The sequence below is a fragment of the Mesoplodon bidens genome (genome assembly GCF_964165515.1).
Source record: "Mesoplodon bidens genome assembly, chromosome: 5".
In the NCBI taxonomy this organism is placed as follows: domain Eukaryota; kingdom Metazoa; phylum Chordata; class Mammalia; order Artiodactyla; family Ziphiidae; genus Mesoplodon; species Mesoplodon bidens.
In genome coordinates this window covers 16292703-16364791 of record NC_138161.1, presented here as the reverse complement: position 1 = coordinate 16364791, position 72089 = coordinate 16292703, and the positions used below count along the sequence as shown (strand labels likewise).

The following is a 72089-nucleotide window of genomic DNA, read 5'->3' as shown; positions in this document are numbered from 1 at the left end:
AATGGACCAAAGGTCCCACCTGCTAAGCTTTGGAATGGAAAAGTACATTTGTTCAAAGCCAGTGATGGAGTACAGTGCAGAATATTAAGGCGTACCTATTCATGAGCCACTGGACTCCTACAAGTGTCAGTTTAGGTCCAAGGACATCCTGATGCCTTTGCTGGACCTTCATTAGGCTGCACCCCATTCCTAGGACACTTCCATGCAAATTTCTCCCCCGCTCTCCTTTGCTTGAGGTCAGACTTTTGGGGTGTTATGACTCTGCCAGTCTTTTCTGGCTCCCTCCTTACTTCCTTTCACATAGGCATTCCTCCCCATCAAATACTTGCATGTTTAATCTCATCTTGGAGTCTGCTTTTTGGAGGGCCTGTACTAACACACTTGAGTTCTTGTTTGGTTTACCCTGTTAATTATGCTAATCATAACATGCAGAGAGTTTTTCCTGGCCCCAATCTCAGGAGATGATCACTACTGTTCTCCTTAGAAGTGTCTCTCCATTCCTGCAGTGGTTCCTTTCACTTCATTCATTTAATTTCCCACCATATTTTAACACTGAGAGCCCCCTCCCCCAAACACAGCCTTCCCTGATTTTCCTTCTTTCACGTTATACTTAGTAGACCATTCTCCATTTGCTCCCTTTTCTCTCGGAATGTTCGAATTGCAATCCTTTAGCAGAATGTTCAGTGGGGTCTGCTTCCTATACCTCTGCGCTTTCTCAACTTTTCCAAAAAATTTGTGATTGAAGAGTTTTATTTCTCAGAATGTTTTTTTTCCACTGTTTTGAAGAGTTGAAAGGGTTTATGAAAACACAGGCACTGATATCTCTCCATCCTTACTATTTTTACATATTTAATACATATGCACATATGTTAATATAATTGATTTCCACTTAAAACTAGCCATTTGCTGTAAACTGTAGGAAAGAGGTTTGTCTTCTAAAAAATTCACCAGACACATAACTGACAAAATAAAAAATCCCCATGGGGAAAATTACCTTAAAAAATTCAAACACTGTGATTGAATTTCCCAATTATGCCTTTCTTTGATAGCCGCCAAATACAGGTATATATTTAAAATTAATAAATGAACTTTTTTTTCTGCAGCAGCAAGAAGGCTGTCTGTTGAATTCTATAGTTCAATAAAAGCTATAGAATATGTGACCTCCTTGATCTATGCTGATTCACTCATGTACTCATTCATTCAACACACTGTCATTGTTTAACTACTGTGTGTGTAGATATGTCAGGTGGTGAGGAGGTGAGAGTAGGAGAGAGACCCTTGAGAGGGAAGTCACTTTTGATTACAGTCTACTTTTGAGAATTTCCATGCAGATATCCTTAATACAACAAAGTTATGCATAATAGAATTTTATGTTTTTTGTGATTCCTTTTTATAACTCAACACTCTATATAAGCTTCCTTGAATTTAAATACTCATTCAGTGTAATACTGGACAAATAAATTACTTCTCTGACCCTCAAATTCCTCATCATGAAAACAGGGATGGGCATACTTCCACTGTTTTGGTTGTCATGAAGATTAAATTCAGTAATGTATCAATGTACTCTAGCTCAGTGCCCAGCATTCAGCAACTGTTGGTGTGTTCCTCTGCCTAGGCAACTCAAAATCTAAGATAGTTCTGGTTGTGTTAAGAAGAACTGAAACACTACTTAAACTGAAAACATTCACAGATGGGAAGCAGGCACATAGAAGTTAGCACAGCTAAGAGGTAAGGCAAGAGTTAAACTCGGAGCTTGCCCCAATTACCAAGCATTTATTATAAAATAAGACAGAAAGCATCTTCACTTAGGTCTTAGGTCAGGTTTCCCAGAAGCAGACCTTGGGACAAGGATTCATGTGTAAGCAATTTATTTATTATTTATTATTTCCTCCCAGGGAAATTCAGGAAGGAAATGAAGGAAGAAGAATAGGGAAGGGGAGGAAGACAAGCAAGGGTGGCATCTCAGGCAAAAGCCCTGCAGAAAGTAGGCTCAGCCTGATTCCTTGAGGAAATGTGGAGATCAAGTTGGACCGTGGAGTTGTACCAACTGAGGCAAGGGAGCTGGGCTTTCCTACTCCTGTGCCCATCAGCTAACTACGACCCAGGGGAGGTCAATTTGAGGCATTTCTGGATCTGCATGTGTGATGGAGTTCAGGGAAGTAGTTTCAGTAGACTGAGGGGAGTCTTCTAAAGAAGGGGTGCAGGTGCTGGCCATTGGGAGCAAAAACACATGGAAGCTGGAGAGATGCACAAGGATGGTAAAGGGGTCCAAAGGGCCTGGGTGGGTCACCAACATTGTCCACTATACCCCCAACCCACTCCTGGAGAAGTTGTGCCTGTGGTTTTGTTTTAACCTTAGAAGGTGCTGCTCTCAAAGTACACATACCTTCCCTATCCTGACCACTAGAATCTAGCTAGTTAATAACTGAGATTTAAATTTAAGTTTGGGTAAAAAGCTCTTGGATAGTTGCACACTAATAAATTAGTATTCCCATCATATAACTGCGCAAGTACAAAATCCTCTGTGTCATCATCTTCCTACTGCACCAAGCTATCTATTCTCTTCTCAGAATCAGCAAATTGTCTATATGTCTAAATATTCTTGGCTTCCAGAATAATAAATTTAATACTTATGCAGTTTGTGCTATGTGTTGTTCTAAATGCTCTCTGTACATTAACTCATCTAGTATTTACAACTATCCTAAGAGCGTTACCTTCTTTATGGTTGAAGAAACAAGGACAAATGGTTAAGGAGTAGAGCTGGGATCCAGACAGTCTGGCTCTAGAGTCCACGCTTGTAACCTCTATGCTGAAATGCCTCCCTATGAGGACAGGATTCCCTCCAAAGGCAACCTACATTGATTTGTGTTCCATCCACTTTCTCATCACTGACTCTCTGTCAACCTGAGTTGGACTAATAAGGACTCAAGACTAATAAATAATTAGTGCCTGAACTTGGTCATTAGCAAGGAAGAGCAGCTTAGTAGGTAGCGGGAAGCCCAATTTAGCTTCCTCCCAGCTTCTGTTCTAGGCCTTCCCTGGCTTACTCCATACACCCTTCCAGCAGGACTCCACAGAGGCCAAGATTTTGCCATTTATTTATTTATTTTATTTTATTTTATTTTATTTTATTTTATTTTATTTTGCGGTACGCGGGCCTCTCACTGTTGTGGCCTCCCCCGCTGCGGAGCACAGGCTCTGGACGCACAGGCCCAGCAGCCACGGCTCACGGGCCCAGCTGCTCTGCGGCATGTGGGATCCTCTGGGACTGGGGCACGAACCTGAGCCCCCTGCATCGGCAGGCGGACTCTCAACCACTGCGCCACCAGGGAAGCCCCCAGATTTTGCCATTTTTGACCATCACAGGTAAAATTGATTTACAGATCTCCCACAAATCATTCTATAATAGAGTTGATAGACAATTTTTACAGAAATGATCACAATTCATACTTAAAAAATAAAGGCTATAACTGCACATTGTACAATGTAAAGCTTTTAAACATGCATATAAATCAATGTAAGAGGACAATATTGAAATCCATGGATTCAAATTTATCTACTTGTACTAATTTATGGGATCCTCAGGGAAACTATTTCAGATAGAGGAGAAGGGCTCTTAGTCAAGGAGCCCAAAGAGCTGCAGGGCATTCTTTGCTAGCTTTTGACCTGAAAACTCAGCTTCCTCCTTTCAAAAATGGCATAATTCGCGGAGCGGCTAGGCCCGTGAGCCATGGCCACTGAGCCTGTGCGTCCGGAGCCTGTGCTCCGCAACGGGAGAGGCCACAACAGTGAGAGGCCCACGTACCACCAAAAAAAAAAAAAAAAAAGGCATAATTACTGTATTATCTACCTTAGAGGATGGTGTATTCAATGAAACAAAATCCATGAAAATGCTTTGTAAATTATCTAGTATTAATTACACACACTAGTATATTGACTGATAGATATAGCTGAATGTTTCCTGTTTTTATGCTTGTATGACATTTGTTGTCCTTTATTTTTCTACTAATCATGATGAATTTATAACTTCTTAGGATGTTATTTTCAGCATCATACTTAAAGATGGACTTTTAATAAAAATTTTACTGAATAGGTAACACTTGTTTCCAAAAGCTGTGCCAGCTCTTTGCAATAATTCTGAAAAAGTCTCTTTCCGTATCCTACTATTTAGCATTCAATGCCCTCTACTACCCTTCCTGGCCCCATCATACTTCTTTAAGTGGCATGGCTCCCAATTATAGCTTCCAACTTTCTTCTACTTACTTCCACTTTCCTGTAAAAATGCATTTGAACCTCATTCATTATGAGTATTTTTATAAGCTTATCCTCACTAGAGTAATTGTGACTGTCCTTGAAGGTGGCTTAATGTACTTGCCTTTGAAACAATTTTTATTTTAACAGAGAACTTCTGAATATGCAAAACCTTTATCCCCCAAAATTAATCTCCAAGGAATTTTCAGGCACCAAGTAGAGAAGTACAAAAGGCAAAGCTTGATCTCTCTGGATCTGGTAACAGAAATATGGATTTTTGTGTATTAAAAATGATAAAAATGTCTATGATTATTTTTGGTTCCTTTCTATGACACATCATGTGGCACTTGCAAATGGTTTTATGCTTGACTTCTCATTGCTAAGGATAAAGCATCAAATTATGTTAGAGCTTGTTTTTGGAAACCAAAGGGGCACATGTAGTTAATTGGACATGTGCCCTAGGTTTCCTTTCCTTGTTTATCCTAAGGGATATAAAAAAACATTGCAATAGAGTTTCTTCTGGAAATCTTATTTACTCAGGAGGCAATTTTTTTTTAATGTTCTCATCAATTTAAATTGATGCTTTTAGAACTCTAAGTTTAACATTAATTCTAAAGCCTCCTTTTACTTAGGAAAAATTTCTCAAATTATTAGTGTAAAATGATATTTCCCTTTACTGGATGGAATTCAACATCTCCTAATTTCTACAGCTTCATTGCATAGATGTGGATTTCTTTTTTTTTTCTTTTTTTTAACATCTTTATTGGAGTATAATTGATTTACAATGTTGTGTTAGTTTCTGCTGTATAACAAAGTGAATCGGCTATACGTATACATATATCCTCATATCACCTCCCTCTTGCGTCTCCTTCCCACCCTCCCTGTCCCACCACACTAGGTGGTCACAAAGCACGGAGCTGATCTCCCTGTGCTATGTAGCTGCTTCCCACTAGCTAGCTATTTTATATTTGGTAGTGTATATAAGTCCATGCCATTCTCTCACTTCGTCCCAGCTTACCCTTCCCCCTCCCTGTGTCCTCAAGTCCATTCTCTACGTCTTCATCTTTATTCCTGTCCTGCCCCTAGGTTCTTCAGAACCTTTTTTTCTTTCTTTTTTTTTTTAGATCCCATATATATGTGTTAGCATACGGTATTTGTTTTTCTCTTTCTGACTTACTTCACTCTGTATGACAGATTCTAGGTCCATCCACCTCACTACAAATAACTCAATTTCATTTCTTTTTATGGCTGACTAATATTCCATTGTATACATGTGCCACATCTTCTTTATCCATTCATCTGCTGATGGACACTTAGGTTGCTTCCATGTCCTGGCTATTGTAAATAGAGCTGCAATGAATAATGTAGTACATGACTCTTTTTGAATTATGGTTTTCTCAAGATATATGCCCAGTAGTGGGATTGCTGGGTTGTATGGTAGTTCTATTTTTAATTTTTTAAGGAACCTCCATACTATTCTCCATAGTGGCTGTATCAATTTACATTCCCACCAACAGTGCAGGAGGGTTCCCTTTTCTCCACACCCTCTCCAGCATTTATTGTTTGCAGATTTTTTGATGATGCCCATTCTGACTGGTGTGAGGTGATACCCCATTGTAATTTTGATTTGCATTTCTCTAATAATTAGTGATGTTGAGCATCCTTTCATGTGTTTGTTGGCAATCTGTATATTTTCTTTGGAGAAATGTCTATTTAGGTCTTCTGCCTATTTTTGGATTGGGTTGTTTGTTTTTTTGATAGTGAGCTGTATGAGCTGCTTATATATATTGGAGATTAATCCTTTGTCAGTTGCTTCATTTGCAAATATTTTCTCCCATTCTGAGGGTTGTCTTTTCGTCTTGTTTATGGTTTCCTTTGTTGTGCAAAAGCTTTTAAGTTTCATAGGTCCCATTTGTTTATTTTTGTTTTTATTTCCATTTCTCTAGGAGTTGGGTCAAAAGGGATCTTGTTGTGATGTATGTCATAGAGTGTTCTGCCTACATTTTCCTCTAAGAGTTTTATAGTGTCTGACCTTACGTTTAGGCCTTTAATCTACTTTGAGTTTATTTTTGTGTATGGTGTTAGGAACTGTTCTAATTTCATTCTTTTACATGTAGCTGTCCAGTTTTCCCAGCACCACTTATTGAAGAGGCTGTCTTTTCTCCATTGTATATTCTTGCCTCCTTCATCAAAGAAAAGGTCACCATATGTGCGTGGGTTTATCTCTGGGCTTTCTATCCTGTTCCATTGATCTATATTTCTGTTTTTCTGCCAACATCATACTGTCTTGATTACTATAGCTTTGTAGTATAGTCTGAAGTCAGGGGGCCTGTTTCCTCCAGCTCCGTTTTCTTTCACAAGATTGCTTTGGCTATTTGGGGCCTTTTGTGTTTCCATACAAATTGTGAAACTTTTTGTTGTAGTTCTGTGAAAAATGCCAGTGGTAGTTTGATAGGGATTGCATTGAATGTGTAGATTGCTTTGTGTAGTATAATCATTTTCACAAAATTGATTCTTAACATCCAAGAACATTGTATATCTCTCCATCTATCTGTATCACCTTAAATTTCTTTCATCAATGTCTTATAGTTTTCTGCATACAGGACTTTTGTCACCTTAGGTAGGTTTCTTCCTAAGTATTTTACTCTTTTTGTTGCAGTGGTAAATGGGAGTATTTCCTTAATTTCTCTTTCAGATTTTTCATCATTTGTGTATAGGAATGCAAGAGATTTCTGTGCATTAATTTTGTATCCTGCTACTTTACCAAATTCACTGATTAGCTCTAGTAGTTTTCTGGTATCATCTTTAGGATTCTCTATATATAATATCATGTCATTGGCAAACAGCAACAGTTTTACTTCTTCTTTTCTGATTTGGATTCCTTTTATTTCTTTTTCTTCTCTGATTGCTGTGGTGAAAACTTCCAAAGCTATGTTGAATAATAGTGGTGAGAGTGGGCAACCTTGTCTTGTTCCTGATCTTAGAGGAAATGTTTTCAGTTTTTCACCATTAAGAACAGTGTTGGCTGTGGGTTTGTCATATATGGCCTTTATTATGTTGAGGCAAGTTCCCTCTCTGCCTACTTTCTGCAGGGTTTTTATCATAAATGGGTGTTGAATTTTGTCGAAAGATTTTTCTGCATCTATTGAGATGATCATATGGTTTTTCGCCTTCAGTTTGTTAATATGGTGTATCACATTGATTGATTTGCGTACATTGAAGAATCCTTGCATTCCTTGCATGGTGTATGATCCTTTAATGTGCTGTTGGATTCTGTTTGCTGGCATTTTGTTAAGGATATTTGCATCTATGTTCATCAGTGATATTGGCCTGTAGTTTTCTATTTTTTGTGACATCTTTGTCTGGTTTTGGTATCAGAGTGATGGTGGCCTTCTAGCATGAGTTTGGGAGTGTTCCTCCCTCTGATATAATTTGGAAGAGCTTGAGAAGGATAGGTGTTAGCTCTTCTCTAAATGTTTGATAGAATTTTCCTGTGAAGCCATCTGGTTCTGGGCTTTTGTTTGTCGGAAGATTTTTTATCACAGTTTCAATTTCAGTGCTTGTGATTGGTCCATTTATATTTTGTATTTCTTCCTGATTCAGTCTCGGAAGGTTGTGCTTTTCTAAGAATTTGTCCATTTCTTCCAGGTTGTCAATTTTATTGGTATATAGTTGCTTGTAGTAATCTCTCATGATCTTTTGTATTTCTGCAGTGTCAGTTGTTACTTCTTTTTCATTTCTAATTCTGTTGATTTGAGTCTTCTCCCTTTTTTTCTAGATGAGTCTGGCTAATGGTTTATCAATTTTGTTTATCTTCTCAAAGAACCAATATTTAGTTTTAATGATCTTCGCTATTGTTTTCTTTTTTTTTTTTCATTTTTTTCTGATCTGAACTTTATAATTTCTTTCCTTTTGCTAACTTTGGGGTTTTTTTGTTCTTCTTTCTCTAATTGCTTTCGGTGTAAGGTTAGGTTGTTTATTTGAGATGTTTCTTGTTTCTTGAGGTAGGATTGTATTGCTATAAACTTCCATCTTAGAACTGCTTTTGCTTCGTCCCACAGGTTTTGGGTCATCATGTTTTCATTGTCATTTGTTTCTAGGTATTTTTTTAAATTTCCTCTTTGATTTCTTCAGTGATCTCTTTGTTATTTTGTAGTGTATTGTTTAGCCTCCATGTGTTTGTATTTTTTACAGATTTTTTCCTGTCATTGATATCTAGTCTCATAACATTGTGTTTGGAAAAGATACTTGATAAGATTTCAATTTTCTTAAATTTATCAAGGCTTGATTTGTGACCCAAGATATGATGTATCCTGGAGAATATGCCATGAGCACTTGAGAAGAAAGTGTATTCTGTTGTTTTTGATGGAATGTCATATAAATATCAATTAAGTCCATCTAGATTAAAGTGTCATTTAAAGCTTATGTTTCCTTATTTATTTTCATTTTGGATGATCTATCCATTGGTGAAAGTGGGGTGTTAATGTCCCCAACTATTATTGTGTTACTGTCAATTTCCCCTTTCATGGTTGTTAGCATTTGCCTTATGTATTGAGGTGCTCCTATGTTGGGTGCATAAATATTTACAATTGTTATATCTTCTTCTTGAATTGATCCCTTGATCATTATGTAGTGTCCTTCTTTGTCTCTTGTAATAGTCTTTATTTTAAAGTTTATTTTGTCTGATATGAGAATTGCTCCTCCAGCTTTTTTTGATTTCCATTTGCATGGAATATCTTTTTCCATCCCCTCACTTTCAGTCTGTATGCATCCCTAGGTCTGAAGTGGTCTCTTGTAGACAGCATGTGTATGGGTCTTGTTTTTGTATCCATTCAGCCAGTCTATGTTTTTGTTTGGAGCATTTAATCCATTTACATTTAAGATAATTATTGATATGTATGTTTCTATTACTATTTTCTTAACTGTTTTGGGTTTGTTATTGTAGGTCTTTTTCTTCTCTTGTGTTTTTGCTGCCTAGAGAAGATCCTTTAGCATTTGTTGTAAAGCTGGTTTGGTGGTGCTGAATTCTCTTAGCTTTTGCTTGTCTGTAAAGCTTTTAATTTCTCTGTAGAATCTGAATGAGATCCTTGCTGGGTAGAGTAATCTTGGTTATAGGTTTTACCCTTTCATCACTTTAAATATGTCCTGCCAGTCTGTTCTGGCTTGCCGAATTTCTGCTGAAAGATCAGCTGTTAAACTTATGGGGATTCCCTTGTATATTATTTGTTGTTTTTCCCTTGCTGCTTTTAATATGTTTTCTTTGTATTTAATTTTTGATAGTTTGATTAATATGTGTCTTGGCATGTTTCTCCTTGCATTTATACTGTATGGGATTCTGTGCATTTCCTGGACTTGATTGACTATTTCCTTTCCCATATTAGGGCAGTTTTCAACTATAATCTCTTCAAATAGCTTCTCAGACCCTTTCTTTTTCTCTTCTTCTTCTGGCACCCCTATAATTCGAATGTTGGTGTATATAATGTCCCAGAAGTCTCTGATACTGTCCTCAATTCTTTTCATTCTTTTTTCTTTATTCTGCTTTGAGGTAATTATTTTTACTATTTTATCTTCCAGGTCACTTCTCCGTTCTTCTGCCTCAGTTATTCTGCTGTTGATTCCTTCTAGAGAATTTTTAATTTCATTTATTGTGTTGTTCATCATTGTTTGTTTGTTCTTTAGTTCTTATAGGTCCTTGTTCGACGTTTCTTGTATTTTCTCCATTCTACTTCCAAGATTTTATATCATCTTTACTGTCACTACTCTGAATTCTTTTTCAGGTAGACTGCCTATTTCCTCTTCATTTGTTTGGTCTGGTGGGTTTTTACCTTGCTCCTTCATCGGCTGTGTATTTCTCTGTTTTGCTTAACTTACTGTGTTTGGAGTCTCCTTTTCACAGGCTGCAGTTTCAGAGTTCCCATTGTTTTTGGTGTTTGCCCACAGTGGGTAAGGTTGTTTCAGCACGTTGTGTAGGGTTCTTGGTGGAGGGGACTGGTGCCCATGTTCTGGTGGTTGAGGCTGGATCTTGTCTTTCTGGTGGGCAGGACAGCATCTGGTGTTGTGTTTTGGGGTGTATGTGAACTTATTATGATTTTATGCAGCCTCTCTGCTAATGGGTGGGGTTGTGTTCCTGTCTTGCTAGTTGTTTGGCATGGGGTGTCCAGCACTGGAGCTTGCAGGTTGTTGCGTGGAGCTGGGTCTTAGTGTTGAAACAAAGATCTCTGGGAGATCTCTCGCTGATTGATGTTATGTGGGGCCGGGAGGTCTCTGTTGGTCCAATGTCCTGAACTTGGCTCTCCCACCTCAGAGGCTCAGGCCTGATACCTGGCTGGAGCACAAGACCCTGTCAGCCATACGGCTTACATATAAATGGGTTAAATTCTCCAATCCAAAGGCACAGGGTGGCCAGCCTTCTGTGCTCCACTTTGTCCTCCAGGTGGGCGTTGTCCTCCAGGCCTGGTCAATATGGAGAGCCTGCTTTGGATCCAGACCCAGCTGCATTCCCTGGTGTCTAGAAGAATCAGCCATCACCCCCATCCTCCCGTATTCCCGCCGCAAGTCGTCATGATCCTGGAGTGCCCGAGTCTCTACACCTCATGCTGCTTGTGGTGCTTGGACTTCTTTATTTTGGCTGCTGTAAGTGGATATGTCTCTTTCAATTCGTGTAATCTAACTATGATGCAGACTTTGATCATCCAGTTATAAAATGCATAATAAAAGAGGAAGAGTTTAAATTATCAGAGTAATTCCATACAATTTCTTATGCTTTCCAATGTTTCTGCAGAGCTAAAATCCATGAAATTGTTTTGAAAGATTTTAACTTCCTTTTCTCCCCCCTTTGGCAGCTGTCCCATGTTTCAAAAGAGCAATTTCCTGGAATTTTATCAGAGTATTTTTACTGCCTTAACTGCACCTCTGTTGTCTTATTTGTGACCTAGTTATATCTAAGAGGATATGGCAATCCAGAAGTCAATAACATATAATATTCTTTGTAATTTCATAATAATATCAATTCTTTGTCCTTCTAATACTCTCAACATGATTATACTGCTATTCACTGCTATTTGTTCTAGCTTCCGGGGTCATACGCATAGTTTGCCTATAATCATAACAACTCATTTATTCCCACATAACCTAGGATGCGTGACTTCAGGGTTCTCAGTTCATGCATTTAAACAGAATGATATGGGGGACTTGGCAAAGCCTTGAAATTAAGAAAACTTTTCAGTTAAGGCTGCATTTGGCTTCATGTAATAGACACCCTACTCTGCAAGCCTTAACTGACTAGGGTTTTCTTTCTCCTGTATGATAAGAGGTGTGAACCCCACAACCAGGGCTGGTCAGCTGCTCAAGGAAGCTGTCAAGGACCAGAGCTTTTTTCTAGCTTCCTGGCCTGCTATCCTTAGAGTGTGGTTCTCGTACACTAGGATGAGAGAGAAGAGCCCCACCTCAATCATACAAGGCAGAGAGGGCAGAAGGCAAAATTGCATACTGGGTGATTTGGTCTTTTGTTATCAGGAAAGTAAGAGCTTCCTTGGAAGTTCCATTGAGTGCATATATACCTATATCTGGTTGGCCAGAACTAGGTCACATGACTAAGGGAGTCCGGGGAGGTGTTTTCAAGTGTTTTTAAGCCCACATTCAATTATAATAGAAAGGAAGAAGAGGGAATGGATATTGAGTAGACGACTAGCAGTATCTGCCAAAAAGGGATTTAGAGAAAGGGGCATAAATGGGGGAATAAAGTGCCCCTGATCTAAAGGTTACTAGTGATGAATACCAAGAGAGTTTCTGTGAAGGAGGTATCACCTAGACCAGGTCACCTGGGGCTTTACCTTGTCACACTCAGTACGATTCTGTACTTGCAGATCAGAAACCTGAACTGTGGACATATCAGTGGTGATCTGTCTTTCAGATGCACGCTCACCCAAAGCTACAGAGGCAGAAAGAAACCCGGAAAGACGAGTTATTAATTTATGAAGAGAGTATTGCCAGCAAATGTACCAAATGTTGATGCTCACTAATCAGATCTCTCCCTGTAGGCAGATGTATATGCAAAGCAAACCATTAGAAAGAAATCAAAGAGCAATGTAAATAGGGTGACCTAGATGCCTAATCTAATGGAACCAAGACACGGGCAGCCCTCAGCTTCCATCCTCCCCATGTCCTGCCTGGGAATAAAATGCAGGTTTCCTCACTTTCTGATAAAGTTGAATGTTTCTATGAAACCTTTCATAAGCTGAAATGGCATAAAGTGAAGAAGTAATTACTTTAGGACACATCTTGCTAATGAATGCACAAAATAAACTGAGATAAAACACAGATGCTCAGACACAGTTCCAAGCTATGGTGGCTTAATGCTGAGAGGCTGAGTGTAGTTCCCGGGGAAGGAGCTGGGTGGCGCCACTCTTGACATTCAGGATGAGCGTTGCCTCTATAAAGGCTCACTGCAAAACAGAAGCTGAATGCTATTTTCATTTTTCTCCTTTTTTGTAAAAATAAAAGTCCTCTTTAGATTTCTTTTGGTTAACAAAAATAAGTACTAATGTAGGTATTCTGTAAAATCAAAGTGGTATAAAATGAACTTTTGAAAAGCAGGGGTTACCTCTACTGTGTCCTTGGCTGACCTACCCTCACCCTCACACCCCAGTGCCAGGGATGTGTTGCCTGTTTCTGCACCTCTGGCTCCCCTCTTGTTGGCTTCAGATTTTGATGAACTCCTCTTCTTGGCAGTCACATTCTTTCCTTGTATGTGTTAATATATTCATTCTGGTTATCCCCAAGTCTTGACCTGGTGAATAAGTCCCAGAAGGCAGGAAACAGATAGGACTGGGCAAGTAACCTGCCAAGGGACAGCGACGCACCCTGGGGCTAACCAAGGTGGGGAGTTATCACCACCCATAGAAAGATGTTGCTTCAGCTGTAGCTCTACGTAGAGGTTGCCCGAGAGCCGCTGGGCCTTTGTTAGAGGAACATAGCTAGAGCCAACCTACCGCCTGGGATGGGAGACAGTTGCCTTCCTGCTGACACCTCTGGTTATCCAAGTACGACCAGAAGTGAGGAAGCAGGGGACCCTCTGGATGCTGTGCCTAGAGAACAGCTTCCTGGGGCACAGAGCAGGGTAGGGGAGACTGTACAGGGAATCAGGAGTGTCCAGTGGAGAAAATCCAGCACCCCCAAGTGACGGTTCTATCTCTTTACGGCAGTATGTGTATCTCTCCTCTGACCCCATAGGTCTATCTTATTTGATAACTTTTAAATCTCAGAGGTTACTCATTCTATTCTATTTCCAAAGCGCTTCCTACATCTGGCACCCCAGTCTAGGAAATGTGTTGTTGTGATGGGGGTCATAGCCCGTGCCCATTTTTTCATCTTCTCTCAGAGTTCAGTACTTCTTCCTCCCACAGTGATCACTCCTATCCAACCTCTAGGTAGCTCATTATTGACTTAACAGGTTTCCCTTTTTACCTGGCTGCTAGGAGATGGCAGAGAATTCTGGAGGTCATCTTTGTCACGGATATCTGTTTTGTGATATGTACGTTTAGCTTCTTCCCTGGTTTCACTGTATTTTCTTTTTTTTTTTTTTTTTTATTTTATTTTTTTTATTTTTTATTTTTTTGCGTTACATGGGCCTCTCACTGTTGTGGCCTCTCCCGTTGCGGAGCATAGGCTCCGGACGCACAGGCTCAACAGCCATGGCTCACGGGCCCAGCTGCTCCGCGGCATGTGGGATCCTCCCAGACCGGGGCCTGAACCCGTGTCCCCTGCATCGGCAGGCGGACTCTCAACCGCTGCGCCACCAGGGAAGCCCTGTATTTTCTTTCTACTTATTTATTTCCCTTTATTCCTTCTTTTAATTTATGTACACATTTCTCATATTGGAGCATGAGTACATCTAATTGAGGGTTTTTCGACCTTGACATTATTGATGCGTTGGGCCTGAGAATTCTTTGATGTGAATGGGGAATAAGGAGTCTATATTCACAGTGCAGTTTAGCCATGGGGACTCCCTGGTGCATTGTAGGTTGTTTAGCAGCATCTCTGGCCTCTACCCACTAGATACCAGTAGCATTCCTCCCTGCCGCCCCTGTCCCATATCAATACCAATATCTCCTGGGGGGCAAAACCGGCCTCTGTGGAGACCCGCTGCTCTAGGTGAATGAAACAGTGCGTGTCAGAGGTGAAAGAAACTATGAGTTAAAATACGGCACCTCTGCTAGTTGTGTCAGTTTTACTTAAATTTTTTTTTTTTTTTTTTTTTTGTGGTATGCGGGCCTCTCACTGCTGTGGCCTCTCCCATTGTGGAGCACAGGCTCCGGACGCGCAGGCTCAGCGGCCATGGCTCACGGGCCTAGCGGCTCCGCGGCATGTGGGATCTTCCCCGACGGGGGCACGAACCCATGTCTCCTGCATCGGCAGGCGGACTCTCAACCACTGCGCCACCAGGGAAGCCAAAAAAAATTTTGTTTTGAGAACAATTTTATGAAGACAAATATATTATGAAGTAGAATTTAACACCTGCATGAATTTTGAAAATGAAAGACCAAGAGCTGCAGGTATAATTCTGGGTGTAAACCTCAACAAATACAGGTAACAAAGCTATCAGGCTGGACCTTTCTGCCCTTTGCAGACATGTGACTGTGCCTGAAGGCTCTACTTGCTGTTTCTGACTCAGCACCAAGCACAAACATCACTGGCTCCACAGGAAGGGCACGTGCACCAAACATTTAGTGACTTTACTTTGGGCTTGAGGGACTGGTTACATCAAACTCTGTGCAGTCTGCTGCTTCCAACTCTCTTCTCTCATCTCCCCAGTTGTGCAGAGCAGTCAGGCTACACTCAGAATCCTGAGGGTCTCACCTTCTACCCGTAAGCATTTATATGTGTGTATGTATATACACATATATATATTTTTTGAGTATGATTTTTAGCATTAGCTTCTGAGAGAATAACAATTTCTCTACTTCAATAGATAAATATATACGGCAGAGTGAGAGAAATTGGGGGTACAATTAATTTGTAATTGAGGAAAATCTCAAGTGTCACCTCAGATCAAGAAGCTTAACACAGTTTAAAATTAACCAGTCTCTTCTACATATTTTCTGTTTTATTTATCTGAACTTTCCTCTAAGCCTTGACTATCGCACTTGTGGGTCTTCTCACAAAATTTAACTACATTTTCATGCCCTACTTCATCATCAGATATTTTCTTTAACCAAACCACCCCAAGACTCAGTGGTTTAAAACAGCACTCATTTTATTATCTTATAATTCTGTGAGTTGAATGGGCTCCGTTCAGAGTATTTTTTTTCCTTTTGGCTGGGGCTGGAGTCATGTATAAACTTGACTAGAACAGAACAACCAAGGTGGCTCACTCACATGACACATTTAATGCCAACTATTGGCTGGTTGTTCTGCTAGGGCTGTTGCCTGGAGAGGCTATACATGTCCCATGCTGGGCTTGTCACAGCATGGTGACTTGTCTGTGAAGGAGGGTGCCAAGAAAGAGGAAGTGGGAGATGCCAATCCAAAGACTAGACCCAGAACTAACAGAGCGTCACTTCTGCAGTGTTCTCTTGGCTATGCAGTTACAGGGCCAACCCCGATTCGAGTGGATGGACAACAGATTCCCCTTCTCAATGGGGAGAGTGACAAAGAGTTACTCCAGTTGGTTTTTTTTTTTTTTTTTTTTTTTGCGGTATGCGGGCCTCTCACTGTTGTGGCCTCTCCCGTTGCGGAGCACAGGCTCCGGACGCGCAGGCTCAGCGGCCATGGCTCACGGGCCCAGCCGCTCCGCGGCATGTGGGATCCTCCCGGACCGGGGCACGAACCCATGTCCCCTGCATCGGCAGGCGGACTCTCAACCACTGCGCCACCAGGGAAGCCCTCCAGTTGGTTTTTGGAGGCACAAGAATTTTTCCCTACTTGGACCCTACACTGTGCCACTTTGGTTGTCATTAAATCTGGTATTCAAGTAGCACCTCTTTCACCAATTTGGCCCCTGTCACGTTAAGTTCTTCTGCTCCAATATTGTGTTCTTTCTTTCTCTTTTACTGCCTTTAAAAAAAATTGAAGTATAGCTGATGTACAATATTATATGTGACAGGTGTACAATATAGTGACTCAGAATTTTTAAAGGTTATACTCCATTTATTGTTATAAAATATTGGCTGTATTCCCTGTGTTGTACAATATATCCTTGTAGCTTTATAATTTCTGCCTTTTTTAAATCTTAGAATCTGTGAATATCCCAAGTCAGAGGCTACATTCCTTTCACCTTACCTTTCATTTCAGATAGCACGTAAACACTAGGGTGTGTTTGCCCATCCTGCTCAAGGAAGCCTGTCTTCTAATGAAATATGTTCACTTTTTACAAAAAACTTTCAACCTAGGGCTAGGGGTGGTAGGGCTTTAATTCATAATCATTTTTGAGGGAAGAAGTGTGAACTGGCAGTTTTTCAACTTGTGGCAACCTATTCTTGTTTTATCTTGGTAATCGCTTACAGTTTAAAACAATTTGTTCAACCTCCAAATATAATTGATTTAGTGAATGAATATTTAGAGACAGAAGGAGCTAAGGCAATGGAAATGGAGTGAATGAGGTTCTCCAGAATTAGCTTCTAAAAACTATCGCATGACTTAAATACCTCTACACACTCCCTTCAGCCCATGGGATAAAGTTCAAACTGTAGGCACAGTGCATGAGGCCCTTCCCATTCTGACTTGGTTTTATATCATTCTCTAATTTTGCTTTTTTGCCCTGCACCTAATATACACCATAAGCTTTAACTCAGTACTTCTCAAGTGATGTTTGAAGACCATTTGCATAACTATTAAAAATAATGCAGATCCTTGGGTCACATTCAGACTTATGAAACCAGAATCTTTGGGGGCAGAGACCAGGAATCTACATTTTTAACAAGTACCCCAGAGTTTCTTTTTTTTTTTTTTAATTTTTACTGGAGTATAGTTGCTTTACAATGTTGTGTTAGCCTCTGTTGTACAGCAAAGTGAATCAGTTATACATATACATATATCACCTCTTTTTTTAGATTTCCTTCCCATTTAGGTCACCACAGAGCATTGAGTAGAGTTCCCTATGTCATACAGTAGGTTCTCATTAGTTGTTTATTTTATACATAGTAGTGTATATATATCAATCCCAATCTCCTAATTCATCCCCCCTTCCCCCCCTGGTATTCATAAGTTTGTTCTCTACATCTGTGTCTCTATTTCTGCTTTGCAAATAAGTTCGTCTGTACCATTTTTCTAGATTCTACATATAAGCGATATTATATGATATTTGTTTTCTTTCTGACTTACTTCACTCTGTATGACAGTCTCTAGGTCTATCCATGTCTCTGAAAATTGCACTGTTTTGTTCCTTTTAATGGCTGAGTAATATTCCACTGTGTATATGTACCACATCTTCTTTATCCATTCCTCTGTTGATGGACATTTGGGTTGCTTCCATGTCCTGGCTATCCAGAGATTCTTATGAACACTAAAGTTTGAGAGTAACTCCTAACAGCCTTGGTATTCTCAACACCTTGATATACCTTTGTAAGACTTTTCAAACAATTTAACATATCAGAGCATATGCTAGAAACTTTCACTGCCATTTATCGAGAGTACAGAAGGAAGAGTTCCTTGCAAAGAGGAAGGGTCTGTTCTTCCTCTCGAAGAAACTGCAAAGGTGTGGGAGGAAGGAAGACTAGAATTCCACTGGCTTTGGGTGGAAGGTGAATGAAGCCTCAAAAATGTTCAGGTGCATGTAAGAACCTCAGTCCTTTCATGTCTATTTCCAACTGTTCTTTCCTCCTTTCTAACTAAATATTTTTACCCCACCATGAACTCAGGTAGCCTGAAATGCCATCTGCCTCCTACGTCTGGACTATTGCATATGCTCTTCCCTCCCTGGACTGCAGGGCCCCATTCTTCCCAGTTAAGACCCAATGCAAATGTTACCTACTGCCCAAATTCTAGGTCACGGTGAATCACTTTACCCCTTGCACTCCCACACGATTTCACTCATCATTTTCTCATGTATTTTGGATGTAACTCAAATGTCCCTAAGTCTCACCGCCTGTGAATACAAACGGAGCCATGTTAGTGATAATACTTGACTTCATTAACTTGGCAGTCTTTTTTTGCCCTGAGAGGTCCAGGGCTGTCTTCCTGTGTGCAAGAATGAGCCCACACATCCTGGTGCTGATGCTGTCCAGCCATCGACTTCTTTCTGTCTTTCGACCTGAACTCAAAAGCCAACGGCAAAATCCCTCTACAAGATCCCAACTCCAATCAGGTCGGCTGGCACAGTGCCAGAGCGCTTGGGTCTCCCTTTAGATTGGTAAGTGTAGGCTTTGCCAGGTGCACATCTTTTCGCACAGTCAGTGCTTTGAACTCCAGAGATGCTAAATGGCTTGGGAACTTAATTTTAACACCAACAATTGGATGAACACCGGAAGAAGCAGCAGAAGATGAAAGCCTGACCTGGGCTTGAGATGAGCCGGCTGACACCACTGGGCGCTCAACCTGGTTCCAAGTTTCCTGGCGGCCACCACGTAAAGGGAACACCTGTCAACTGAGGCCACTGTTTTCACTGTCAGACAAAAGTAGGGCGGCCAGATGCTTTCTACAAAATCCTGGATGCACTTGATGCATCCCTATCAAGAAGCTCAAAAACCTTGCGAACCTGGGCGCCCCACCACCCCCTGGAGAAGGCAGAGGAGAAGCTCTGCTGCGGGGGCTGCCAAAAGCTACCCCTGAGGGGGTCTGGTCTGGGGAGGGGCGTGGCCGGCTCTCGTCCTCCCTGCTGGTGTCCGCTGGCACTCGATTCCGGGTATCCCGGCAACACTTAGAGCGAGCAGGCCGTCAGGCTTTTCTTTCTGCTTTCAGCAGGTAAGGAGGAGGTGGTCCTCGGGTGGCTTTTTCGTTCAGGCTGCGGGCTGTGCCCGCAAAGGGGCGCTGCCCACGGAGGTTGCGGGACCCCGCCGGCGCCTCCTCGAGGCCTGCCCTGCCCAGGGCTCGCGCGATTCCTCCCTGCATCCCCTCGTGTGGGCTTCTGGCTACGCGCAGGCAGCCGCAGGGATCCGCGTACTGATGCTTCCTGGCTGGCGGGGCGGGGCCTTTAGTGAGGGCGGGGTTTAGGCGCTACGGAGCGGGAAGGGCGGGGTCTCGCGAGGCAGGCCTACGGGGCGGGACCTCGCGAGGCGGGCGGGGCTTGGGCGCCAGGAGGGGGCGGTGGCCGCGGCTGCGGAGGGAAGGGGAGGGAACGAGAGGGGAAGGGAGGGGAGGCGAGGGAGGAAAGGGAAAGGAAGGAGAGGGGAGGGGGCGGCCGGCCGCGGAGAGGGAGTGAGTCACCTGATAGCTGCCCGCGCGGCCCGCCAGGCTCGCTCGCTGCCGTCAGTCGGGCTGCGTCGTGCCTCGGCTCTGGTGAGTGACTCGCCTGTCCCGGGCGCCCTTCCCCGGCAGGGTCCTCGCGGCGGCGTCTCGCGCGCGGTCTGGGCCGCCGGCCTGTGAGGGGCGGTCCGCGGGCAGGTCCTGGGGAGGCGGTGAGGGAGACCGGGGTGGCTGCTTTCTGGGCAGGGGGCATTAAGCGGGGCCCGCGGGGGGCGGCTGCGGCTCCCGTTCCTGGAAGTGGCCGCGTCCGCCGGAAGGGGCGACGGGTCGGCGCCCCGTGGCCCCGCGCGCGGCCGGCGCCGTTGTTTACGAGCCCGCGCTGTACTTTATCCCGGGCCGGCGGGCGGGGGGCCGCGATGTGCTGGGGCCCGGGCGCCCGCTCCCCCTCCCCCTCCTCTCGGGCACCCGGGTCCGAGCCCGCCCCCCCCCTAACCCCCAGCCGGCGCGCGGCCCGCCGGGGCTGTGACACATCAGCACCGCCCGCGCGGCCGGCCCGGCTCCGTATCGTCCCTCCGCCTCCTCCCACCACGCTCGGCAGCCGCCGCGTCCGGCGAGCTGTTTGCCTCCCGTCTGCCCAGCCTGGGTGTAGGTCGCGCCTGTAATCACGTAAGAAAGGCCGAGTTCGTGGCTGGAGCAAAAAACACCACCCTGCGGGGCTGGGTTTAGCGAAGGTTGGTTTGGGGGCCCGGAGATCCCAGGGCTCCCTTTGTTGGAGTTTTGCCCGCGCGTTGTAATTAAAGACTCCCACAGTCGGGTGAGAGTGGGTGTTGATCGTAGAGACACCAGCTTTGTGCTAGTCTAATGAAACGCGAGTTCCATGGCTTTCTCGTTCTTGCACGGCAGTTTAATGTCACTGAGTAGAATTGTACAGAAGGTTTTTGTGCAGTGAGCCTTCTGCGTTGAATTTGGGCTGATTCAAGGTATAGCGTAGTAGTGAATGATTGTGAAAGAACGTGTGTGGGAAAAACAGGCTCCAGTGTCACGCTTGAAGGAACAAAGGCTGTTTTGTAGGGATGCCTATCTTTCGGGAGAATTCTATCAGTATTGGGTCTGGAGGGTGCCACGACTAGGTCTTTGTTCATGTAGTTTAACACTGCTTATATCCAGGAGGGTTTGCATTTCAAGCAGTTCCGAAAGATAAAGGGTGGAAACACCGGAGGTGTTAGTGTCAGAGCGCTTGAGCGCTTCACATGGTCAAGCAGAGAAATGGGAAGAGGCCGGCTGCTTCTTCCTGGTCTTGGGTAGTGGTGCAAGGGCTGGGCTGGGCTGGAAGGCGCTTGCCACTTCAGCCTTTGGATTAAAGAAGCCTGGGGAAAAAGAACACTTGGTGAGTCATCCTACTCCTGGGAGTAGGATGGCCTTGGTTTAAGTGATGGCATGGCATCGTGCATTATTGTTGTTTAACCTGTGGCTCTGTCAAGTGGTTTACCATTGTTCAATATGTTGGTTGGCTAACAAGGTAGATGACTCCTTAAAAAAAGTTGGGTTGCTGAGTCATTCGCCCCAGCCTGAGAGGTAATTAGGAACAGCTGGTGCAGATACTCTCATCACATGCCTCCACTGTAAAAGGCCAAGGAGCACTCAAGAGGGGTTGCTTCAGAGGCCTGAAGCTGGGGTTGTCTGTGTTGATACAGGTAATCAGTGGGTGAGGTGCCAGCGCTCTTAGGAAGTGGGCAAGGAGCGCTGAGGTGGTGGGTAAACACAGAGCAGCCTCGTGACCTACTGCCTGAGAAGTTTGTGCTGGAGAGAGCTAAAACTGAGGAAGAAATTTGCAGCTAGGAGTCACTTCTTAATAGTATTGTAACAAAAATATTTACTCTTCTTATTGTACTTAGTTTTTTGTTTCCCTTTTGTGGTTTTGTTGTTTTGTGGTTTATACATTTCAGAAAGTGAACTTAATTTGTTCTTCATAAAGATTTCTTTAGGAGAACACAAAAGGAGCCTTCCTCGTGGTTTTCATGGCCCCTGGCTTTTCATACATACACTAGTAGTTTCTGGTGGCAGAGAGGAGGGGAAGGAGAATGTGGGTGGAATTCACAGGTCTCTTTGGGTCGAGTCTCGAAAGCACTGTCTGAAAGCACTGTCGGGTGAAAGGCAAACCATATGGGTATCTGTCTCATTGTCTTAGTGATGGCGCTGGTGTCTTTCCATCTCGGATCATTACTTCTTGCTTTAAAAATGAGCGCAAGACCCAAGCATACAGTCCCTATTGCTGACAGAGTTTAGGGAAGGGAAATGTGGAGTGGGGGGGGATCTGACCCTTATCTGTGGTCAGAAGAATGACTGATTCTTACTGATGGTAGCTCATTAGAACATTTTGTAATAGAAAAAGATGCATTACATTTGGGACTAGAAGAGATAAAAAATCATGAATTTTTTAGGGATTAGGGTTTCTAAGGTGAGTGCAAGATGATTCATTTGGAAGAAAATAATAAGCCCTTGATTTTTTGAAAACTCACTTTTATATAAAATAAGAAAGACATTCATCTTCAAGATACAGGGTAACAGGGCTTCCCTGGTGGTGCAGTGGTTGAGAGTCCGCCTGCCGGTGCAGGGGACACGGGTTTGTGCCCCGGTCCGGGAAGATCCCACATGCCACGGAGCGGCTGGGCCCGTGAACCATGGCCGCTGAGCCTGCGCGTCCGGGTGTGCTCCGCAACGGGAGAGGCCACAATAGTAAGAGGCCCACGTACGGCCAAAAAAAAAAAAAAAAAAATACAGGGTAACAGTAGTACCTGCATGTTATATAACTTGGGTTTATGCCACCCCTTTTCTGTTGGGGAACATAGAGTTTGTTAACCACTGCCAGTAACACTCCACAACTGGGGTACTTTTTTTAAAACTTGTGATTTCCTCTTAAAAGCTGTCATTCTTTCAGATGTTCTTAATTCATTTTAATTTTTATTTCACATGTAGTTCTATTCTTTTTATGCTGTATTTTAAAGATTAGAAGTTTAAGTGTAAATTTCTTATTACATTGTTGATGTGGAGAATGGAAATAACAAATACATCGTTGCCTGTTACATATAATACCATGTATTTTGAATTTGGAGACAAGCCAGACGGTTGGTTTGTTTCATGGGTATGATTTGAAGTGTAGTAATAGGTAAAAAGGGTATAATGGGACCACCAGAAGATAATCTGCACATTGGAGTATAATTTGTATATAACAAATTCTTTGAAAGATCACTGTTACTCCTTGAAGTCTGCATTTTTGGGGTCCAAGTTTACAAGGGGCCCCTTTCACAAGGATTAATAAGACTTCATATCCAGCAAATCACTTGGGAAGTGGCATTCCCCCGGTTACTTCTCTTCACAGTGCTGATCCTCTCCAAGACTTACGTTTTAAGAATCATCCCGTCCTCCCAATTTTCTGACTAATGTTCTGTTAATGGGAGAATTGCTTTAACCCTAAACTCACATTTCCTGAGGGTTCTACTAAATGGAAGGTGTATTTTGTGTGGCTGAATGGGTGACTTAGGAAACTATTATGATTTTAAAAACTATGCCAAACAAGGTAATATGCCCAAGCTCAAGGTATGGGTAATTTGAGCACTATTTGCCAGAATCCAGGCCCCTTGGAGAGAGTAAACATTTCCAGACTGCAGATAAAATATAGACTTACACCACCATGAAACCTAGGCTTCTGGCTTAGTGCATAGCATTAAGAAAACTGAAGTTGTAGATTTGATCACTGTACAGTTGACAGAGAAGCAGTAAGCAAAGTCGTTAAAAGTGGGCCATCTGGAGCCAGACTGCCGAAGGTCAAGTTCTTGCTTTGTTACTTACCTGCTGTGAAGCCTTAGACAAGTTACTTCACTTAGTTGTGCCTCTTTTTCTCATCTGTAAAATGGGATGATGATAATAGAATCTATATCATAGGGGTTGTTGCAAAATGCATTAATATGTGTTAAGCAGTTAGAACAGTGCTGGCTCCATATTAAACATCAGTACGCATTGGTTGTTGTTGTCTGTTCTTCAGAATCAGGGAAGTGCTTGGTTACACAGCCACATTTTGCAGCCTCCCTGAGCTGCATTTCACCGACTGATCAGAGGAAAGAGTGAGGAGAAGCGTGGGTGTACAGCACGTGGCTGCTACTGGGAAAACAACTCAAGTGAACATTCTGACAAATCAGTAGCAGCATCTCAAACACACACCCAACTTCTGAGGGCAAGTAACACAGGACATGGCTTTTTAGTAAAGGAATCTAACAACCTCAGCAAAATGCTCTAGAGGCAGTTTTCACCAGTTATTTGGAATTGGCTTTTGAAGAAATAACATCTGCCATCCTGCATCTAATCTATTTTTCATGTTATAATAGAGGACACTGTGGTCCAGCAGGGTTAGTAACCTGTGTACCCCCTTCCTGCTTATTAACATCAGGACAGAACTCATTTTTTGATTCTCATTCCTGACTTGCAGTGAACATTTGGAATGTAAATTTACCTGCCAGTTACTTCTAAGTATTGTATTTTCTTTAAATGACATGTTTGTGCTAATATAGAAAAATTAACCATGATAAACAGTAGATATGTTTATCACGTGGCTTCTTGCACCCGTTAGTAATTCAGAAAGGTTGTGTCAAACATTTTGACCATCCTTTTGACTAGAGTGTAAGTTTCTTAATGAAGATACATGTCTTCTGTTTATCTCCATGGAACAGTGAACGTGCTTTGGCTGTGTTTGTTCAGTAAACTGTCATTTGCTGCACTAGTAGTATAATATGGATTCATTTTAGTTCTGTGGTTTTGAAACTTGGGGATTTTTAAAAGAGTGAAAGAGAAAACAGTATATGTTGTACCTCTTAAGTTATTTTAAATATGTACCGAATTGAAACCCTTGATCATTTAGAATTCTACTTTCTGTTTCCATCATTGGTGTGAGGATTGAGGAAGCACCTGGATTTAAATCATTTAGTTCATCTCCTGAGATAGAAAGAAAATTTGTCTTCTGACTTTTTTTTCCTTGTAATTGACTTAGAATTGGATTGAGCAAAATATAATTTGGGTTGTCTAGATGCTAAACCTCTTATACATGTAATACTTTTCTTTAATATGATCACTCCTCTGGAACAGTTTTATTTAGGATCAGGGACAGTTTAGAGAATATTAGTAGGATCATAAAAATTGTCCCCAAGCAAATATAAGGAGCAAAGAAATAGTGGTTGCCAGGATCTTGGTTGTTAATGACTGTCCTAGGAGCACTGTGGGCATGCAGTGGAGTTGGCGGGCTGCTGGCTCCTTCCTCAGTACTGGCACAGTTTAGAAAATGTTGCATCAGTGCAGGTGAAGCTGTGTGAAAATCATATTCTTTTAAAAATAAATTTAAGTCATTTCCTTAATGCCTTAGGAAAGTTAGTAATCAAAGGATATATATATATATATATATTTATAAATTTATTTATTTTATTTATTTACTTTTGGCTGCGTTGGGTCTTCGCCGCTGCACGTGGGCTCCCTGCAGCTGCCGCGAGCAGGGGCCACTCTTCGCTGCGGTGCGCGGGCCTCCCACCGCAGTGGCCTCCCTCGTTGAGGAGCACGGGCTCCAGGGGCGCGGGCCCCAGCAGTTGCGGCACATGGGCTCAGCAGCTGCGGCTCGCGGGCCCCAGAGCGCAGGCTCAGCAGCCGTGGCGCAGGGGCCCAGCCACTCCGCGGCATGTGGGATCCACCCCCCACCACCAGGGCCCGAACCCATGTCCCCCGCATTGGCAGGCGGACTCTCAACCACTGCGCCACCAGAAAAGTCCTCAAAGGATATTTTTGTAAGAAAATAACTGTTCCTAGCTTCTGTCTGGTAAAGTCATTTTCACTTTTTTAATTTGTCATTTCTTAGATTGAATCAGAGTCATAGTGGTTAGCTGCACTCCACTTCCCCATCCCCCATTAAAGTGGAATTACATTAAAAAGTATTTTATATAGTGGGGTCATTTTTTCAGTTCCTTTGTGCCTGGACCTTGTCAGTATCTCACCTCTAAGGTTATAGACTAAACCTGGTACGGGGAATGTCTTACCTTCATCTTCTGCCTTTTTTTTTTTTTTTTTACCCTGTCATTCATCTCTTCTTTTTACTGGCTGGTCAGCCTCTAGGATTCCCAGGGGAGATGTTTTTGGCCTAAGGAGATGAACTCTTAGGGTCTTATTGAAGAAATGGGAAGACCCTACTTACTGGTATCTTCATATCCTTAATGCCTTATTCCTTCTCTAAAATGTGCCAACGTTTTTTGGAAGTCAGTTAAATCAGTGAGGAGATGTACTTATCCATCAGAGAGTTTGCTATAAAATAGGTGGCTATAAAAGATTTATTAATCTTTCAATGAACTTATTAGGTTGTAATTATTAGTTTGTCAATTTGGAGTAAGTGGGTTTTGGTAAGATCAGTAATTTCTTTAGTGAGTATTTTGCACTGAACTGTTATTTTATAAAATGTAAAGTGGTTGTCAAATCTTGGCCCAAGACACTACATTTTCAAAGTACCTAATGTCTCTTTATTTACTCTGTTTTTCTGAGGAGTGTTCCCAGCAGGGCTCCTCTAGATAGGATTTACTACTAAAATTAGAAGGGGAAGTAAGAAAAAAGACATTGCCCTTTTAATCAGTTTTCCCACATTAGTAAGAGACTTTTGAAGTAGAAAAGAGTTTTGCCCAGCTGAATAGGGATCTTTGCTTCATTCCTTCATTACCAGTTGTCATCCAGAGATATCAAAGGAAATGCTGGTTAGGGATGAGTCTGTAGCGACGACCAACTTTGCCTGCTTCATTGCCTCTTGGACTGTTGCAAGTACTGTTCAAGCTCTAGATATATTTCTCTGGGTTTTTAAAAAAATGTGTTTTGCCTTTGGGTGCATGTCTGTTGTCACTGGCCTGGTTTTTTGCCTGTTCCAGACCCCAGGAGGTCTGGGACACCTTTTGCTCTCTGGAGCAGGTTGGCAGCAGTGCTCACCAGTGGCAGAGCTGCTCAGATACTAGCACGCCTCCCTGCCATTGCTTCTCATACACCAGTGTGGAAACATCCTCTTCTCTCCTACTGAGTTAACTTTGACCAGCTCTCTGATCCCTGGGGAGTAAAGAATAATTGTGTTTTTAAGTTTCAAGGCACTTTGGTCTCTTATCTTCCTGTGCATGCTGTTCTTCTCCGCAGTTTACACTCAAATACATATTCTGGTGTGAGTAGATAGTAGGGTTGCTAAACTCATTTCAACCTTCATGGTATGCCTACATGTTAGGTATTGGGTTTACATTTGGTTTATGAAACAAATATTTGTGCCTTGATACGCCAGGAACTTTTCTAGATGTTGGCAATACAGAATTTTTCAGAGGTTACAGTCTGACAGGCAGACCATTACTATAGCATGTGTTAATTGCTAAAATAGCAACATGTAAGGTGTGGCTTGAAACCATAGGATATGAGAAGCTTAAGTTTTGGGAAATTAAGAAAGCCTTAGGAATGTCAGTGATGAATGCATAATTTAGTGGAGGAGGCAGCTTGTTCTGACCACTCTTTTGAGAAGCATAGCAATGAAGAGTAGAGAAGAGAGATTTTAGTTGAGGGAGGTTGGGTCAAGAAGGTTGTGTGTCTGCGTCTGTATGTATTTAAAAATAAGGTCAGTGGGAAAAGGTTGAAAATGCAGGATATGTCTTTCTTTTGTCTGTGGCTAGTTCCTCTTATGGTTGCAAGATGACTGGCACAAGTTCAAGTGTACCAGTAAATATAACTGAGTTTCTTGGGAGAAGACTTTTTTTTTTTCTGTGATATCTCTTTATTAGTGGTAAAAGCCTTTCCCAAAGACCTCATAGTGAATACCACCCCAGCCTCTCCTTTGTGGGGCCAGCATTGCATAAGTTTACGCCTGAATCAGTCAATGTCAAGAGAAGTGGGACCACTGTGATTGGCTTAAATGGATTGCAATTCATCTTGGGTTGGGACTAGGGTTTGCTACCCCAGAAACTCATGGCCTCAGGTAGAGAGTAGATTTGTGGGCACAATCAGGATGTGGTTAGAAAATGAGGGGGGCGAATGGAACTGGATGGCCAACAATGTCATCCTTGCCTGCTACTTATATCAACACTACACACACATACTTCTGAGTAGAAAAAGAAAATGTGGTTGTCTTTGGATTTGGAGTTTTTGGTGATTTTTTCCCTCTTACATATGCTACTATGATCAAGTATTATTTTTACAGTCAGATCAAATAAATGTTTTATTTTAAAATGATTTTAAAATTGAAAATTTGCCCGTTCTATCCAAAAAGTTACATGTAGTAGGAATACATTTCTTTCAGTACTGTAAACCAGGGGTCCCCAACCCCCGGGCCACAGACTGGTACTGGGCCCTGTTAGGAGCTGCGCTGCACAGCAGGAGGTGAGCAGTGAGCAAGTGAGCGAAGCTTCATCTGCTGCGTCCCATCGTGCGCATTACCGCCTGAACCATCCCCCCTGACATCCGTGGAAAAATTGTCTTCCATGAGACCAGTCCCTGGTGCCAAAAAGGTTGGGGACTGCTGCTCTAAATAGTTCTAAGGTTCTCTGTTATTCTCCTAATACTTTCAGGGAAAGAAGAATATATAATAATACCTTGTAGCTTCTGATTGTGTCTATACCAAGAGGACCACTGTCTCTCTTACTCTGTAGGGCATGCCCATCTGTGATGTCTGTGCTCTCAGTGAGTGGTGAGGCTAGTCTGGTTTGAATGGAATGGTTGATTCATTGCCTGGATAGGCCAGCATTCTTTGGAACCCACATTCTTGAATCTGGGATACAAACAGGAATATCACTCCCTCTTTACACACTCATTCTTCTTCTAGGAGGGAAAGCTGTCCTGTGGTTAGTTTATTTGCCATTCCTTTCAGACTTCAAGAATAATTCCACTTTAATTTTATACAGTGTTCCTGTAGCACTCCTAAACTGTTTACTGCACTTTGATATGTTCAAAGGACTTGTGTTTCATTCTTGTTCCTTCTTCTCAATCCTAAGTTTTGGTGCTTTGTATGGATGGGAAAGGCAAGCAAATAATGTAAATACGTAAATTCTTAGTGTTGTAAATTCATAAAACAGAAAATGATTACTAATAGTTTTTTTCTATTTGAGAATAACGAATAGCTATGATAGATAGTTAGGGTAGGCTTCTGAAATGGTGTTACTTTTTTGGATAGAATTTAGAAAGACAATACTGCCAAAATAATTTTCATCTCAGGTAGGAAAACAATAGTATTTACCTACTCAGTTGTTCCTCAAATAATATTTGAACTGAGAAATATTTCAGCTTTTTTTTTTTTTTTTTTACGGGCTTCAAATTATTACTTATTTGACTAAATCTTGTGACTGTGTATTGGAAAGTAGCTATCTGAGAAAGTCTACAGCTTGTTAATCTCCATTTTAGAGATGGTAATTTTGACTTCCAAGTTAACATCAATAACAAGAAGTAGATTTTAAAATTTTAGTTTTAGCTATGTATATTGAGATACCTAGCGCTATAGTGCCTACCAGGGATTAGTGGATTAGGTTATCTTTAAATAAAGCGTTTCAATTTAGTACCTGTACTAAAATTAAAAAGTTTCATATCTGTGATTCACATTCTAATTGCTCTACTGTAACTGCTGCCTTATTTAATTAACATTTTTTCCTCTAATCCTTTTTTTTTGACTCAAATTTATTATGAGTTGGGGTGAGAAGGTGTTTAAGGAATGGTTGGGAATTTGAAGGGCACCTTTTTGGTGGTTTGCTTGTTTTTTTCAGTTACTTTGCATATGCTATATTTGTCAAGTCTTAGACCTACAGAGGGTCATTCTGACCTACATCTAGTTTTAGGGCTTTCACTTCCTCTAGGCAATCAGAAGTAAATAATGTGAATCACGGTTATAATTTTTACAGTTTGAAAACAAAATAACGTATGAATATTTCATTATGAATGTGGGACATGAACACTTATTATTCTATATGGAAAGTGACTTTTGGTGAAATATCTCCAGCTCTGAGTCCTTCGTTTAATTTTCCATATGTAGTTGGGTATAACTACAAACTTTAAGTTCAGCATAGTTTGGTGTCAGATTCTTTTTAACGATATATGAGATTATGTAATCCAAGAAGTATTAATCAGAAATTAATAAACTAAATATTGAGTAATAAGGAAAAATTTCCATTCCATAAATCCCCTTTTAATCTGTTTGTCTAACATTGTTCTCATCACACACACTGAATACTTGAGACATTTCCCTGTCTTGTTTTTTTTATCCTCCTCACTTTTACCCCCACCCTCAAAACAACCTTGCTATTCAGGCCATGTCATATGAATTGAAATGTAATATTTGGACCTGGGGCAGAAGAACTTTTTAACCTCTAAGTGACTGACCCTCTAAGGGCTTCAGTTTCCTCATTTGTAACCAAAGTGTGGAAGTGGGTTGTATTGGGTGAATGTGCTCTTTCAGTTGGTAATTCTTTGGGTCTGTGAAATTATCAGTTTTCTTGAGCAGACTTGTATAATTTTAATATTTTCTTTTTATCTTGTTGAGATCTTTATTAGGCTTACTGACATTTCATTCTTAAAGGTTCAGGAATCTCTGTATTTTGTAGTTTAACTCTTGGGTTTGTAGAACCTTTGAAAATGCAGTATTCTTTTGGTCATATTTTGGATAAAGATGGCAATAATAATAATAAAATGTTAATGATCTCATGCCAGGCACTGTGCTATTAAATGCACCCAGCCATTCAGTCCTTAGAGTAAGTGTTGATGTTGTTTTCCTTATGGGGAACCTAAAGGGTGAGGTCAGGTATATTACAGATCACACCGTTGGTAATGTCTGCAGAACCTTAATTATATCCCAGTACTTCCCGTTCTTTCCAATATCATCCTGCTGGTTGTTTTTAAATACCTTAAATTGATTTTCTTTTGCATTTCATAATTCTGTATATTTGGTGTTTAGCACTTTATCCTTTTCGAAGGGCTGTGTGACATAAGTAGGGCAGGGGCTCCCTCCTTAAGTCTCAAGGGTACACATTTGCCCGTGTTCACGGAGCTAGACCCGACTTGATGGGTTTTTTCTCCTTATTTTCCTGTAACAGTGCTCTCTTTTTCCACATCAAAGCATCTTTTTATTTTAAATTTCTATAAAATTTAATTTATTCTTTTGTGTTACTGTGATATCAGTGGAGGCTCCTGTGTTTTAGAGTTGCTCATGAATTTTCTAGATAGTGACAAACCAATATCCTGATGAGTGGAGGAAGTATCCATTATCAAGGGGGAAAAAAGTAATTGACATCCTTTGGGAACCTTCAAGACAGCTGAAATAAATGTGAATTGCATTTTTTCCGAAGGCATATTTTTTTGTTTATGGTTTGTTGTCTCTTTGAACATTTTTCCGATTATAAAGTAATATGTGTTTATGGTTAAGAATTTGAATGCAGAAACAGCAAACAAAAATTACCTAGATGTAACCATCGTTAACATTTTGATACATATCCTAACTAGAGGTGGAGGAACCAAGGTTTCTGGACATGTTAAATGTGAAATGCCTGTTAGACATACAAGTAGTAATTTGAGTATGCAGTTGGATACATGAGTATGAAGTTCAAGATAATAGTCGAGATTAGACCAAATATAAATATGAGAGTGTACAGTAAGTCCATGAGTGATCGTGTCCACGCTGTGAGTCTGGATGAGTTCTCGTAGGGAGTGTTACAAAGAGGAGGCGAGATCTGAGGACCAAGCCCTGGCTCTCCAGCATTTAGAGGTTTGGAGGATCCACCGAATTGACAAGGGGCTGCTGGTGAGGTGGTAAATCAGAGGCCAAGTGAAGAAAGGATTTCAGGGAGGGAATGATCACCCTGTTGAATGTTGCTGAGATGCTATCTAAGAAGACCTAAAATTTGCCATTTGGCAATGTGAAGGCTGCAGATCCTCACAAGGTAATTCCCATGGAGTTGAGGGGAAAAGGTCTGATTTTAGTGGGCTCAAATGAAATTAGGAGAGAGGGAAGTGGAGATGGTGTGAATATAAACAGCTTTTTTGGGGAGTGCTACTATAAAGAAGAGCAGTGAATTTTACTGTAGTTAGAAGGATGTGGGGAGGGTCAAGAAATTTTATTTTAAGAAAAGAGCCATTACAGTATTTTTGTATGCCAATGGGAATGTAGTGTATTCATTTTTTTCTCATATTTTGCTTGGTGAGACTTTGCAGAAGTTTCTCAATTTTATTGGTTTCCTTAAAGAATCAGCTCCTGGGGGGAAAAGGGGGGTGGAAGGGATTGGGATTGACATATATACACTATAAAAACTATGTATAAAATAACTAACTAGGGCTTCCCTGGTGGCGCGGTAGTTGAGAGTCCGCCTGCCGATGCAGGGAACACGGGTTCGTGCCCTGGTCCGGGAAGATCCCACATGCCGCGAAGCGGCTGGGCCCGTTGAGCCATGGCCGCTGAGCCTGCATGTCCGGAGCCTGTGCTCCGCAACGGGAGAGGCCACAACAGTGAGAGGCCCGTGTACCACAAAAAAACCCAAAACAACAAACAAACAAACAAAAAACTAACTAATGAGAACCTGCTGTATAGCACAGGGAACTCTACTCAGTGCTCTGCGGTGACCTAAATGGGAAGGAAATCCAAGAAAGAGGGGATACATGTGTATATATATATATATATATATATATATATATATATAGCTGATTCACCTTGCTGTCAGCAGAAAGTAACACAACATTGTAAAGCAACTATACTCCAATAAAAATTAATTTAAAAAAAATCAGCTCATGGTTTAAGTCATTAGTTCTATCGAAAGTAGCTGCAAAATTTTATTATGTGAGTGGTTTTCTTGGTGGAAATACAGTAGATTTCATTAGATTCTGGAGAACCAGCGTTCCAGTTTGGAAGTTTTAACAGCTTGTTTCCCTAAAAGATACCCTTACATTTTTAAAGATTCTATCTGAATTGATATCTTTGTCAATATGAAATGTTAAACAGTATGTATAACATTGTTCCCAAACAAGAAGAAATCTTACAATATTTTTCTACCCTTCCTATCGCCTAGTTTTGTTAAAATAATCTAAGATTTTGGTTAAAGATTGATTTTTCTCTTTATCAAATTCCTTTTCTATTTGAAGAATCTTTGTAAAGTTGCATTAAGACTTACAGCCAAGTTATCAACAGTTTAGACTTAACTGAGTTTCACTATTTTTTGTTTACTGTCTATTTAAACGTCTTTTAAGTTTATGTTTTTACAAAGTATTACATATTTTTGATTTAAAAACAATAAATTTATCATAAAGCACCTTCATCTGTTGCACACCTAATTCTGCTTTCAAAGATAATATTCATCTTTACCCATTTCTGCTATTTAATTTTTTAGAGACACAGACCTCTGTGTCTCTAAGACATTTATACCTCATTTTATTTATGAACCTAAGATGTTATCTGTTTACTTTCTTTTACCATAGATGTTGATTTTGTTTGCTTCTGCCATCCCATCAGCTGTATTTGTAATCATTCCACTTCTGTTCTTGGTCACCTCTACAATCCCCCCTCCACCTTTTTTAAAATTCAGTCTCATTAATCTAAGGCAGTATCTTTTGACTTTGCACATATAACTTTGTACGTTATAAGTTATATAGAAATACTACCTTTCCTTTCAGTTCTGTCTGAGTCCATCTCTCAGCTGGACTAAAATACCTAAAATTGATTTTCTTTTGCATTTCATAATTCTGTATATTTGGTGTTTAGCACTTTATCCTTTACGAAGGGCTTTGTGACATAAGTAGGGCAGGGGCTCCCTCCTTAAGTCTCAAGGGTACACGTTTTATTTTACTAAGGTTAATAATTACATTTCGTTTAATAACCATAATTAAGTCTTCCATTATTCTGAAAGTTGAAAACCAGTTAACAGTGTTCATGTTATTATATCTATGTCAATATTGGGCACTGGAAAGCTAAGTAACATGCTATTACACTTTTTTTCTTTATGGTTTCACCGTCACCCTGTGCCACTCAAAAACATTTCTTTCTTTTTTTTTTTTTTAATTGAAGTATAGTTGATTTACAATGTTGTGTTAGTTTTAGGTGTACAGCACAGTGATTCAGTTATACATCTATATCTATGTATCTATTCTTTTTCAGATTCTTTTTCTGTATAGGTTATTAGAGAATATTGAGTATAGTTCCCTGTGCTATACAGTAGGTCCTTGTCGGTTATCTGTTTTATATAATAGTGTGTAGATACACACTATTAATCCCAAACTCCTAATTTATCCCTCCCCCCCCCAACTTTCCCCTTTGGTAACCATAAGTTTGTTTTCTATGTCTGTGGGTCTGTTTCTGTTTTGTATATAAATTCATTTGTATCTTTTCTTTTTTTTAGATTCCGCATATAAGTGATATCATATAATGTTTGTCTGTCGTCTCTCTGGCTTGCTTCACTTAGTATGATAATCTCTAGGTTCATCCTTGTTGCTGCAAATGGCATTATTTCATTCTTTTTTTATGGCTGAATAATACTCCATGGTGTGTGTGTGTGTGTGTGTGTGTGTGTGTGTGTCTGTGTATCACATCTTCTTTATCCATTCCTCTGTCGATGGCCATTTAGGTTGCTTCCATGTCTTGGCTATTGTAGATAGTGCTGCCGTGAGCGTTGGGGTGTATTTATCTTTTCAAATTGTGGTTTTCTCTGGATATATGCCCAGGAGTGGGATTGCAGGATCATATGGTAGTTCTACTTTTAGTTTTTTAAGGAACCTCCATACTGTTCTCCATAATGGCTATACCAATTCACATTCTCACCCACAGTGAAGGAGGGTTCCTTTTTCTCTACACTCTCCAGCATTTATTATTTGTAGAGTTTTTGATGATGGCCATTCTGACCGGTGTGAGGTGATACCTCATTATAATTCTGATTTGCATTTCCCTAATTATTAGCGATGTTGAGCATCTTTTCATGTGCCTTTTGGCCATCTGTATGTCTTTGGAGAAATGTCTGTTTAGATCTTCTGCCCAGTTTTTGATTGGGTTATTAGTTTTTTTGATATTGAGCTGTATGAACTATTTGTATGTTTTGGAGATTAATCCCTCATTGGTTGCATCATTTGCAAATATTTCCTCCCATTCTGTAGGTTGTCATTTTGTTTTGTTTTATTTATGGTTTCATTTGCTGTGCAAAAGCTTTTAAGTTTCATTAGGTCCTGTTTGTTTTTGTTTTTATTTCCATTACTCTAGGAGATGGATCCAAAAAGATATTGCTGCAATTTATATCTAAGCGTGTTCTGCCTGTGTTTTCCTCTAGTTTTATAGTATCTGTTCTTACACTTAAGTCTTTAATCCATTTTGAGTTTATTTTTGTGTGTGGTGTAAGAGAATGTTCTAATTTCATTCTTTTACATATAGCTGTCCAATTTTCCCAGCACCACTTATTGAAGAGGCTGTCTTTTCTCCATTGTATATTTTTGTCTCCTTTGTCATAGAGTAATTGACCATAGGTGTGTGGGTTTGTTTCTGGGTTTCTATCCTCTTCCATTGATCTATATTTCTGTTCTTGTGCCAGTACCATACTGTATTGATTACTGTAGCTTTGTAGTATAGTTTGAAGTCAGGGAGCCTGATTCCTGCACCTCTGTTTTTCTTTCTCAAGATTTCTTTGGCTATTTGGGATCTTTTGTGTTTCCAGAAACATTTCTAACATCAAATTCAAGTAATAGTTAACAATTACAGAGCACTTGTGTGTGTCAGGCACTGTCTTAAGGACATTATGTATATTATTTCATTTGATCCTCTGAACAAAAAGTACTATTCTTGTCCCTTACTTCTCCCCACCCCCCCAAAAAAGGGAATTGTCAGAGAGATGTAAAGTAATTTGCCCAACTGGCAGGGTTGCCATCAAGCTATAAAATATTCTGTGCTGTCGACCTCTGGAGTTCTCTAGAGCAGCCAGCTGCCATGTTTGTGAGGTTCTGAGAGAGTCAGTCTTAGGTGTGCTCTCTGATGATTAATCTTTGTCTTATCTCTAGCCCCTTGTTATGGGATCTTATAGATGTCTGGGGTGAATACTTTGAAAGTGGTGTGGGAATGCGGGTGCTGAGTGAGTTGGGGAATTTTACTCTTCAGGGGAATTGTTGGAAGTTTTCACTCTGCTTTTTTTTTTTTTTTCCCCTTTGAGTTTCTTATAGGAGTCCTAAGTTAACTGGGATAGTAACTAGTACACCCCCGTTTCTGCCCATCAGTTGCTCAGATTAGAAAACCTACAGTTAACATCATATTTCATGGTGAAACATTGAAAAATTTCCTTACAGGAAGGCAAGGATGCCCTTTCTCACCACTCTCACTATTCAGTCGTTGCAATAAGGGGAAAAAAGAAGTAAGTGTAAAGAGGGGAAAGAAGTAAAACTGTCTCTATTTGCAGATGACATGATTGTGTACATAGAAATCCTAAGGAATCTACAAAGAAACTGTCAGAACTAATAAGAATTGAGTAAGGTTGCAGAGAATTTAAGGTTAATATTAAAAAAAAACTATTTTATGTTTACATAGTAGCAGCAGAAAACCAGAAAATGAAGTTTAACAAACAAATCCGTTTATAGTATCTACAAAATACCGTAAAATACTTAGGAATAAATTTAACAAAAGATATGCAAGCCCTCTTTACTAAAAAACATCAGAATAATGCTGAGAGAAATTAAAGAAGACCTAAATAAATGGGGAGATATGCCATGTTCATGCATCAGAAGACTCAGTTTGTTAGATGTCAGTTCTCCTAAAATTGCTGTGTAGATTCACTGCAATTCTAATCAAAATTCTACTGGCTGTTACAATTAAAGAAGTAGACAGCTCAGTTAAAAATGGCAGAAGAATTGAACAGACATTTCACAAAAGAAGATATACAAATGGCCAATAAGCATTTGTAGGGATGCCGAACATCATTAGCCATCAAGAAATGCAAACTAAAACCACAGCTCTATACCACTGTATATTTATTAGGTTAGCTAAGATTAAAAAGACAGACAATACCAAGTTTGGTGAGAATGTGGAGCAGCTGGAGTTGCCATACACTGCTGGTAGCAATGAAAACGATACAGTTACTTTGGAAAGTGTTCAGCAGTTTCTCAGAAGTTAAACAGAAACCCACCATGTCACTCAGCTTCTCCACTTCTAGGTATTTAGTTACCCAAGAGAAATGAAGTAATGTCCACGCAGATGTTCACTGAAGCTTTATTACAATAATCCCAAACTGGAAACAATGTAGTTGTTCATCTTTATTACAATAAAAAGTCCATCTACCATTAAATGGATAAACAAATGGTGGTACATACGTATAATGGAATAGTATTCAGCAATAAAAAAACAAACAAACATCTAATGTCTGCAACCTGATCGACATTAAGCCGAGTGAAAGAAACCCGAAGCCAAAGTACATAATGTGTGATTCCATTTATATAAAAATCATAGAAAATGCACGCTGATCGACTGTGACATAAAGCAAATCATTGGTTACCTGGAGCCAGGGGAACAGGGAAGGAGAGACCTCAAAGAGGCATGTGGAATTTTGAGAAGTGATAGAAATTTATCTTGATTGTGGTGGTGGTTTCATTCACATATACAAGTGTCAAAACTCATTAAATGCTCTGCTTTAAACAGTGCAGTTCATTCAAGGAAAATCATAGCTCTTAAGTGGATAAATAAAATAGTGACTGACAAGTGCATGTTAGAAAATATATAATTCAGTAAATAAGCTGTACTGGTATAAGCCAATTCTAGTTGCTAGTTCATGTTTTCATAACATAGTCATATTGCATTGAAGTGTAACAGTCCTATTAAGATCACATAGCTGCCAAATCTGTTAAACAAATAAGACTTCATTGTTTCTTACATTTTTTGTAGTAAGAAGGTATAACAGAAGAATCTGTTACTCTTGTTTTAGTTCTGGTACTTGGATTTCCTGTGTTCCTTTTTTCTTCCTTTATTCCCTTCCAAGCTATTTTAAACTTATTACCCAGAAGTTAACAAATTTGAATTTTTTGATTTGGGAAGTAAAAAAACCTTTTGTTTCTGATCTGTTACCAGGTGAGTCCATAAACAACTGTAAACTTCTGTAACCATTCAAACTTCTCCCTTCTAAGTATAATTTTAGCTTCATAATTTCACATATGGAATTAGACCAAGTAAGTATAACAAGATCCATGATTAAATATATAATTTTCAATAATAGGAAAAGTAAATGGAAAAAAATCCAACTTTCTCTCTATGGAACCTCACATTTGCTGTAATAGCCATGAGCTGCAAAAATTGTAGTGATTCCCTCACCACACCACCTCCATTTTTAAAAAGCTATAGCATCTTTTGTTACATAATTTTAACATAGATTGTCAGGTTGTTTTCCCATATGTCACTGTAGAAGTCCTTAAAACACCATGTCATCGTTTTTGGTGATGCTATAAGCACCTGTGCTACTTACCTTAATTCAAACTTATGTTTTCTGTTTTTCTTTAGCTTTTTTTGGTATATGCATCCATGTACCTTATCCAGTCATATTTAAGATTTTTTTTCATAAGGCTGAGAGAAGTGGATTTAGAAAATGTGATTATCAGATACAGTGTTTAAACAAGCGTGATATTTAGGATCTGCAGATGATTAAAGAAAATAGCAAATCTTGGTTCTGATTTATTCCTACTGGCTCTTTCTGGCTGGTAAGTCAGGTCTTAGAACATTGGAAGAATGCAGATTTAAGTTATTGTCTGTGATTTCAACTCCCATAGAATTTTTGATGTTAAGGTTCTTTCAAAATTGGGGATAATAACAAGAAGAGCCCTTATCTTTAAGAAGATTCTTTCCTATGAGCATCTCCACCTTAAATTTAAAAAAAATGTTTTTTAAAGGCCTTTAAAGAAAAGATAAAGGACTGAAGGTGTAAACACATGATACTGTTTGGTCTTTGCCATCCACTCGAAAAATAGAAGATAAGACTCACCTAATTTAAGAACAGTTAAACTCTTGGTATCTTGGGTATATTGTAACAGGTACTGGCTTAGCAGATTTTGAAGCTAAAGAGGGAGCCAAGAAGGATGGCGTGGTAGGAAGAATTTGCCTGTTTTCCAAAGACCCTGCCCTGAAATTGAGTGAGGCAAAAGTAATTGACAGGATGATGGGTGGTGGCAGGCAGAAGCAGTAAGGAGAAAAAGGCAGAAATTCCAAATGGCCACAAGAAAGAAGGAGAAGGAGAGATGGGAGGAACTCACCCAGGCTGCAGATGAAGGGCACTGCCGTTATATAAAGGCCAAGACATTTGCCTGTTGTGCCATTTCTGATGTCCAGGGTCACCAGTCTCTCATGCCCAGCCATACACACGCACCCCCTTGGCTAACAACTATTTTGAAAATAGTCGTTCTCATTAATTGAATATTATGGTTAAATGAGAATTGACCAAAAAGTAGTTTTTATTTGAAGTCTTACTGCAAATACCTTTAGGAATGCCCACATTCCTGTGGAAGTTGTTTATAGTGATCATTGTCATCTCTTTCTCCCCAAAGTACCATTTTCATTTTGAACATCTCCAGGTTGTGTTCGTCTTGAACGTAGGGACTGTCTTTTGTTAGTGTTTTCATGGGACCTAGTTTATTATGTGGCACAGGTAGGCACTTGGAGAAAGAACATTTGTCATTGTTCAGTGAAGATGAAGGATGTTCGGATGATAGTCTTTTTTATATGAATCCTTGGTGTTAGGTTACTCCCTGTGCCCTGCTACACTGAGAATTAAAAAACAAGAAGTCCTGTGAGACTTGAGGAGAATAAACGTCCAGCTCTTCTGTATATGTGGAACTTCATCTTTATTCTGAATTTCTGTTATGAAACGTTGTAGATCTGGCTCCATGATCCAATATTCACCTCAGGATTTTAAAAGTTTTTTTTTAAGTACATTATCTTTAAAGTTATTGAAATGTGATAAAGCAACATCATCTTATTTCTTTTAAAAAAATGATTTTGAAAGCAAAAACATTAAGAAGTAACTATTAAAACTTGAATTTATATTGTGTATATTGAGCAGAGAGTAGAAGTTATTTCCAAATTGAGATGCAGGAAGCTTTAAAATGCCTGTTCATCCTTTATCAGCATTACTGAATGAATCAGCAATTTGCTCAGGTCAGTGAACCTTATTTTGAACTGTAACAATAGATTCTATTTCCAAGAATATAGAAAAATTCACGTGTGACATAAGAATCTGAATTTGGTGTTAAGAAATTAACAGAATTTTAGGTCTGGCAGGCTCTGGGGGGGTATTATATCTTACTGTTTAGTTTTGAAAAATGTTAGAAGGTGACAGACGTTAGAAGGATGTATGCCATTCTTACCTGGTTTAGTCATTACTTAGTTATTGTTATTTGGTAAAATTGGATTATTGACCACTTAGATGGCTTTCAGAATTAGGAAAATGGAATTTCAGAACAACTTTTTGTAGTGCTCCATGCTAATGAGGCCAAGTTCGGGTAGTTATATTGGCTGTGTTTATAGTTGCCAACCTTTGTTCTCCTTTGGCCTGTTGCTCCCAGAGCTGGACCTCCCTTTTGCTCCTCCTGACTCTGGAAAACCTATCCAAGGAATCTTCTCTGAGTACTTGGCTCAGTGGCATTATTCCCTTATGTATTGGAATAGCTGACTGCACTGTGTTTGGAAGAAGATGTAGGTGATTGGGGTTCTGGGTTTATACTAAAAATGCAAAGTCATTTGTTCAGAAGCAGGTACCTTCATTGGGCCAGGTACTCTGTTATATGCTTGAGTTATGGCAGAGAACAAGTCAGGCAAGGTTTTGACATTTACGCTGAGACCTAAAGGTGAGGAGTTAGTCAGCTGAAGAGTAGAAGTCTAGGGAGTGGGGAGAGCATGTGCAAAGGTCCTGAGGTTAGAAGGAGCTTGGTGCCTTTGGGTGAGAAGGAAGGAAGGTCAGGCTGGAGAATAGTGAGAGAGGGAGACAAAGGCTTTTGAGGCAAGGCTGGATTAATAGAAAACCCTACCAGGCAGGTCTGGAGGGCATGCTAAGGATTTAGAATTGATCATAAGAAATTTGGAAGACGGGGGGTTTTCAGCAAGGGAGACATTGATATAGGGGAATAAATTGGAGAGGATCAAGAGGGGCTTGAGGGGGCTGAGGCTTTTGTTATTTGTATTATCATCATAATTAATAGCTAATATTTATAATTTGGTTGCTTTGGGCCACTGTGTTCAACCCTTTACCCTCATTTTCTTCATGTAAACCTCACAACAACCCAGTGAAGTGCTGCTGTTATCCTTGTTTTACAGGTGAGGAAAACAAGACCCAACCCAGCAAGGTTAAGCAGGTTGTCCCAGGCCGTATAGTGAGTAAGTGGCAGAGCTGGGATTTGAACCCAGACAGCGTATGATTCTAGACCCTGTTCTGTTAGCCAGTGGGCTTGTTTTTTCAATGTATGAGATGAGATCATGGTCCATTATTGGTTCTTGAAATTTGAGTGGATCACAACTGCAATTTTTTTAAATAGAATAGAGTAGAAATTAGACTACTTTGAACTAGTAAGGGTAAAATATTGATATGTGAAACTTTGTGCCACTTTTCATTTTATATAACTGTATTTGTACATGTGTGAGCTTGTAAGACATTGCAAGAGGATAAACAGTGTTTGTCTAGGCAAGAGCCAGTGTGACGGCTTGGACTGGAGTCGTGGCGGTGTAGAAGGAGACAAATGGGTCTCAGCTGTAAGAGGTCGAGGCACCAGGTCTCAGTAAGAGATTGGACACTGGGGCCGAGTGTGGGAGGTGTCAGCGATGAGTCCCAGGTTTCTGGTGGGAGCAAGATCAGTCCACTTTAAGGGAGACTGACCCTTCTTAGAGGGGTCTTCCCGGGTGGCTGTTAACTGCCTGATTCTCAGCTGCAGCTGATGGGACTTGGTGTTGGCATATGGCCCAAATCTGCAAGCGACCATGAACTTATGAGGGAACCCGTCACAGAAAATGGCACAACAGGGGGGTTGACCCAAGAGTAAGTTCTCTCTCTTGAATTTGAGGCGAGTCGTGAGCAAACTGGTGGCAGTGGGCCACACAAACACATGTGGCCTAACAGCAGCTCTAGGGTGAAGGTATAGGAATTGGTCTTTGTTTTATGTGAACATATCTCTCTATTTATTTAGGTGTTCCTCAGTGTCTTTCAATATAGTTTTTTTTTAATTGAGGTAAACTTGGTATATAAACATTATATAACCTTCAGGTGTTTACCATTATAATTCCACATCTGTGTACATTACAAAGTGCTTACCGCCAAATCTCTAGTTACCATCCATCACCAGCCATACAGCTGACCACTTTCATCTATTTTGCTCACCCCTAACCCTGTTCCCTTCTGGTAACCAGCAGGCTATTCTCTGTATATACAAATTTTGTTTTTGTTTGTTTTCTTTTAGACTCCATATATGAGTGGGATCATACAGTATTTATCTTTCTACATCTGACTATTTACACTTAACATTATACCCTCAAGGTCCATTTGTATTGTTGCAAATGGCAAGATTTCATTTTTTTATGACCGAGTAGTATTCCATTGTATATATATACCACATCTTTATCCATTCATGGACATTTATGTTGTTTCCATATGTTGGCTATTGTAAATAATGCTGCATTGAACATGGGAGTGTGTATATGTTTTCCAATTAGTGTTTTCATATTCTTCGGATAAATACCCAGAAGTGGAATGGTTGGATTATATGTTACTTCTATTCTTAATTTTCTGAGGAATTTCCCCACTGTTTTCCATAGTGGCTTCACCAATTTACATTACCACCAACAGAGTAGGAGGGTAAGATTTGTATAGTTTTAAGGGTTTGCAAGGCAGAGGATAGGAAAGAATAAGGAGGCTGGGGACTTACTTGTGCAGGGACATAGCAAGGCATGTGGTCAGCTGTTGAATCTGGCTTGCCTGGGGAGGGTATACAGTTTCAGATAAAGTGGAGGGCAGTGGTCTGCCACACACACAAGATACATAATTTCTTTGAATGATGGTTCCTGCCCACTACCCCTAACACTAATTCCTTGTGTTGATAGATGAAATATTAAGACCCATTGCTAAAGGGAATTTACTGCCCTCTCCTGTGGGCACAACCCAAAGTCGAGTTAGTCCTAGGGCATGATTTTGGAGTTGCTATGGTTTCATGTGGTGTGCTGAATCAGCAAATGATAGATTGTGATTCCTTGACCTTCAGTAGAGTTTAACCACATAGTGAGAGATTTTACTGTAGTCGACTATTTTTGAGGAACTTAACATTTCATCTATAATGAGCACATTAAAAATAAACACATAAGTGAACTAGAATTCATGGATGCACTTCATGTGTTTGTTACTAAGACACCCTGTCTTTGAGATGGAATTCACCCATGATTTGGGCCTGGTCTGTCTGAACTTTAGTAGTTCTTACTTCTCCTTTCATTTTTGTTTGGAGTATAGCAACTGAAAACAGTAACATTTATTCAGTCACTGAACATTTGTGGACCTTCACGTTTCAGGCCGTGAATAAGGTGTCAGAAGAGCAAAAGTGAACGACACAGGGATGACCCCTGTGAGGAGCTTTTCAGCCTCCACTGTGGTTGCCATGGTGGGGTGTGCACACACACCTCGGGGTGCTCACTGCTGGCCATTGGGGGCCGGAAGAAAATATTAGAGCTTCTCTTTCAACCTCTTACATTCAGCCTCTGTGTGTTTTATAACATATGTAATATATAAGAATGGTTGGTACATGACTGAAATATATGGACAAACATATATATTGGGGCTGCCTTTTTTTTTTTTTTTGCCAGTAGTATGTATGGATCAAAAAAAGTTTGGAGGCTACCGTATGTTAGTATGTATTTTTAAAAATATACATTTTTGATAACTTTCTCTTAGGTTTTAGCATTTTGAGAAAACCAAGAGTTTCTGTGTGTGGTAAACCATGTTCTTGATGGTGGAGTAGTCCTATTTGTTGCCTACATTTTGTCGTGTCAAGTAAGACTTGTTATTTGAAAAAGACTCATTACTAAGATCTGGCCTGACAGATTTGAGGCTTTCAATCAAGGGAATTCCTTTTCTTCTTCATGTTGGAGGGACTTTACCTTTTGTATTACGTGTCCCTTGTTCTGAAGCCCAAAGTGTGACCTCTGGTGATCTGTACACACGCCCATTAATATCTTAAAGCAACAGGATTGGGATGCCACCCAGAAATTTCTTGGCCGCCCTGTGTGCTCTTTTCTCCGCACAAAATGTCTCATTTTCAGAGAGCCCTGAAATCCTTGCTTCAAAAAGGTCTTCCCTCCCTCACCCTAAGAACATTTTTCCTAAAATTAGTTAGAAAAACTGCTTATCAAGAACCAATTTTGAATGAGGTAAAGTGAATAAATGCTTCCAGGCTCTCGAGAGGCTGTTGTTTTCAGTTGGGTTTTAGTGATGAGTATTTTAATCGTTATTTGCTAGTGTCACTTTAACAAACCTCTTTACCAAGGTTTTCTGTGAGTGACACCTGGTCTGTGTCTTGGCAGGATTAATGACCGTCAGAAGCATGCTCTCTCGGACCCTCCCGACACCACCTGTGACGCAGAATGTCGCTGGGTGAGAACGCGGTGTTCGCCTACGAGTCGTCGGTGCACAGCGGCCACGTGCTGCGCAGCCTGGATGAGCAGCGCCGGAAGGACGTGCTGTGTGACGTCACGGTGCTGGTGGAGGGCCAGCCCTTCCGCGCCCACCGCGCCGTGCTGGCTGCCTGCAGCACCTACTTCCACTCCAGGCTCGTGGGCCAGGCCGACGCCGAGCTGCGCATCACTCTGCCGGAAGAGGTAGGAGAGGTCGTCCTGATTTCAGTTTAACTTAATTAAATCTCTCCTGGTTTATAAAGTTAGAAGAAGACCCAGTATCCCTGTCCTCAGGCCGAGGAGCAGTTCCCGGCTTGTGCAACAGCACATTGCTTTAACTTTCTTCATAGAAATGATGACGTTTTACACGTAAAATGATTAACTTTGGATGTGCGTGAATATTTGTTGAGCAGTTGAATAACTTGACCCCCTGTAATTTTATTTATTTGTTTGTTTGTTTGGCTGTGCTGTGCTGCTTGTGGGATGTTAGTTCCCCTACCAGGGAAAGAACCCAGGCCCTCGGCAGAGCACAGAGCCCTAACCACTGGACTGCCAGGGAATTCCCAACCCATTGTTATTTTTAATGAAACGACCCAGCCAGTGGATTACAGACATTCAGAGAGGCCATGCTGGGAGAGGCCATACCGTGTGCTCTTCTCTCCCTTTGGACCTTTTCCTGGATGGGAAACTGACAGGGATTAGGGTTCTCTAAAACATCCATTTCTCGAGGACCCACCCTCATGGATATGGGTTGGGAGTGAGTTGCAGGTGACAGCCTCCCCGTGATGCTTAGTTTTATTGTTTTCACTATGAGTCAGAGTTGTCAGATCTATTAGTTTTTCAAGCAGCTGTTAGCTAGGGATTTTAGAATTTGGAGGAAACCTAAAAGATTATGCATTCCAGCCTCCTCATTTTGTCTACATGTGGCTGTTAGGTACTCCAGAAGTGTTCTTTCTCTCCCTTTCTTCTTGAGATTGTGGCTATGCGTTGGTAGAAGAAAGGTGATTTTGTGTCATACTTATAGAGCCTTGTTCTTACACACCTTTCGCCCACCAGCCTGTTGTGGAGCTCACGCACCTAGATATTTAAGTCCTTGTTACCGTCCTGCCTCCAAGAGACCTCTCTCTGGGCAGGAGTGCTGGGTATACACTGACTCTTGTAACAGCTTGCTTGATTTCATTAGTAACTACAGCTAGAAGAATGCTGAGCCTTGTGGCATTGGGACACACATTAGAAGTTGTTAAAAGGAATTTGGACAAAGTATGTAGAACTTCTCTGTGTACGACAGGTGTGTGTGGGCTGCTCTGTGATGACACTAAGTCTACAGTTTACCTTATCGCTGGCCGTGCGTACATACATGAAATTGTAGCTACATTTTGGGGAATCAAAAGGTTGTCAGTTCTGTGGCAGAGGTCAGAGCAGATAATATGATAACCAGGACAACGACAGGAAGGGCTAACTATAGGTTAGCCATTGTTTTTTTAAAAAGTAGCAACATGTATCATAATGGAGCTATCCTTATTATGGTCTGTAGTTTCAAATTACTTAATATGACTTTCCAAGTAGAGAAAAATTTGATTCATGTGCATGGAAGGAAAGGTATATATGCATGCATGTGTGTGTATATGCATTCATTCATTCTAATTTTAATGTAAATCAAATTTTCAAATATTTGAAGTGTTTCATCATATTGACAGATTGAAAAGGTCATTGTGTAACTCACTGTCTTAAAAGCCTCTTTTGATTATTTTAACTTATTTAAAATTTTTTTAATTGAAATATTTATTGAGATAATTATAAATTCACATGTAGCAGTAAGACATAATGCAGAGACATCCCTTGTTGCACTTTGTCCAGTTTCTTCTGATAGTAACATTTTGCAACATTATAGTACAATATCATGACTGTCAGGATTCTGACAGTAATACAGTTCACCCATCTTATTCAGACTTCCCTGGTTTTACTTGTACTAAATTGTGTGTGTGTATGAAGTTCTATACAGTTTCATTTTCTGAGTGGGTCCATGTATCCACCACCACAGTCTGAACAGTTTCAGCACCCACCCAAGGATCCCTTGTGTTGCCCTCTTATAATCACACCCACTTCCTTCCTGCCCTCTGTCTGCTCTCCCTGACCCCCTTGCTCCATTCCTAATCCCTGGCAACCACTGATCTGTCCTTTTCTAAAGTCTTGTCACTTCAGAAATGTTATATAAATGGAATCATAATAGTATGTGACCTTTTGGGATTGACCTTTTTCCGCTTAGCACAATTCCTTTGAGACTTATCAGAGTTGTATGCATCAGTAGTGTGTTCCTTTTTATTGTATCCCATAGGGTGGGTATACCAGTTTTTATTTAGCTATACACCTATTGAAGGAAATCAGGCTGATTCCAGTTTTGGCTGTTACAAATAAAGTTGCTGTGAGCACTTGTACAAACATGAGTTTTCATTTTTCTGGCATAAAAGAACAGGAGTGCAGTTGCTGGGACATAGGGTGGTTGCATGTTTAGTTTTATAAAAAACTACCCAACTGGTTTTCAAAGTGGCTGCACCATTTTACATTCCCACCAGCAATACATGAGTGATCCAATTTCTCCACATCTTCATCAGTATTTGGTGTTGCTACTTTTTATTTTAGCCATGTAAAAGCTAATTAAGTACTCCCAGTTTAGCCGTATTTTAAGAAGATCACAAAAAATTATATATTGATCACTCTTATGGGAATTCAGTGTTTTAATATTAATTTTGTATTTTGAGCCCAGAATGAGGCTTTCCCTGCACTACAGAAGGTTTCATTTGCCCCTCACTTTGCAGAGGCAGGTTCAGTGTAAATGTGCAAGTTTCTGCTGAAAAGTTTTATTACCTAGAGTCCGTGGATCTTTGCTAAAACAGTACTGGGCATGAGTTTTAGACCTTCACTTAGATCATTTTTTGAATCTGAATCTTTAAAAGTTTTATTAGAAATTTTTGGCATGAAATAAAGATAATAATTACCATTTACTGTGCATTCACCATGGACCAGGACTACTTTAAGTGCCTTGGATATATTGTTTGCCATCCTTAAAATTTTCACTTTTGTAGTTTATAGCAGTTGTAGTTTATAGTTGTTTGGAATATAGTGACCATATGGGGCTGGGATGGCAACAGACACCTGGCACTTGACTATGTGTTGCAAACTGTATCCATGTTGCTTTATTCCATAGATGATTTCTTTCAGCTAATGTGGAAAATTGTGGTAATGTTTATATCTTTACCTCATATGAGTAAATCATACTCCATGGGTCTTTAAGAGTGGAGTCTATAAAGTGAAAAGTGTGGTCCCAATGAACAAGATGTGAGAAGCATGCTTTTCTAGATTCCCTTAGCTTTATAGTTCCTAGAAGAATATTTTTTCTTACCAAATTAAAATACCCGTTTTGTAAATATCGCAAAGAGGTTACTCATCTTGCCACCCTCTACTTCTCTTGTACTTATAGACAGCTTTCATGTGATGCATTTGTTTTTATTTTGTATATTAACAGGTGACAGTTAAAGGATTTGAACCTTTAATTCAGTTTGCCTACACTGCTAAACTGATACTAAGTAAGGACAATGTGGATGAAGTGTACAAGTGTGTGGAATTTTTAGGTGTACCTGATATTGAGGAATCCTGCTTTCAGTTTCTCAAATACAAGTTTTTGGACTCCACTGCAGACCAGCAAGAATGCCCAAGAAAAAAGTGCTTCTCATCATCCTGTCAGAAACCAGATTTTAGATTTTCACTTTTGGACCAGAGGGATTTAGAAATTGATGAGGTGGAGGAATTTTTGGAAAATAAAAATGTTCAGACTCCTCACTGTAAACTCCGTAGGTATCAAGGCAGTGCAAAAGTATCTCCTCCTCTACAAGACAGTGCCAGTCAAACATGTGAATCCATGTGCTTAGCAAAGGATGCTGCTCTGGCTCTGCCATCTTTATGCCCCAAATACCGAAAATTCCAGAAAGCGTTTGGAACTGACAGAGTCCGTACTGTGGAATCCAGTGTCAAAGACATTCACACTTCTTCTGTTCAGCCAAATGAGACATCCGAAAATGAGTGTCTAGCAGGAATCCAGGACTGTGCAGATTTGCAGGTGATTTTAAAATGTGAAGAAGGAAAATTAGCGATGGAACATGAAGAAGCCAAGAAGAAGGATCCTGCTTCTCAGTGCCCATCAGGAAAAACAGAAGCGACTCCTTTTCCCCCCACTTCTACAGATCCCCATGGGCTCTATTCTCTGTCTCTTTTACACACGTATGACCAGTATGGTGACTTGAATTTTGCTGGTATGCAAAACACGACAGTGTTAACAGAAAAGCCTTTGTCAGGTTCAGATGTTCGAGAAGAGAAAACTTTCAGTGAGAGTCAAGATTTGAAATCTGACTCTGGCCCCAGGGAAGATAGTAGCCTCACCTCGAGTGATCTGAGCAGCGTGGAACGAGAAGTGGCAGAACACCTAGCAAAAGGCTTCTGGAGTGACATTTGCAGCACGGACTCTCCTTGCCAAGTGCAGTTATCACCTGCTGTGGCCAAAGATGGCTCAGAACAGGTCTACTCCCAGAAACGGTCTGAGTGTCCCTGGTTAGGTATCAGGATTAGTGAGAGCCCAGAACCGGGTCAGAGGACTTTCACAACGTTGAGTTCTGTCAATTGCCCTTTCATAAGTACTCTGAGTACCGAAGGCTGTTCTAGCAACTTGGAAATTGGAAACGATGACTATGTTTCAGAGCCCCAGCAGGAACCTTGTCCCTACGCTTGTGTGATTAGCTTGGGGGACGACTCCGAGACGGATACGGAAGGAGACAGTGAACCCTGTTCAGCCAGAGAACAAGAATGTGAGGTGAGCGGAAAATGAGTGTGTTGTTAAGTCATTGTTTTACCACCGTTAATTGGGATTAATGTGTCAGCTCCTGTTGCATCACTGGGGATGTGAGCTGGCTCAGAGAGGGAGGAGGAAGCCCATACACAGTTAATTATACAACCATGTGATAAATACCAGGAGTGCGTGATGAAGTTTGAAGGACTTCTCTGTTCATTTATTTCAAGTAGGTATATTTATTTTGTTAACCAGGTTATGGATTCACACATTGGCTGTTTAACTGTTTAAATCAAATGCCAGGTCCCGAGAGGAAAAAGAAAAATGATTCTATAACATTATGTGATAACTTCTGGTTAAATACAGCATATATTCAGTCTTATTCACTGCCACATGGATGTCTAGACTTGGGACTAGTCACTTGGCAATGATTAGCAGTGGCTGGTTGTAAGAATGTGGCTTCTGGTCCAGAGTTTTCTTTCTTTTTTTTTTTTTTGATCACCCCTCTTTTTTATTTGAGTACATAACTAGTTAATAATTTTTAAATTAATTTTTATTGTAGTATAGTGGATTTACAATGTTGTGTTAGTTTCAGGTGTACAGCAAAGTGAATCAGTTATACATATACATATATCCACTCTTTTTTATATTCTTTTCCCATATAGGTCATTACAGAGTATTGAGTAGAGTTCCCTGTGCTATACAATAGGTCCTTATTAGTTATCTATTTTTTATATAGTAGTGTGTATGTGTCAATCCCAGTCTTCCAATTTATCACTCCCCCCACAGAGTTTTCCTTACACTGTTTTCTCAGAGCTATGAATTTTTTTTCTTATTTTCCCTTAGTTATTTCATCTATTAATTTAAAGACTGTCTTAATAATTTAACATGAATTACATGTAGATGGTATGGTATTAATCATACTAAGCTTGATCAAATACAAATGTTTGTATTTGAGAGATGCTTTTTTGTAAAACATTACTATAGTTCCAGTAATAATAAGGGCATGTTAGTTCTTTATCATGTTCTTTGGTTTGATAGCTGTTGGATGACATAGTTTGAAACAATGAAAGAGGTTTTTTTTTCCCTTGGCTGTGGAAGGAGGTGATTGGTGGTTTAATTTAAGAAGTAATATGTATGAATGAGTTACATCTATAGATTTTTATATGATATTTATAAATCCAGTGTTTGGAACTGTGAAAAGAATGTTAAAAATAAAACATTTAAGAAATTTTAGAGTATTTTATGTAAATAATTTCTGTCAGCTTGAAAGACTAAGTTACCACAGAAGCTGACCATTGTTTCATTTGTGTTTTTGATAATTAATACAATTAAATTGTCCCACAGTTTTGTTATGTTTTTAAATTATCTTCTTATTTTTTTCAAATTTAAGTATGTTGAAAATGACTTTAAAATATTCATAGGGTTTTTCTAACCATTCCTACATTGGCAAGTGAAATGAGTTATGTGAAACTGCCATTTTCCTGACAGAAAAATAAATTTTCTGAAATGCTTTAGAAATTACTAGTGTTAATATACCAGTATTAAATCAGTGCTACACAGTAATATAAATCAAAGAATAAAATAGATTTTTTTTTGATTTGGGTAAAAATACATTAAAAATACTTTAAAAAGAGCCTTAAAGATATCTATGGGTATTAACATGCCCCCTAGTAAAATAATTTAAATTCTGTTTTTTCATCTTAAATACATTAATATTTGTGTTGATAATGTTTGATTTGCTGAAAAAAATCTGCTTCTCAATTTGTCTTCTGAACCCTCTCTAAAATAGAATCGGAATATCAATTAAGTTATCAGTCTTTATTATAAAGGATTGTATAGAAATTGGAAATAGGGTTTTTTTTTTTTTTAACGTCTAAATGAAATTCCCTGGAAAACATAGGTGCATCTCTTTCTCTTCCTAGATTTAAGTAGAAACTACAAAATACAGCAACTACTAACGTTTATTTCACCTTCTAGGTAAAACTACCATTTAATGCACAACGAATAATTTCGCTCTCTCGAAATGATTTTCAATCCTTGTTGAAAATGCACAAGTTGACTCCAGAACAACTGGATTGCATCCATGATATTCGGAGAAGAAGTAAAAACAGAATTGCTGCACAGCGCTGTCGCAAGAGAAAACTTGATTGTATACAGAATCTTGAGTCAGAAATTGAGAAGCTGGTAAGTATGCAAGTTTCTTCTTATTCTAATTCCAACAATTCATTCTTTCTTTTTTTTTTTTCAGACAGGAAATAGCTATTTCAATTCCTAAGTCAGATATAATGCTCAATTATACATTAATTTTAAAATTTACCAATTATCATTTTAAGAAAATTATATGACATTTTCAGAAAGCTTAGGAAATAAAAAACAATGAGGGTTTTCATAGACTATTTTACTTGAGTAAGTGTTCTGCATATTTAGCATGATATACAACCATATGTAAGTTGAGGACTATTTCTGTGTGCTTTTAAAAAAATGATTTATAGATTAAGGATAAATTTTACCATCTACCTAATTCTTGGTGGTTGAGTAAGGGTTAAAGATATTAATAAAGCACTTTAATCTCTTTGTGCTGTGTTTGGTGTCTATAAAAACTGATGTTCCAGTTGTTAGTTTTAATAACTAGTAACTTGTTTTGGTTGATACCAAAACAAACCAGCCAACTTGGATCTTTCATCTAAGGGAGAGAATTCACATGCTGGTATAAATAGAAAATTTTAAGATCTAATGAGATCCTAAGTGAGAAGAATGCTTACTTTATTGAATCTTATTTTCTCTTCCAGCATCAAAACACAAATTAACCCAAAAAGTAGATTAATTTCCACCCATGCTTTTCTGTACTCTAGTGGTTGATAGAAGGAAACATTGTATGAAAAAAGATAACTAATAGTGCAGGCCAGCTAAAGCTAAAAATAAGGTTAGAGACATCAGGGAAAAAGTGCCTAGAAGTAGTAAAAACATTCATTGAATGTTCGGTTTTGGGTCTTTGTTAATTATTGGTAAAAGTTTAAAATTGCGATTGTAGCAAATCTTTAAACATGAATGTTCCTAGCTATGAATAGTAAGTAAACAGCAACAATTTAGAAAAAAGACACTGCCTTTATATGCCTTCAGAAAAGTGGAAAAATAAAAATTTGTTATTTATATAGTATTGTGATATACTTTAGGCAAAAAGATGAAGATGTTTAACTATATAAAAAGATGAAGCAAACTGTATAAGGAGATGAAAAGGAAACCATATGTTTTACACATAGAGGCATGAGAGATATTAAAAAACCTATATGATATTGCTGAATGATTAGAGTTGTTAAGACCAAAGAAGAAAAGTGACAAATTCAGTAACATTTACCCAGTGCTCTTAGGGTGTGTATCCATCCATACCTGTAAGCACTAGTGTCCTTTCTTATTATCCAACTTTGGATTAAACACTTACCTGCCTTTAGACAGAGTACAGCATTTTAGCTTTAGTTTTTATTCTGTACTATAATACAGAGATGCTTTCTAGACTGTTGGGTTGTATAGTGCTATTTGAAATCAACATTGAATGAACTTGCACTGGTACTACTCAATCTGCTTCTTTTAGTTTTGTCTTCCCCCTCAGCTAGTGATGATTTTTAGCTGCCAGTAGAATTTATATGGTTTTCTTCCTCCTAAAAACAAACAAAAATGAAAACAAAACAAAAAACCCCTTTGTATCGATTGAGTTTGTTTCATCAGTAACTTTTTTTAGACATGTACTATGCAAATATGTTGGAGAGTAACTATTACCCTTTAGAACTAGTCTATTTCATGACTCAGGTCTTATTTATATTTTTTGATTGCAGTCAGACGTTGGATTGCTGGACAGTTGATGTTTTTACTGAATTTCAGATATCTAGGATGAAGAGGTCTTGCGACTTTCTTTGGACTTCCTGCTCCCTCTGCCTTTGCTTCAACAGAGAGCAGTGGGAGATACAGTGGTTAAAAGTGTGGAATTCTGTGCCTGTCTGTGGCACTTTGTAACTCTGGGCAGGCCGTTCAGTTTCTCTGTCCCTCAGGTTTCTCCTCTTTACGATGGGATAATACTAATTCTTTATAGAGTGGGTATTTTTGAAGATTAAATGAATTAATACATCTAAGCACTTGGAAGAGTGCCTGGACATAGTAAGCACTCAATAAATATTACCTTTTTCTTCTTCTTCTTATTGCTATACTATTATTTATCAATTTTCAGTTTTCTCTCCCTTAATTGCTCCTTTCCTAATGTCTCTGCCTAAACTGTAAATTCTGGGTTTGGACCTCACCCTTATAGTGCCTCTCTCATTATGGAAAGGTTCCTTTCATATGGTCAGTGGAATAACTCTTGGATAATTTCCAAGAAAAGGGAATATTTGATTTTCCTGCAGTCCTTATGAAATAAGAAACCAGAGTGGTCAGTACCCTATTTACCTATTGTATTAATTTGGACTCTTTGGTTGCAAGAAACAGAAACCATATGAAACATGAATTACTGAATTTGTTGTAAGAATTTATATGTGTCTCAGTTAGAAGCCAAAGAATGGAGCCAGGCCTCCTAAATAGTGTAGAACAAGGTAGTAGAAAACTGCCAGGAACCCAGAGAACCTTCTCTGGCTGTGTGTGCCACCAAGTGTGTATGGGAAGAGTGGCTACAGCACAGCTCAGGAATAGTTTCCCTCTCCTCCAGAGACCAGTCCAGGCAGAGCCTACAGTTCTAGTCAGTTCTAAATTCCCAAGGAGTTAGCCTGTTGGCCTGTTTCGGGTCCGGGTGTCCTCTTCTGTGACTAGAGAGCAGGGACAAACAGCAGAAACAGAAAACGTGGCTGCCAGGAGCTCACATCTGGGCAGGTAGAGCAGACAGCCCGACAGGGGTCTCATTACCCAGATGTGCGCCAGGCTGAACTCGGTCTCTTTCCTCTTCTAGAATATCTCCAGGGAAGACACAGTAAATTTTTTTTTTTTAAATCAGAATGATTTAATTTGTGTTTCAGCTTCCTTGAATTCTGCTCCGTCCTTCATACAGCTCTCGGTTCTAGTGATTTATACAGGCAAACTCCAGTTGCAAATTATAAGAGACATGTTATAAATTTCTGTCCTGCCGCAGATGTTTGTCTCAGATGAAAATAAGCAGAACATATGCTACTTATTAGCTAATTAGAATTACAAGCTGGCTGGCCCTTTTCCAGAAGTAAAAGAGTTTGATGCTCAAGATACTTATTACATTAAGAAGTTTACTTAGAACTTAGACCCTGGTTTTTTGGTGATACTATGGACCTTGTTGTCTTTTGTAGAGAGAGAGGTTACCCCCACGCTTCCATCACACATTCCTGTTTAGTAGTATGGAGAGTTAAGAATGTGGTAGAGTGGGACAGATTTTTTTTTTTTTTTTTATTGGGATGTCACTTTTTGGAAGCAGTAGACAAGCAGTGTTTCCCAGTCTTCATGGTCTGGGTGGAATTAGCAGACCTATTTAAGGGAAATTACATGTTTCATAATGAAACATCCATTTTAATATAGCCAATGATTGATTGAATTAAATATTAATAAATTCACAGTATGCCCATTTGGTATTAATATTCAAGTGAAGGGTCCCCTATTTTTGTAAGCTTTGGTCTTTGGCTATTGACTGTGAACTTTTTGTAGTTGGTCCTAAAAGTAATAGCCTAATAGACTGTGGATGGATCAGCACATGAAAAAAAGTACTTGATTACAGTAAGGATAGGGATTCGAAAATGTCTTTAGGGTGGGTCAGTAGGATAGTTGTCATGTGTAAAGGGTGCTTTTATAGTCTTTATGTGCTGGGAAAGCCAAAGGGAGACGTTAGTTGGAATTCAATAAATTAATGAGTTGTATTTCTCAACAAGAAGTTCCGTCAGAGTCAAAAACAAAACCTTTGAAGAAAAGGAAAGGTGTGTATTTATTTGGTTGATAAATCGATGACATTGACTTTTAATGTGTATTTTAAATTTGATAACATGTTAGAGGTTAGGCATTAATTCAGTATTGCTTTGACTCTAAGAATTTAAAATGCATAATCTATAAACCAAAAACATAACTTTTCTTTTTACCAATAAATATAAGATCTTGAACAAAGTTCAGAAATCATTCAACTTCTGTTATGTGTTTGACTTACAAGGCTCTTGTCTCTATAGGATTCTTTACAAGGTCCATGTTTATTCTTTTCTGTAAGATTAATTCAGAAGTTAGAAAATGTGTCTCTGATACCATTTTGGTCTGAAACAAAGGTAACCTTGAAATGAAACTTGCTTTTTAAAGAAAAAAAATTAAATTACCAAAATGTAATTTCTCTTAGAAGATATTAAATGTTGATTGATATCAACTTATAAGTGATCAGAAATCACAATATTCACAAAGCTCTGGAACTCAGGGTTGAGGTGTTCACACACCATTTTGTTTCATTTCCCTTGTCCATTATGACGGTGTAGGAGTAAAATGACCTCATCTGTCTTTACTGTTTTGAATTTTGTTGTGAAAATTGTATTTTATTAAAAATAAACCTTTTCGGGCTTCCCTGGTGGCGCAGTGGTCGAGAGTCTGCCTGCTGACGCAGGGGACATGGGTTCGTGCCCCGGTCCGGGAGGATCCCACATGCCGCGGAGTGGCTGGGCCCGTGAGCCATGGCCCCTGAGCCTGCGTGTCTGGAGCCTGTGCTCTGCAACGGGAGAGGCTACAACAGTGAGAAGCCTGCATACCGCAAAAAAAAAAAAAAAACTTTTGTAGTCACATTTTACTGGCTGCTCTAGTCACGTGTGCATTGTCATCTCCAAACCCTCCCATGGGTTTCTGGAAACAGCCCTCTGCCACTCTGTAAGGCCCTTTAGCAGCCTGTCTTGAAATGTGGTTTTACCATTGGCATCAGAGTTACCCGGGGGTGCCCCCTCAAAATGCACCTGCCTTAGCCCCATCCCAGACCTGTGGGAGGGGCCCAGGAACATGCATTTTATAAAAGTTTCCTGGGTAAATCTTTATTATGTACATTAAATTTTGAGAACCTACTGCACTAGCACACAAAAGTCAGTTGGAGGCTTTGGAGTCAAACAGCTGGAAACTCTGCCTGGCCACTGGTAGCTTTGTGGCCTGGAGAAATAATTTCACCTCCAATACCCAATTCCCTCATTGATAACATGGAGATAAGAATAGTACCTCCCTCAGGTGTGATGCGAGGATCTGATACCTTCAAGGATGGAAAGCTCTTTGTACTGCCCAGCATGTGTTCAGGGCTCAAGAAATATTAGTAGTTGTCTTTTCTATAAGCATCTGCTGGTCACTCCATATTAAATGTACTGGGTACCAGGAAATCAAAGATCAATGAGACATAGTCCTTGTCAGTAAAATGCTTGTAGTGTCCTAGGGAGCCAGGTTTATGTGTTTTCATTTTTTTCTTGAGATTCATTTTCCTCCTCCCCATTCTAAAACTTTCAAGCTTTCAGAAAAGTTAAATGAATGGTACAATAAGCAACCCTATACTCCCTGGGTAGATTCAACAGTTATTGACATTTTGCCGCCTTTGCTGTCTCCTTGTTTCTGTGGGTCTTAGTCTCTGTCTCTCTGGCCAGGTGTGTGTCCCCCTGCTCTGCTTGGTTGGTCTATGGGTCTTTATCTCTCTCTCTGTCCCTCTTAGTCAGTTTTGGACTCTTTCTAACTGCAGTTGGGTGATCTTGGTCTCAGTGTCTTTCTGTCTCTATTGCTCTACTTTTATTTTCTGAATCATTTGAAACCTACCACATTATGACATTTCACCTGTAAACGCTTAAACATGAATCTTCTAGAAATAGACATTTTTATATATCTTTATCACATATATTTACCAATATCTTTGTCACACCTGAGAAAATTAATAAATCTTAAACAATATATATAGTTCCTATTCAGATTACCCTAATTGTTCCCCAAACATATTTCATCTATATGCTATTTTTTCCTTTTCAAACTAGGATCCTATCCTCACATGATGCGTTTGGTTCTGTCTTTTTAGTCTCTTCATCTAGAACAAATAACTCCTTCTCGCCCCCTCCTTTATTTTTTTAATGACAGTAACTTTTTGAAGAGTCTAGGCCAGTGTTCTCATAAAATGTCTACTCTTAAAGTTTGTCTGATTGTTTCCCCTTGGTTTTATTTAACACCTTCCTTCACTCCTTGTATTTCACGTAAACTGTGAAAGTGTGAGTTCTTAGGTTGAGATTAAACGTTCGTCCTTGTGTCCTTCATACTGCGTCAGCTGGGGAGGCACAGTGTCAGGGTGTCCCACCTGAGTGCATGGGAATTGCCAGATCATTTCCAATTTTTTTTTTTTGCCTTTGTAATTGCTTAGTAATCTGTGGAGTGTTTATTAGGCACTTTACAAATATCCAGTTCCCCAACACTCCTATGCCCTTTGGTTTTAAGCATACTTTGATGGCCTTTACATACAATGGGTGTTGCAAAATCATGATTTTTCTAATTCTGTAATTGCACTTACATTTATTGGTATTCCTCTGTAAAAAGAACTTACCTTCCCTCCTGTTTCCCTCCCTCCTACCACAGCTCTTTAGTATCACTGTGGACTCATGGATTAATTTTTTTCTAATTTAATTTCTTAGAACCCATAGTAGTCATCGGTCTTCTTGATGTTGACATTTTTTCAGACTTGCCTGGGGAGAGCCAGCCTCCTCTGCCAGGTGCTGTGTGCTTTTGACATGACCCCATTAGTGCTTCTGTGCCATTTAGAACAGCATGTCATAGGCTCACCTTGTACCTCTCTTGTTCAAAGATTTGGGAATCACCCCTTTCTCTAAAAATCCCTGGTTTCTTATAGCAGGTATTAGACTGTAGAAAGCATGCTTGCTGCTGGAGTGTTGCTTCTTCTGGGAAGTGTGTGTGTGTGTGTGTGTGTGTGTGTGTGTGTGTTTGTAAAATCATGAGTGCATTCAGGATGTATATTATCCTTCAATAAATAAAAAGATGTTAGAAATTATGAGTTCATGCAGATATTTCTAGTCAAAATTTAGTAGTTTAGAACTTTTGTCTTTTTGCTTCGATTATATATATATTATTTTAAAAATAAATTTATTTATTTTTAAATTTATTTATATATTTTTGCTGTGTTGGGTCTTCGTTTCTGTGTGAGGGCTTTCTCTAGTTGTGGCAAGCGGGGGCCACTCTTCATCGCAGTGCGTGGGCCTCTCACTGTCGCGGCCTCTCGTTGCGAAGCACAGGCTCCAGACGCGCAGGCTCAGTAGTTGTGGCTCACAGGCCTAGTTGCTCCGCGGCATGTGGGATCCTCCCAGACCAGGGCTCGAACCCGTGTCCCCTGCATTAGCAGGCAGATCCTCAACCACTGCGCCACCAGGGAAGCCCTATTTATTTATTTATTTTTGGCTGCATTGGGTCTTCATTGCTGCACGCGGTCTTTCTCTAGTTGCAGTGTGCAGGCTTCTCATTTCAGTGACTTCTCTTGTGGAGCACGGGCTCTAGGCATGCGGGCTTTGGTAGTTGTGGCACGCGGGCTCAGTAGTTGTGGCTCGCGGGCTCTAGAGCGCTGGCTCAGTAGTTGTGGCACATGGGCTTAGTTGCTCCGCGCCATGTGGGATCTTCACGGACCAGGGCTCGAACCCGTGTCCCCTGCATTGGCAGGCGGATTCTTAACCACTGCACCACCAGGGCAGTCCCTGTATTTATTTATTTTTTTAAAAAAATCTTTTTTTTGCGGTATGCAGGCCTCTCACTGTTGTGGCCTCTCCCGTTGCGGAGCACAGGCTCCGGATGCGCAGGCTCAGCAGCCATGGCTCACGGGCTCAGCCACTCCATGGCATGTGGGATCTTCCCGACCGGGGCACGAACCCATGTCCCCTGCATCGGCAGGCAGACTCTGAACCACTGCGCCACCAGGGAAGCCCTCTGTATTTATATTTTATCTCTTTTCATTATAGGGAAAATCTTGGCTTCCAATTATATTAATATATTGACTATTTGATAAATACATACATATAAAATATGTCATAAAATTATAATGTCAATATTACTATCAATAATAAAGAGATTGAGTAAAATTTAAAATTTCTTTGCTTTTTCTTTGCCCTTAAATATATACCATATTACTGAAGTTTAAAATTTGAAATTATTCTAAGTAGTTCTTTATGTTAGCAATTTGATATACAATTAACTTAATTTGTTTCTATCTCTGTTTCTAGGATTTACTCTTCACATTTTTTAAGTTTAATTTTTGAATATGTAAAACATCTGTATGGTTTAAAAGTTAAAACTGTGTTTTAAAAAACTACTCCAAAGTCTTGATCCCATTTTCTCCCTATACCCTATTCATAGCTATTTCCTGTAGGCAGCTATTACCATTAATCTCTAGGTTTTTTCCCTTGCATTTCTTTTCTAAAAACGGGTTCATGTTTTGTATGTATTTTTTATTACCCTTTCTGCTACAGAGAAGTATTCTATATATACCATTCTGTATTCTACTGTTTTTGCTCAAGAAGTGATTTCCAGGAAATATTTTTCTTAGTTCACAGTGGTTGTCATTCTGCTTTAAAGCTCCATAGTACTCAGTTGTGGCTGTCTGTAGCACACACAGTTAATCCAAACCAGTTTCTTATTAGTGGACATTTGGGATGCCATAGTTAAGAACTTTGAACATTGTTTTCTCTAATGTTTGAGAAGATGTGTCTTCAGGATAGATTCCTAGAAGTAGGATTGTTGGATCAAGGGTAAATACATATGCAATTTTGTTAGATATTATTGAATTCCCTTCAGTAGCGGTTATGGCATTTTGCTTTCCCACCAGCAGTAATATGTGTGTCTGTGTGCCCACAGCCTCAGCGGAGAGTTTATTGTCAGCTTTTGTTTTTTTCCCAATCTGATTGTGAGAATTGATATCTCATGGTAGCTTTTATTTTTCTCTCATGAGTGAAACTGAGCACTTGTATTCATATTTTTAAGGCTCATTTTTATATTTCTATGAACTGTCTATTCAGAGGTTTTGCATCATAAGGGACTATTAGTCACCATTTTCTAGCAGTGAGTACCCTTTAATCTAAAGTAAATTGTCACTGTCACCTGGCTCTTTTGGTGCCAAATTCTTCCACTCCTTATCTTTACTGGGTGAGTTATATTTTGATTTTTTTTTTTACTTCTTATATTGAATGAATATTGTACACTAGCTGTTGAAAATGTGGATTTGGTTGTAAATTTGTTTTCTTCCCATAAAATGCAGACTACTACCAGGATTCATTTTTTAAAAATAGATCTGTGATTAAAGCCATAGCAGTTCACACTTATGATTTATAGAGTTGCATTATAAGAAAATTAAAGTATATTGAAGAAATAGGTAGCAGGACACTGGTAGTATGTTTGGGAGGTATCTTTAATAACGATATCATGAAGTTCTTAAGTTGAATTGCTTTAGTTAAACTGAGCGCTATTGAAGTAAATTTGTGTTTTAAAATGAGAGTGAAATGGAAAAATCAGCTAATTGCCTGGAAACTTATCCATGTAGGAGTTAGCTCAAAGTATGGAGGAACAGAAAGGGAACATTTAATTTCTAGAAATAATCATGGTAGAGTTTCTGGGTTGTACCTATTGGTTTTAATTGTTGTAAAGAAGCAAGCCATCTTGTATGGGACGTACTTATAGTCCTGTCAGCCTTTATTTAGTGAGGTAATAGTGAGAATATTTAAGGTTGTATTGATATTTATCAAAAGATATGGAAGTTATAAAATATTTGTCATCTTCATAGTATGTGTAGGTCAAGTAGTAGTTCTAATTTCTGGGAGGAAGGTCAAATATTCATTATTTTCCTTAACCATATTTAATTTATAAAACCAGCCAACAGTTGAAATTTTGTCTGTTGCTGTTTAGAACAGAGATTTATCTTAACTTTGATAGAGGAGTCAATGGCTGATATTGTTATGACTAAGGAAAAAGGTTTCTTATTTTCTTCTGAAAGTTTTGTTTCCATACTCATTTGGATTGGCTTCTGAAGGGCCATAAGGAGAAGGGGGTGCTGATTGCTTTAAATGTGTTCTTTCTCTGGCCATGTGGTAGGCACTGTTCTCTCCCTGTAGGCACCAGCAGACTCATTTTTATCAGAAGGCTACAACTGACAAACCTACTGTAAGAAAAAATGTACTTCCTGAACATTGATCTTGCTTTTATTTATTTTATAAATATATTTTTTTCTTGGCATATACCTATGTTTTCAAACCACAACAAATTGGAGAATACCTTGCAATATAAAAATTTAGTGTTTTGTATTCATTGCAGATTTTCTCAAATTATTAGATGGCCTTGAAATATTTAAAAACTAACTACCAATAGTTGGAGTCACACACAGTTTTGTAGAAAAACTTACATAAAACCACAACAGTACTTTTGTGCAAAGCAGATTTCTTTTTAACCTTTTAGCTATTTTTGTCCCAGAAAGGCATCTATTTAAAGGTTGACCATTGTAGATGATTACTATGAAATAACCTGTCTAAATGTTAACTGGCAACATTGAACAGCTCAGCTCTCTTGAAGCTGCCAGTGAGCAGAAGGCCAAGAGAGTTGTCATAAATTTCACAAGAGAAATCTTTGACCCTCTATCAATATTTATTTACTCTTACCTTATAAACAGCTTGATTATTTGGTTTTCTAGCTCATACTAGATTAGGAGCAATGCAGTGGTAGAGTAGGAAGGATGAGGTGGGGCAATGATAGAAAAAAGACACACCGTCAGCAGCAACTAGTGATGGTGGACAGAAAGACTAGAACCAGGAAAACTTGAACAAAATTCCATGGTTGACTTTCCTGTAGGGATAAACATTTAAATGAAAATAATAACAACACCAGTAGTAATAATAATTAACAAACACAAGTCCCCTCCCCTTCTCCTTTCTTCACACCTTAGTAACTCACCCACTAGCTTTCTGACGCTGGGCATATTAAACTCTGAATCCCATCTATAAAATGGGTTTGATATTACTGAAATCAACAGTCATTGTGAGGATTACGTAGCTGAGGTTACGTATTTCAAAACATTCAGCACAATATCTGGCACAAAGTAAATGTCCAACTAATGTCTGTCATTATTAGAATCTCGCAGGAGTTATGATCACTGTGCTTGTACTTTTTTTGGTTGCATTCCATCCAAAAAGTTCACAGTCATTTACTTGCAATCCACAAATCCAAAAAGCTCTGAAAATCATGTAAGTTTGTCACAAACTATCTTGGCCAAAAAACTGACACAAGCTGACAGGGTATGTAGAGTCTATATTTAACCTACTTTGTGCATGGATACTTTCATGTGTTTTATTTAGAAATGTGAAGACATTTGATAGTGGGGTGCTACCTCAGACCCTGCTAGAGGAATTGTGTGTGCATCTGTATTTTCTTTCTAAAATCTGAAAAATTCTGAATCCCAAGATACATGTAGGCCTAAGAGTTTTGGATGGGGGCTTATGGACCTGAGATATTAAATATATTTTTGAATTGAATTGACAGGAAAAATTCCCCATGATCTTATATAATGAGAAGACACTGTGGATATCAATGTTTGCTCACCTTAGGAATGTTGATTGAGCTCATAAACACAATTCACTGTATTCTCTTTCTCACCCTCACAGCAAAACGAAAAGGAGAGCTTGTTGAAGGAAAGGGATCACATTTTGTCCACTCTGGGCGAGACAAAGCAGAACCTAACTGGACTTTGCCAGCAAGTCTGTAAAGAAGCAGCTCTAAGTCAAGAACAAATACAGATACTCGCCAAGTACTCGGCCTCCGATTGCCCACTTTCCTTTTTAATTTCTGACAAAGGAAAGAGTACTCCCGATGGTGAGCTCACGTTACCATCGCTTTTGAGTTTGCCTGAAGGGCCTGCAGCTGGGCCGCCTGCTGGGGAGCAGAGCCCTCGCTATCCCAGTGCCAAGGGTGGTGAGGTGGGTGGTGCCTGGGGCCCGGAGTCCCGGGCAGCTGCCAGCGCCCCCTCGGAGCAGGCTGGGCCCGGGGAGCAGTGTCGCCAGAGTGGTGGCATCTCGGATTTCTGTCAGCAGATGACCGACAAATGTACTACTGATGAGTAAACTTGCTTCCACTTCCTTCAGACCGTCTCATTTTCTACTGAAGTTTTGACATTGTCTTGGAAGCCTGGCATAGCCATAGCCATCTGTCTCTTAACAATATCGTTTTTCTCCCCTTGTAGTTTGCTGTTAAGGGAATTCCTCTGAAGTCAACCCTTGACTTTTCCTTGATTTCCACAGGAGATGCAGAAATGACTTGCCTCCTGGATACCGAAAAATCATATGTGGAAATGTAGTAAGGCTTTGAGAACTCACATGTTTTAAAGAGTAATAACTATTAGTAATGACTCTTCCCAGTATTAAAAATAAATAAGAAAATGAAAACTGTAGCGTATCAAACAACATTTAAACACCTTGAAACGTCGGCAGATAGTTCTTACTATCAAGAAGTAGCCTGCCAAAGTTTAATAATCCGACCTTCTTACAACATACTGGTTTAAAAGAAAATTTCTCCCCAAGTAACGCTGATAGGGTTCAGTGCTACTGAGAAGTAGGGTGTCAGCTCCTTGGAAACATTGGTGTAGAGCTGCGGCGTGAACACATGACGTAATCGTCTTGCCTGAATCCCGGCACTTTGCTCTTCAGCTCCTGTTAAAACCGGAGATTGGTTGGCCTGCACTGTGAGTCCTGAGCTACGCTGGGAATGGTTAGGAAACGGGCAGTCGGTGGGCTAAGGCAGAGGCTTCTGCTGCTCCTCAGTGTCGGCTCTCAAGGAGTTCTGGCTGCGTCAGCAGTAGATAAGTGTCATTTCCCTCTTTTCTCTTTTCAGTCTCTTCCACATCTGAGTCCATCATGATCTTTCTGTTTCCTGACATTCTTGTCACTTTGGAAGAAGAAATAAGACTCAGGATACAGTGGCATGAGCTCATGTGTTGGTAGCATTGTCTTAGCCTCCCTAGAATCATGGAGAGCTCCCCAGATACAAGGCTGTCGGCCTTCCCACCATAAGTCACCCATGCAAGGAAACCAGATATCGTGGGGTAAGAAGATTGCCTACATTGATCAGGAGTGGCAGTTCATTTTCCATCCTATTTTTTGAAGTCCTATGATTTCTTTGTAAAAAGCATTATGATAGAAAAAAATGTATCTACAGCAACCATGCAGGTTTGTGAAATAGGATGAAACTTGATCTTGTTCCATTGTGGGTTTGAATTTGGAAGCCAGATTTAATCTTGTTCTCTTCCCCAAATCTAGTATATAAGGGCACACAAATCATTTTGGACTTGGGCATTTTAAAATCAGTCTTTGTGTTTATTCAATCCTGTTTTACAATAGTGTTTTGATCATCTGAGCCCCTACCCCATAACATTTTACCATGGTTCTTAGCCATTCTGCTGTTGTTATAGGCTTGTTTGGGAGTCACACGAAAGCTATGAACCTCTCAATGACGAAAACAAAATTTCATATTCACATTCACAGAAACATTTGCAGAATCCAGTTTGAAAGGGTACAGAGAGTGATTTTTAGTGTTTGGATTAGAAAGTACTTCATTTCACCAACATGAGACACCTGAGAGGAGACTTTTGTAGATTGCATCCTGAGGCTAGTGAAGGGCTTGTGTAGCCGATGTGGGAGACCGTCACCTGCCGTGTAGGAATGAGTCGCAAGCCAGTAGGCCTCTGCTGTGAGGGGATGTGGGGACCAGACTTCATATTTCAGAGCAATTTGTCAAATGTTACCCTTTTTCATGGGGGCGGGTGGCGGCGTTGGGAAGATACTGCTAGTATCTTCAGTGGTTTGTATGTTATCTCTGTTATCAGCTTAGTTGTTGTAAGAGAAAACTGGTTGGGCCTTGTTTATTTTCTAGAGGCTTTTATAAGTACACTCAAGAATTTGTCAGGGAGAATGATAATTCAATGGTAATGCATCCCGTACTACAAAAGAATGATATGTGTACGTGTTTGTGTGTATATATATATACCCCCATGTAGCTATTTCTTTGATACTTGTAATTTTAAATTTTAACTTCAAAATATAAAATAATATAAAACCTTTTCTGGTTTACAAAATGCAAAATCTTATACAAGCCAATGGACTCCTTGATTTCCTACCTCAGTGTACACTCAACTGTTTGTCACATCAGTTTGTGTATGTGCAAATGTCAATCTTTTGCTTTAATTGCTACTGTAAATAACTGCTTTGAAAGATTACTTTCTATTTTATAAACCTAGTTGTCTCCAGAGTTTAAATACGATTTTTAGGGCACTTGGTTTAAATTTCTCTCTACATATAAACAGTTTAGCATTAAGGGTTTATTTTGATGATATTCTGATTATTGGCCAAGTGTAATGTTTCATAAAATATAGCATTACTTTTAATAGCCAGCATGTAATACAAGTAACTACACTACCTCATACCTATATCATTTTCAAGTTGTAATCCAGAGGGACAGATAGATAAAAAATTTTTTATCTTTGTCTTTTGGCCATAAAGTGGGGAAGTTTTTATATATTGCATAACATTACGCATTTATGCCTATTTTAACATTAACTTCTAAAGAAGTTTTTTCTAAGAAAATTTGTTTTAAGTTCATTTTTTTTTTTTGAGGCTGCCGAAGACAAATGACAGGATTATGTGTATACAGTGTATATCTTTTCCTTCATGCAGAATTTTGGCAAAGTGTTTTTCAGTTTGTATATTGCATATTTACATGATCATTGTTCCTTATTTTATGAGTTAGCCTTCTCACTGCTTGATGATTTTTAAAAAGCTGTTAGGTCTAACTTGATAAAATAACCATACCTTAAAATTTTTTTCATTATTTGAATCCTGCAGCTATAGCAAATATTTTGTCGTTAAGTTGTTATATTGAAAACAAATATGGATATAAATTTAAGTTCTCCATCTGTACATTTTATAACATAATTTACTATAGCTTAATGCTTAACTAATTTAAAATAAGGAATCAAATATATTTGGTGCAGTAGACGATACAGGTTGCATGTGGACACTCAGCCACATCAACAACTTGGAAAAAAAATCAAAAAATGGCAATGTTATAATGAATTCTCAGGTGAACTTTTTTCAGTTATGAAACATCTATTTTGAATCTGTAAATATTTTAACTGTTTTATTAAGGCATGTAATGAACTATTCTTTGAAACTTGTTGGGCAGAATGAAATTTCAAAGCCGTAATGGCAAAGATGGCATACTGATTGTAAAATAAACAGAAATAATAACGGCTATTGATTTTTTTGTATCTTTCATAATATAATTTTCTAACAATGCAATGAAACCACTAAATTAATATATCCATATCTGTTAAGATCATGTTTCATTAAAAGTGAACTTTCATAGTATTTAATTTACATTTTCTTCCTAATGTGCTTATCCAAATGTAGCAAAGCTAGAAATGTTAAATGTTGGTAATAAAATGACAGTTCAATAAAATTCTCTGAAATTGCTTCTGATTGACTAGAGCTGTACATTCCATTTCCATTTTTTCATCTCTCATAATGAGTCTACTAATTTTGGTCTTTTGATCAATAAACAGTATGACTCTGGCATTTGTATGAGAGAGTCTTTCATTAGTTGATTATCATGCCTGAAAAGAAAGTTCCCAGCAGTCGGGTGTTCAAAGAAGCACAGATTTTAGCCTTGCTTCTGATTTAATTTTAGTCTTTGGCTAGAGCTGTAGGGTTTTGTAAGGGGTAGTATCTCTTTCAGTCCTCAGTTTTAAAAAATTTATCTGTGGAGTCAATTCTACCATGTTACATTCAACTTCTAACCAGGCCATTGTAATCAAGCTTCGAGCAGCTGCCCAGAGCTGTCTGCATCCAGATCAGGGTCTTCTGATCCAATAATTGTGAGTCTCATCTGGGGGTGATATTGCATCCTGCGTGGAGGCTTAATTTTGGCCTTATGCATTGATCGTTTCTGGGGGAGAGACTTCACCATTGCATAGTGCCTTCATTTACATTTCCCCTTGCAGTGGTATTTCTGGCACCCAGGACAGATTGAGTGAGGGCTCCCTCTAGGGGCTCCGGGGCCGCACTCCTGTGTGAACAAGGATTTTCAGGCCTGAGCCTCAGTGATGTGTAGGCTGCCCCTTGCAAAGCAATGTTTAGACCTAAGAAAGCTGCCTCCCAGGGATAATTTTTCCTTCACGTGGACTTAAGCAATCCAGAGGCAACTAAAGACAAGCCACGTGGATCCAAAGCTGGTCCCTCTGCATTCCCTCCTTGGGCCTGCATGCAGAATGGAATTTGGGGCAGTAAGTGCAGTGTGGGTGACACTGGCCTGGCACTACCAGTTAACAGCTAGAAGAACCATACCACTACTCTCTAGGGCATTGGGACCCAGAGGCCTTGAAAAGAGCAGCAAAGCAACACATATTCTTCCCAGTTATGCCTAACAGCACTGTGGAGTCCTTTTCCCTGGAAACTCAGCAGTGGCGCCTTGAGACTACCTGCCTGGGCTGAAGGCTGGCTGCTGCTGGGCTTTTGCTTGTAAGGCTGCAGTGCTGCAGCTGTTTGGAGAGGAACCCACAGGCCTGCAGCCTGCAAGTTAATTTATGCCACGTTGCTCCCATTTTCCAAGGCCTCTTGCACTCCACTGGAGTGTGTGTGTGAGGGTGTTTCTGCCAACTGAATTTAAGTTCATAGGCGGTGATTCTGGCAAGTGGGCATTGACTGGAATCAGGAAAACTGACGCAAGGAATCTATGCGGGCCACTGAGCGTCTACCACGGCCTTTGGGTACACTGGGTTCTGTGTTCTGGGCATGTGACTTTTCCTGGGATAACTGCTCTGATGGTTGGATGTTGGCTCGTTTTCAAACCAGGTGGCACTGTGGCAAAGTACTGTGATAATGTTGTGTGTATCCTTATTACCTGAGTCACTTTAGGCTCTTGGCATGGAGCCATTACTTCTGAGTCCCTGAAGGAATGCCGTTAACCCTGTGAGGGGCAACCCACACCTCTGCTGAGGCCTTAGCGCCTGTGGCTTAAAGATGCCCACTCAGCCTTTTCAAAAGCCCAAGAAGGGCAGTTGGGACTCCACAGAAAGTCACGTTTTATGAGTAAAATACCATAAGCCACAATGACCCTCCAGGTTCAAAAGGCTCACGGACTGGATTAAAACCTCTCACCTAGGCTACCTGTGCTATTGTGAAAACCCACTGGGCCTAGTCCAAGCCTCCAGGCAACACCAAAGTTAAAATTCCCTGGCTTCCAGTGTGTACCATGGGGCCACGAGGTTCCAGATCACATGTATACTTCACTACCAAATTCTGTTCTGGTTTTGATTTCTCAGTATCTCTAAACACTGCCCCCCCCCAACCCCCTGCCCTGCTCCTCTGGGTTTCCAGAGGAGCATTTCATATTCCCTTCCTGGGTTATGAGCAATTAGAGGAATAAAATGAAGGAATGGTGGGTGGAAAACCAAAATAAAAACCTCAGTAAAGAGTAGTCAAACGAGTAGCTTAGAAAGCCTGATGTGAACTCCAGAATGAGGCACGTTTATGTTATCAGTTTGTTTCCTGTTGGAGGGAATTAACATTTCCCTACTCCTGGTTTCCGTGAAGAGAGATTTTCCTCTAAGCAGCACCACACCACCTATACTGCCTCTACTCTTATCAGCATGGTGGCAGGGATGAGTACAAGTGGTGCTACAGGTGTATCCCAAGAGGGAGAAGGGCCATGCCGAGTGGAGAACAGCCAGTTATTTTTTCCCAAATTCATTAATCAGCTCCCACCTCTCCAGGGACAGAGTGAGTAGAGAGATTAAGGGAGGATCTCCCAGAAGCCAGAGCGTAGGAGGTTAAGGGGAAAATGTGGAGAGGAATTACATGGAGGCAGTGAATCCGGGCTTTGGAAAGCTTACAAGGAGAGAAACAGCAAGGTATTCAAAAGAGAAGCAGGCTGCCATGAGGTCGTGAACCCAGCCTTCCCAGCCTCCCACTCTGCCCCTAGTGGGAACATAGGTTCAGGTTTAAAAACCAAGTATTATATGGGGATATATGTATATGTATAGCTGATTCTCTTTGTTACACAGCAGAAACTAACACAACATTGTAAAGCAATTATACTCCAATAAAGATGTTAAAAAATAAAAAATAAAAACAAAGTATTACCTTGTGCTTAAGCCCAAACACTTCTTTTTCCTCTCCTTCACCTGTTATTTGCACAGTTCTAGAAGTTTAAAAGAAAAGAGAATGGAAAACATTTAAAAAATTGATGATCGCGTATTTCTTTTTCATTTAAAAATAACTGTCTTTTCAGCAGACACTGTTTTCCTTCTCCCCACTTAGTTTACACTTACTCACTGTCCAGAAAGCCAGCTGTTTTCTAAACAGTTAATTTCCTTCTTTGAGGAGACTAGACCTTAATAATTTTCTAGATACCCTCTTGTTAAGCAAGTTTCTGGTGTGGTATTAATCTCTTGCGAGGAAATCCTGTGAATAATACCCAGAGCACTATTAAATATGGAAATATCCACTATAATTTAATCTTCCTAAAGTAATACCTCTTTGATCCATCTCAGAAACTTAGAGTCTTTTTGCTTTAGACTATTAATTTCAAAGAATTTTCCTCTGTGAAATAAGTATACTCTGTTTTGCTTGCTTTGATTTAAATGATAACCTTAAATGAACAGGACCAGTACTAGTATCTTTAAAATAAATTTTTCCAAAAAAAATAACTTTTTAAACACTGTGTTTTGGGCTTGTCAGAGATTTTTATCTGTGTTTTTAGAAGACCTCACCTACTGTGCTCAACACCTGATATTTGAGATGTCTGTTGTGGGAAATTGTGGAAAATTTAACCGGCCAAGAAGTCCTCCATACCATTCCTAGAAATCTGGGTATCTGCTCAGACAGCCCTGTTTCAGCCAACCAGATAAATGAGTAGCCTCTGGGAGGGGAGCTTGATGTGGAATCAAGGATGGGGTTTGAAGCTTACAAGAATGAGGAGTGGAGCCCATATAAGTTAAGGAGATCAAGCTGCCAAGATAAGCAAGAGAATTTGGCTAGTCCAAGCACTTCCTAGACTGGCCTTGTGTTCACTAGGGTCTGGGAGAGCCGACAGCTGCTAAAAAATGAAGTATGCACTTAAGGACTAAAGGAATTGCACAAGTTAGGCAATGACTCAGGCACAAATCCAGGCCTTTTCAGAAAGAGGACAATGGGGACGAATAGAAAGATTATGGACCTGGAGTTAAGACACATAGTTTTGAAGCCTGGTTTTGACACTTCATCACTGAACAGCCATAGGAAATTGCACTTCATTTCTCCCATGGTTTCCTTATCTGTGCGTCTTCTGGCCCTTGAGATCAAAGTCAGATTGACTCCAACTCATTCACACCCTATGGAAGTCCTCATCAGCTATTCAGCACATATTTATTAAATGCTCTCCCTAAATTGGGAAGGAGGGGTGGATTTCTCGAGAGTGAGCGTGGGTATTTGTGGCTGAATTGGCTTAGAGTCTCATGGTCACCCTGTCTTAGGCACCTGCTTCCAACCAAATAGTTCAGCTTATCTTTTCTTGTGCTGCATTTTACACGTTGTTGATGGAGCCATTAAACTCAATAACTCCCTTTAATTTCACCCAAATGAATAAATAAGGAGGTAAGTAAGCAAACAAACAAATAAAATACCTCTTGGCTAGGGGATTAAGGGTTACAAACTATTATGGGTCAAATAAGCTACGAGGATATATTGTACAATACAGGGACTATAGCCAGTATTTTATAATAACTGTAAATGGAGTATAACCTTTAAAAATTGTGAATTACTCTATTGTACACCTGTAGCATATAATATTGCACACCAACTATACTTCAATAAAAAAAATTACCTCTAGCACTAGACTTGTATGGGTAGAGTAGGCTTTATTGAAAAATTGGGAAATATATTTACTTCACAGCAATACAGACAGCTTCAATGTGAACGCTGTGAGATAGCTCTGTCTTGAGGTCTTCCCCACCACTGGGAGATTTTCACAGCCTGCCCAGCCTCCTGTTGGGTCTCAGCCTCATGCCACCCCTGGCTCCCCTCTCTTTCCTTCTCTTCCTGATTGCCCTGGGGAGCCCCCATTCAGCTCTCTCCAGTCTCAGCCTCTGAGGATGGCTTTGGACCATCTCCACTTACAAAACCACACAAGGGCTCAGCAGAACAGAGGGCATTTCATGGAGCGGGATCTGTCTCGTCTAGAGGGCAGCTCATTCATACACCCGACAAAATCCTAGTAAGCTCCGGCAGGAACGACTAAACATTGTTCTGGGCTCCAGGGATCCATTAAAGAAAGATGAAAACCTCTGTCCTCACTGAGTTTACATTCTAGTCCAGATAGATGGACAATAAGCAGAATTATAAAGCACAGAGTATATTAGATGATGAAAAGGGGCATGAGAAAAATAAGCACAGAAGGAAGAGCAGGGTGGCAGATTTGCACAGGTTGACAACGGAAAGTCATCCGAGAAGATGACATTTGGAAAAAGAACTGAAGGGCATTAAGTGAGTTTTAGTTGGTTATACATTGAAGATTATTTTTGGCTTAAGGTATAAAGAAAAAATAGAGAAAATACCAATCTAGTATGGCTATAGTAAAAAATCCAATGAAGCAATGTATGGAATAATTCCTTTCAGAAGACCAGTTAGTACGTAGCTAGCATGTAATAAGTTTTAGTCTTCTTATTATATAGACTGGTGCCCTCCAATATGGTACCTGCTAGCCACAAGAGGCTACTTTAACTTACATTAATTCAGATGAAGTAGTGTTAAACATTCAATTTCTCAGTCTCACTAGTCACATTTCAAATTCTCAATAGCCACATGTGGCTGGTGGCTGACATTTTGCACAGTGCAGACGTGGAACATTTCTATCATTGTAGAAAGCTCTATGGCATAGTGCTAAATAGACTAATGGTGATAAATCAAAGAAAATACAGGTTTATATATTATAGGAGTGTCATGGGACTCTGCTGTCTTAGAATTTCAGTTCAAGCCTCAT

The 72089-nt window shown here is 39.8% G+C and overlaps 2 protein-coding genes across 3 annotated transcripts; one reads left to right on the top strand and one right to left on the bottom strand.

The window, feature by feature from the left end:
• Positions 1–16455: 16455 nt before the first annotated feature.
• Positions 16456–23687, bottom strand: LOC308617505 (uncharacterized protein; the record flags this gene model as incomplete). The annotated part of the gene is made up of 4 exons (XM_081234711.1): positions 16456–19361; positions 19612–20443; positions 20805–20940; positions 23605–23687. 4 exons carry the CDS (start codon positions 23685–23687, stop codon positions 19123–19125), a joined length of 1290 nt encoding a protein of 429 aa, XP_081090837.1. The 3' UTR covers positions 16456–19122.
• Positions 19597–66332, top strand: BACH1 (BTB domain and CNC homolog 1). 2 transcript variants are annotated; one of them, XM_081235502.1, is made up of 5 exons: positions 19597–19683; positions 44147–44440; positions 47760–49097; positions 51054–51260; positions 62690–66332. In XM_081235502.1, exons 2-5 carry the CDS (start codon positions 44207–44209, stop codon positions 63143–63145), a joined length of 2235 nt encoding a protein of 744 aa, XP_081091628.1. In that variant the 5' UTR covers positions 19597–19683; positions 44147–44206; the 3' UTR covers positions 63146–66332. The 2 variants fall into 2 exon arrangements, with proteins under 2 accessions (XP_081091628.1, XP_081091629.1); XM_081235503.1 differs by lacking the exon at positions 19597–19683 and adding an exon at positions 40910–40966.
• The last annotated feature ends 5757 nt before the right edge of the window (positions 66333–72089 follow it).

Excerpts from the sequence above, each read along its gene's own strand:
- BACH1 (XM_081235502.1), top strand. The coding sequence starts at position 44,207 with ATGTCGCTGGGTGAGAACGCGGTGTTCGCCTACGAGTCGTCGGTGCAC. Across the intron at positions 44,441-47,759 it reads GCATCACTCTGCCGGAAGAG|GTGACAGTTAAAGGATTTGA; the intron begins GTAGGAGAGGTC and ends GTATATTAACAG. Across the intron at positions 49,098-51,053 it reads CCAGAGAACAAGAATGTGAG|GTAAAACTACCATTTAATGC; the intron begins GTGAGCGGAAAA and ends TTCACCTTCTAG.